This window comes from Benincasa hispida, chromosome 4 (assembly GCF_009727055.1).
Source record: "Benincasa hispida cultivar B227 chromosome 4, ASM972705v1, whole genome shotgun sequence".
NCBI lineage: Eukaryota > Viridiplantae > Streptophyta > Magnoliopsida > Cucurbitales > Cucurbitaceae > Benincasa > Benincasa hispida.
This window is the reverse complement of record NC_052352.1, coordinates 15,210,122-15,279,607: the sequence shown is the minus strand read 5'-3', so window position 1 is coordinate 15,279,607 and position 69,486 is coordinate 15,210,122. Positions and strand designations below refer to the sequence as shown.

Sequence of the window (69,486 nt, the reverse complement as noted above, 5' to 3'; positions counted from 1 at the left end):
ATATGATATCAAACTATAGGATATAAATATAATATGATTATGTTTATTATTTAAATTAATTGATTAATTATTTGATAATTAACTAATTTGTCCACGTTCGGACGTAGGAAGTGGGCTGCGTAGGTTATGGTAACCAGCGATTAAAAATGAAAAGCGTTTTCATTTTTCACAAGATAATGCATTCATATTTTCGTCCGCGCCCAAAAGAATTTGTGAAAGCGATCGCGAGAGCCTATACGATAGAAACTCGTCCATCTAAACAATCGTCTACCTCACGTTTTTTCAAAACGATCGTATACGTTTTTCCCAAACGATCGTTCAGCCTTTCATACATGATCGTGTGACTCTTTTATACGATAAGCATTTACGCTATGCAATAGCACAGTTCCATCTCCCACTTGCTTATCGTCTACATGACGTGTTATCCTTTGTCCTCTACCAAACTCACCAAAGCCCACTCTTTGGGTTTTCACACTGAAGATACCTGGGTTTCACTTGTGGTGGTGTCGTCCCCGCTGCAGTGTTTGTGTTCGTATTGATCGTGCTGTTGTAGTCGACATACTAGCCGGGTATTGGTAGATCCGTTGGAGAGTTTTCACTATTTAGGGTTCAAACGTGCGAAGAGAGTCTTCATCTGGTATGAACCCTTTCCTTGTTATTCCTTTTGCTCTAAGCATGTCGATAATTAGGTTATATGCATAACTGTTAACGTTGAATATATATCTTTTGTGTTTCGGTCACTGTGAAATCGGAGCTGAACCTACTCATGGAACTCTTGGTATGAGATCCTTCGAACATTGCATATATAAGGTTGCCAACAGCTGATGAATAGGAAATTCGTCTTATTTCCTCAACCACTTGAGAAATCTTAGGACACTATTCCTTAGACAGTACAATTCCATGCCTGAAAGGTAATAAACCCTTCTTGGAATTGTGCATCGAATATTTGACAAGCATCTTGTTAATATACTGTTGGGATTGGTGTCCTAATTCTACCGGAGTCTCTTTTTTTGTAAAGATACACATTGTTTAATGAATAAAATAAGTGTTATTTAATTCTAGCATTTACTATATCCAATAAACAAAGCTCCTTGGTTATCTTATGTGAACTTAAGCATGTATATGTGATATACAAGTGGATCATGCCTTAAGTGATAACCTAAATAGGTCTGTAGATCAAGGATTAAGGTAGGGTCCTGATCCTGGTGACACCACGAATACGACCCGCTTTGTAGAGGTTTGCAAGTGTTGTAACTACTACAGCTGGTAGATCCCTGACCAATTCATGTGGAGACGTGGCGATGGTGGGTGACCTATACAAAGAGTTTGTATAAGGACCTGACTAAGAGATGATTAGACTCTGTATATAACGTCGTTGATACTTGAGGACTTAACATCTCACCTAAATGACCATAGGTGACAGACCTCAATCCTAAGTGTTTTTGGAAACTCCTATCTTTGAGGGTGGCCTTTGATTAGTATAGTTTGGTGAAAAGTGGTTAGATTGTCAAACTTTCAATATGTTACCTTTTTGGGGACTTGTTCTATTGGGAGCGGGGAACTCAAATCCACAGATTGAATTCACTTTTTCCAGAAGAAGAGATAAGTCTAGAGAATTTCTCTCATTAAGATTTGATTCCGAGGCTTAAAACATAGTGGCCACAATTCTTTTGAAAGAGAAGACTTAATCATAGTAGGGGACTATTCTTATGTTTCATTCAAGGGATCAGTGGTACTTAAGGAGACAGATATAACTAGGGGCATTAACGGTTATTGGCCCAGCTATACTTACGAGCGATCTATGAAGGATGTCGCACTACTGATTAATTAAGATGGAAACATAATATATATGTTGGTAAGGAGAGTTCAACTGTCGGTCTTTATGGAGTGCCTGACAGTTAATTAGATGGTAGATCCCAGTGAGTAAAGAGTTTAGTCGTTTCACGTACTGCTGGAGTATCGAGCTACAGGTTTATAAGATCCCCTGGTAGCTCAATGGATTCAGTTGAGGATCAGTTCTTGGTGTTGATTTGAAAATGTTTCAAATTGACAAGAGGTATTTTGTTATATATGATATAATCGTTTATGTATGAGATACATCTAGTGGGGATGATGTAAATGAGATTTACATTAAGTACCATGGAATAGAAAAAGAACTATGGTTTATATGTTTCATAAGATGAAATATTAAAACTATAGGTTATAAATATAGTATGATAAGTTGGTTATCATTTATATTTATAATAATATTAATTATTCGATATTTAATTCTTTTTCTTTGAGTGGGTGGTTATTGGATTCATGGTAACCGTGAGATAAAAGGAAAATGATTTTTCCAATTTTAGTAAGATTTACAAACTGTTGAAAAGTTTTCATAAAAAAGTTTTTGAGATTTCTCTCTCGCACAAAAGGGATCTCATGGTAGTAGTCAAGTAAATATAGATTTACTAAACGACAGGTTAGGCGAGCTAAACGATCGTGCAATATTTACTAAATGATCGCATAATTTTGCTAGATGATCGATTGTCCAAAGTAAGCGATCGTGTAGTGTCTGTAGGCGACAGACCGAGCTAAATGATCGCATAGCTTTTTCTAGACGATCGCTTAGCTTTATCTCAATGATTGGGCATCAACCTATATGGCAGGTCTCCGTCATCTTCCACTTGCTCAGTCGTGTACATGATCGGTGTTTCCTCCTTCGTCTGCCTCATTCCAAGTCTGAACAGAGCCCACCCTCTGGATTCTCACACCGACAATACCAAGGTAGCCTTGTTGGTGGTGTCATACTCAACTTGACACCGTCGAGGTTCGGTGGAGATCGTTCGTATTGCTGAGGAGTTCGTGACCAAGGCGATCGTTGAGGACGAGTGCGAAGTGTTCGTGCTATGTTGTGGTTGTGTAGATCGAGCGTTCGAGGTTGTTGTTGTTCGAGCAGTCATGCGCAAAGAAGCGTGGAGACGTATCTTCAAATGTTTGTAGAGTTTTTCTCTTTGTTCATTTGAGTTTTTATGCTATAATTTCTGTAAGAATTGTATAACTGCTTGTTTTGAAGTCGATTGTAAATGTAATGTTCATTCATGATTGTAATTTGGAATAATCTTTTTCCACTGCTCACAGAAATCTCGAATCCGATTTCCTTCATATATGATGCCTGAGACAAGGCCAACCTTTTATTCTTACGATCCCTTATAATCTGGATCCCTAGAACAAATTGTGCCTCTCCCAATTCTTTCATTTGGAATTGGGCAGCTAGATATTTCTGTATATTAGTTAGAAAACCTACACCATTCCCAATGAGTAAGATATCATCCACATACAGCAAGAGGAAAGCTACTGAGTTGTTGATGATTTTCTTGTAAACACAAGGTTCATCAATATTCTGATCAAAGCTATAAGATTTGATTGCAGTATCAAATCTTATATTCCAAGATCGAGATGCTTGTTTCGGTCCATAAATGGACCAATTAAGCTTGCAAACCTTTTGCTCTTTATCTTGTTTAATGTATCTTTCTGGTTGATTCATGTAGATGGTCTCTTCAAGATTACCATTCAAGAAGGTAGTCTTGACGTCCATTTTCCATATCTCATAGTCATAATATGTGGCTATGAACAAGAGAATCATGACAAACTTTAACATGACAACAGGTGAAAATTTTTCTTCATAGTCCACTCCCTCAACCTGGGTATAACCCTTTGCCACAAGTCTAGCTTTAAAGGTCTTTACCTTTTCATCTACACCTCTTTTCCTCTTGTAGATCCATTTATAACCAATAGGTTTTATGCCATCACGTTGATCTACAAGCTCCCAGACAGATGAAGTACATGGATTCTATTTCTTGATTCATGTCTTTAATCCCATCTTTGTCAACATCTTCTAGTGCTTATTAATAAGACAATGGATCCTCAACTCCATCATCAATTATAATGTTTTGGGCTTTTGTTAAACCCATGTAGTGTATAGGTGGGTTCACAACCCTCTCACTACGTCGAGGTAATCTCAACTCTTGAGATGGATGACTAGATGAACTGACATCAACAACCCTTGTTGATCTATCAGCCTGTTCAACAACTCTTATTGAAGTCTCAGCAGTCTCATTAGAAATCTCACTTAAAACCAGTTTACTTCGTGGTTTATGATCCCATATGTGGTCTTCTTCCAAGAAGATAGCGTTTGTCGATACAAACACTTTATTCTCACTTGGATCATAGAAGTATCCACCTCTTGTTTCCTTAGGGTAACCTACAAATAGACACACTTTTGAATGAGGTTCCATCTTTTTGGGGTTTGTCATTAGCACATGGGCTGGACATCCCCAAATTTTGAAGTGGTGTAAACTACCTTTATGACCTCTCCATAACTCAAAAGGTGTTTCAGAAACACTCTTTGAAGGAATGTTGTTCAAAATATAAACTGTAGTCGTTACTGCATATTCTCAAAACGAGTCAGGGAGATGAGCATAACTCATCAAGATCAAACCATGTCCAACAGGGTTTTGTTTCTCCTTTCTGATACACCATTCTGCTGAGGTGTACCTGGGACTGAGAGTTGGGACGTGATTCCATGTTCTATCATATAGTTTTGGAATCTTAAGTCCATATACTCTCCACCATGATCAGATCGTAGTGTTTTTATCTTTTTACCTAACAAGTTTTCAACTTCAGTCTTGTACTCTTTGAACTTTTAAAGAGCCTTAGATTTATGTTACATTAGGTATGATATCCAAATCTAGAATAATCATCTATGAAAAAGATGAAATATTCATACCCACCTTATGCTCTTACATTCATCGGACCACAGAGGTCTGAATATATAAACTCTAAAGTTTCTTTGGCTCTATAACCTTTTCTAGTAAAAGGTCGTTTGGTCATTTTGCTTACAAGGCATGACTCACATACTGGTAAAGATTTTTCTTTTAAACCATTTAGAAGTCCACTTTTTACCAACCTCTTAATCCTATTGAGATTGATGTGACCTAACCTTACATGCCAAAGATGGGAAATTTCTTTAGGGGAAACTCTCAGTCTCTTTACAGTTGTTGTTTTGAATATTTCAGTATTGAGCATAGCTTTTATGACTAACGGCCTTAGTACATATAAGTTATTTTCTATTGAACCAAAACCTAACTCCATTCCAATCTTAGAAATAAATACTTTATTCTCAGAGAAGGATATGGAATATTTTTGTTCAATCAGAAGAAACATAAATTAGGTTCCTCTTGATATGAGGAACTACATATACGTCATCTAATAACATATATCGTTTTTTGTCCAAAAATAACTTAAGTTTGCCTACAACAACAACTAAAACGACCTCACTAGTACCGACTCTAAGAGTCATCTCTCCAGCTTCCAATTGTTTGAGGAATTAAATCCTTGATGTGAAGAACACATGTGGTAGTAGTTTCTGAATCAACTATCCAGATAGAATCATCATTCTCTGCTAAGCACGTCTCCAAGACAAATAAATCAGATTTATTTTCTTTGGAGTTCTTCCTTTTCTGGAGAGTAGTGGGATCAGCTCTAGAACCCAAATCATAAACTCTAAGTTTCATCTCATAGGATAATCCTCGTTGATGAACTTCATCAGAGTTGACAACAATTGCTTTCTTTGTTAGTCCCTTTACATTCAATATGTACTGGAGATTATCTTGGGAACTGACACTACTGGTTTCATTGTCATCAATCCCGTTTTACTCGAATCATGAGAACTCTCGTTCAAACAATTCTTGCATTGATTCCATGATCTCATGTGCAATGACCATGTTCTCAAACCTTTTGGCCAACACATCAGGTATGCTAGCGAAAATATGAACTCGGGCCCTCAAATTAGCCTTTGTCCACATCTCATATGTATTATGAACATTTCGTGGTGCATCAAGGGTTGGGACTTGAGAACAATCCTCAATCATGACAATTTTGAGGTCGTTTACTATGAAAATGTTTTAATGGATTCTTTCCACGTCGTGTAATTAAAAACGATCAACCTAGAAAAGCCAATTAATGGAAAAACGCTATTCGACATATTTGCTAAAAAATAAACACATTGATCTATATTAGATTTTAGCATAACTCTTTAAAAAAATCCAATCAGTTTTAGCAAAATCTAAATGGACCCCATTTACATCTAATTTTACAATGACGCTTTAGTGATTTAGAACAAAAGTCACCGAAAGGTAGTCAGCTGTCCCTTCACTGAATTGAGACACTCTCAACCAATCATTACACCAAAATAACTTTTATTCCTATAACAATTAGTCATCATTTATTCGGTCAATAAATCATTAACTTGCTTAATAATTTCCCGTAAGTGTGACCCTTCATTTTAGATCCTAGAGTTCCGCCCCAATGAGCCAACCGAAGGGAAAAACCAATTGGGGCAAAAACTAAAGCGATCCTATTCATTTATGGAGTCCGCCTTGATATTGATTTACCTGCATAAACCATCCAAAGGGGGACGCTCCCAGGATGCCTCGAGGCCGTGCAAGAAGGTCTCACGGTGCAAACCAATGAAAGAGACCGTAGGACATGTTGACACACATCCCTCTCCCACTTACTATAAATACTCTCTCCATTCACCTTGATATTTACCCATGAAAACACCATCCGAAGGAGACACTCCTAGGGTGCCTCAAGACCAAGCATGAGTCTCACGGTGTGAATATTGAGGGAGAACCATGAGAGGAAAAATGACATATCATATACATCTTCTTCCTCCCACTGAGTATTTCAACAACCTAAGGTTTAATTTACTTAGGAAAAATACAGCTAATTATTTTTACTAAGTAATTGTTTAAGTTTGCCCAAAAATAACACTTACTTTGAAAAGTTAAATTTTTTTTTATTAATATTCATTAAACACTTAAACAAATGTTAACCAACAATTGCATGCTTGTAGCAAATCTATCTAATTCACCTTTTCAGGTAGGTTTCCAGGTAGGGGTGTTCTGTTTCCATCATCTTAGTACCCCAGCATAGCCACAACCTGTCTTAGACAAAAGGCTTATAGATATATTTGATACAAATTTAATCTTTTATTGCAATCAATTTAATCCTATTAAATCGATTAAAAAAGATTAATCTAATTTCTAATCTCATTATAATTTGTGAACTTAGGTCTATCTCAATCATATTTTAGAACTATTTTGAAAAAATGATTTTATCTAAGTTTGTATGCAACTCTTAGTTATTGATTTTAATTTCTAATTTCATTTATTTATAATTCTTATAAAGTAAATGAAACAAATTAAAACCTACTTTGCATCGATTGACATACTTTATAAAATTATAACGTTTATAAGATTACCTGAAGTAATGTCATGCATCATGCAATGTTCATTTCATTACTACATATATATAACACTTATATACAACAAAGTAATGAAATTAAATAACATACATCACATGCATACATTCAAACTATATATTATAATGTGTGCTTTCTCTTTTTTTTTCCATCAATCTACGTAGCGCTGTAATGCTCTATTTTGCAGCAAATTGGTGCTCTTTGTCTTCTAGCATCGAGGCAGTGTTGATCTTCACAAATTCCAGCGTTGCAACGTTGCTATGATGGTAAAATGGTAATTTTCTCGACTTCTTCTAATTAGGTGATTTTTGGCTCGTTTTTGCTCCTTTTAGCTCCAAACTTCTTCTAATTTCTCTAAAGTGCTCCCTTAAACCGTATATCTAAGAGAAGTCATATTTCTTTGGGTTGGTTAACTATTTTACCTATAAAGTTGGGATATTAAGCAAATTGATAGTATAAAATGAAGGGAGTTAATATGTAAAATATAGTTCTTTTCAAGACCTATAAGTTTTTCTACATGGTAAGAAGTGAGCCATCTTACTACATTGAGTACGGGGTTATCCTAGCACAAAGTCCATGGAGAGTTCCTCCCAAATTGTATTAGGAATTGATAAAGGGGTATATAAGTAAGTATTTTGAGAGTTACCTTTAGAAGTTTGACAAATATTACACCTTCGCACAAAATTATTGACATCTTTATTAAGTTGAGGCCAAAAAAATTTAGAAAAGACTGCAATTGTTGTTTTATCATGACCAAAATATCTAACTAAACCACCAGAGTGTAACCCCTTCATTATAAACTCTCTAAGGGAAGTATGAGGTATATATACACAATTTTCTTTGAATAAAAAACCATCAAATATGTGATAATCATGGCAAGGTTGATGCAATAGGTACGTTTCCTAAATATGCTTAAAATCTTTATTAGTGGCATATAATTCCTTAATATGATCAGAAGCAAGAATTTCACTTTGAAGAAGTGTAAGAAGAGTACCTTTTCGATTTAAGACGTCGGCTACCTTAACTACCTTACCCGAAGTGTGCTTGATGACGAAATTGAATATTTGGAGGAATTGAAGCCATCTTGTATGCATTCGGCTAATATTTTTCTAGGATTGTAAAAATTTAAGAGAGAAATGATCAGTTAATAGAATAAAGGCATTGACAAGTAAATAGTGCTCCCATTGTTTAAGAGCTCTAACTAGAGCATAGAGTTTTTTTGTTTATAAGTACTTCAATTTTGTCTGGAGGTACTCAGTTTCTCACTAAAATATTCTATAGAGTGTCCTTTGTTGGCTTTTTGGCCCTTAATCTCAAATTAATTAATTAATTAACGTTTTGATGATTACAAACTTGATTTTGTTTACTAACAATTTCAATATTTTGAATATTCCATAGTATAGAGCTTGAAACAATGATCACGACACCTTTTGAATCACCCAAATCGGAGTTCGGATGAAGATATAACAAAAAGAAATGCAACGAAAAAAATACCCGAGATGGTGACATGGCAGTCAAATCATCAAATTTGACCAATTAGGAAAAACCAGTTGAAGCAATGGAGGAGTGACACATGGTGGATTTTTTTATTTTTGGATTATTTAACAAAAATAATTTAATATTATTTTATGTTTGTTTCTAATGGTTAGTTTTTGACAAATGGTGGACTCTTATTATTTGTTGGTTTTTAAAAGAAATGATTTTAAAAAATATATAATATTATATTATTTTGTGTTTGTGTTTAACGGCTAGTTTTTTACACATTGTATGTTTTTTATTTTTGGATTGACTTTAAAAAGAATGAATTTAAAAAGAAAATGAATTAAAAGGAAAATAAGTTTAATATTATTTTGTGTTTGTGTTTAACGACTAGTTGAGTTTAAATCTTCACTATTCAATTTAACTTTTTGAACAATCCAATGGTCCAAATCAAAATCCACTTTTTACCCTATTTCCCTCTCTTTTTATATTTCATCTTCTCCAAAATTATTTCAACTTTTCACATATTACAGTCTTAAAAAAATTAGTAAAAAGGCCACTATTCTTACTCTCTTTACAACTTCCAATTTTCTTTCTTTTCATCTTATTCTTAAAAGAAATTTCTATTGTATTGTGAGGAATAAAATGTGTGAGTTCAAACTTGTATACCCACTATTTTTAGAGAGTTTTATTGTGTGATTTAAAGCTTCAAAAACATTGTGACGGTTGGATCCTAACCCATGAAAATGATCGGGTTTGCTCTTGAGCTGGTAAAAGGATCAAGGTAGCAGTTTAGCTCTCATTCGTGGAAAGAGTCAAATGAGATTTTTTAATCGAAATCCCAAGAGGCGCTTGGAAAAGTGGATGTAGGTTGAGTTTGACTGAACCATTATAAAAGTTATGGTGTCTTCTCCTCTAACTCTTTACTAACTATTTTGCATATAATTTTAATTTCATGATTTTGTTGATTGAGATTGATTGAGTATATTGTTACGTAATTTTTGTCAATCTTGTAATTTAGCATAAATTAGAGTTTTTATTTATTTAATTTAAAAATATCTAGTTAAATCAAATTGAGCATACTTTATGAAAAATTTTAATTAAACCCTATTCATCCTCTATCTAAGGTTTCCATATCGGTCCAGTAATTGGTATAAGAGCGAGATTGCTCTCTTGAAATTTAATTTTCTTTATAAACTTTATTGTTAGAACATTATGGCAAACCTAGTAACAAATGGAATTGAAGAAGCTTTGATTCAAATACCTCAGATTTTGTTTGTTGGTATATCCTATAAATACAACTGATTTCAAATTCAAATCACAGAGTTATCATCATTTTCTTAGTTTTTTTATAAACATAAAAAATCTATACTTAATCTTCATCAGTAAAATAATTCATATCTTCCCGTGGACGTAGGCAATCTTGCCGAACCACATAAACACAATGTCTCCTTCTTCTTCCCTTATTTTTCATGTTCATTTGAATTATTTCTTTACACATATCATGTGTCATTCAATTAACTTTCAAATCGCATCAAGTAATCAGATTATCGAGTCAATCATGCATCGATTCTTCGCGATCGAATAGCTTCGAGTACATCGTTTTCACCTTCGAGTCGTACCGAATATCGTTCAAGAACCGTCGAGTACAATCAAGTATTAGTTCTGTTGTCATCAAGTTGCATCAAGGATTTTATAGAGCCTCGTTAGAGGAAGAAGGGAATTCTTATTGAGGATCGAGTAGGAAGCAGTCGAGCATCGAGTTCGAGTATCGAGAATTTGGCAGAATAATTCTGAGCCATTTCTTCATCTCTCCAACGTTGATCTTGAGTATTTGGGACTTGTGAAGAGTGATCAGCCCAACAATTTGTGGTATCAGAGCGGATCATCAAAGTCAAATTTCTTGGAGCTTCAAGATTCTCAAGAAATCAAGACTCGATACTCGATCGGATAAAAAATGGCTGTTGCAAGGTATGAGATTGAGAAGTTTGATGGGAAGGGCGATTTTGGCCTATGGAAGGCCAAAATCAAAGCCATTCTTGGACAACAAAGAGCACACAAGACCCTTTTGGACCCATCAACACTGCCAATCACCATATCAGCACAAGAAAGAGAAGACATGGAGCTTACAGCATATGGGACTCTGGTTCTGAATCTCAGTGACAGTATTTAGGCAAGTAATTGATTAGTGACAGTATTTAGGCAAATAATTCTGAGCTGCAAATCAATAGTAGACCACCAATAGATCTTCTCTACTATTCTCAGCCTTGGATTTGAGTGGTGGAACTCACAATTTCAGTGAATTGAGTGAGGTAATAGAAGAGGGTTTTAAGTGGAGAGGGAGAAAGCTACCGAATTTCAAAAATTAAGCAAAACTCTCTAATCAATCTGAAAAATGAGCTTTTAAATAACATTTACATGCAAGCTCTCAGCATAATGCTGAAAGCCACTTCAAATGGAACTCAAATTGATTAGCTAAGTGTTAGATTGGAGATGAAGACACCAAATCAACTCCAAATTGTGGATTTTTCCACTATTTCAATTTAATTTTCAAATTAAGTTGAATCATTTTTAATTTTCTTTTTTATTTATTCAAAATTAGATCAAAATGTAAAATTCAATTTCTAAAATTCAATTTGTAATTTGAAAAATAATTTGATTTTTAATTAATTAAGCTAATTTAATTAATTACCTAATTAAGTATCAAATATTAAATTAATCAAATGTCTAATTTATACATAAATCCTATTCATGTAATTAATATTTAAATCAATATTCAAATATTTTAAACTCTCCAATTTCTTTTAATTTTGATAAATTAAACATTTAATCATATCAAATATAATTGTTAAAACCCTAATTTGAAATTGAACAATTTAAATTCAAATCCTAATTTGTAATTTGAACATTTCAAATTAAAATTCAATTTAAACATTTCAAATTGAAAACCCAATTTTGATTTTGAACATTTCAAAATTACTCAATTCACTAATCCAAGGTGTTCATATTTTACGAGATAGTAGAGGACCTTATGGACCTACAGATCATGAGCTTCAACGATTTGAGATTAATTGACTAAATTATTTAGACCTAATTAATCAATATTCGTTTATCGAGACACATCGCTATAGCTCGATAGTTGCACTCTTCTCACTGTAGATATATTTCTGTCTACTTGATTTAACCATAACTAGTAAGTCGACTCTTCACAGGTTGTTCGTAAGAGGGAAGGGCTTTGGTGAAGTTGTTGGCTGGTTGCTCAGTTGTAGGTATGGACTGAAGGCGCAGAATAGAGTTTTGAAGATGATGGCGGACAAAATGGCAGTTAGTCTCTATATGCTTTGTTCGTTCATGAAAAACGTCATTATGTGCTATCTGAATGGCACTATGATTGTCACAGTGAAGAATAATAGTAGAATTTTGAGGAGCCCTCATGTTAGCCAAGAGCCAGCGCAAGCACAAGACCTCTAAGATTGCATCAACAAGTGCACGATATTTTGATTCAGTGCTAGATCAAGAAACAACCGTTTGTTTCTTACTCTGCCAAGAGATGAGAGAATCACCCAAATGAAAACAATAACCTGTGGTAGACCGTCTATCCGTACGATACCTGCCCAATCAGCATCAGAATATCCAAATAGAATCAAAGAGGATTTAGAAGAGAATTGAAGTCCATGTCCTAACATACCTTTAGCATAATGCATAATACGAAGGACAACTGTGAAATGGATAGAGTAGAGATTGGACATGAACTGACTGACAATGTGAACCGTATAGGCTATGTTTGGACAAGTTACTATTAAATATATAAGGCTACTAACCAATTGTCTATACAGTGTTGGATCCTGGAGGGGAACACCATCAAAAGAGCTCAGACGGACATTGGAATCCAACGGTGTCGGTGTTGTGGCAGAATCAATGATACCTAAATGAGCTAACAGATCTTATGCATACTTCATTTGAGATAAGTAGTATCCATCAAAACATGATGAAACCTGAAGACCAAGGAAGTAACTAAGTGGTCCCAGATCTTTCATCTCAAAATGTTCTCCTAGATAGCTTCGGAGATCCAAAATAGCCTGAGGATCATCACTAGTAATGATCACATCATCCACATATAATAGAAGAAGAACAAGTCCACGAGAAGTTTTTCGAGTAAATAGACCGGAGTCATGCGCGCTGGAGGAAAATCCAAGTTGGGTAACTGTAGAGCTGAAGGTTGCAAACTAGGCACGAGAAGCTTGCTTGAGCCTATATAATACACGGTGAAGAAGATATACCTTGTATGGTGGAGAAGGTACGCCAGGTGGTGGCTACATATACATTTTCTCAGACAGTATGCCATTGAGGAAGACATTCTTAACATCTATTTGAAGAAGGGGCTACTACCTGACAGCTGCTATGGCTAATAGACTCCGGACAGATGTCATTCGTGCAACTGGAGTGAATGTTTCCTCATAGTCAATACCATATTCCTACGAATACCCTTTAGCCACCAGACGAGCCTTATAGCATTCGACAGATCCATCAGAGTGAGTCTTGATTTTATAGATCCACTTACATCCAATAGGTTTCTTGCCAGGCGGTAGATAACATACTCCCAAGTGTGAATCTTATCTAATGCCTGAAGTTCCTCATCCATAGCTTGCTGCCAAAGAGGGTTAGTACAAGCCTCATGATAGAACTGCGGTTCAACTAAGAACATAGCAGTGGAAAAACAATGATAGTCCTATAGATAATATGGAGTTTCTCTTACCCGAGCAGACCAACGACAGGTGCAGGATCATGATCCCAAGAGTGCAGCAAACGGAGAAGACTAACCAAGCTCTAGGACGGGTAGGATGGAAGATGCAAGTTCTGATATGGGTGGAGCGGAAGACTCATGCTCTGGAATGGGTGGAGTGAGAGACTCAAATGAAGATTCACAGGCGGAAAATAGATATGTGATAAGACTAGTGAAGAATGATTGAGTACCAAGAAGTGAGGCATGGAAGGAAGAAATATAGAAAACATACGATGTTCCCAAAAGGTGACATGGCGAGAAATACATAAACGATTGGGTATGGGGTCCTAACACCGAAATCCCTTGTGTTCAATTCCATAACCAAGAAAGCAACACAAACGAGCCCGAGGTTCAAGTTTGGAATGTTCATGGGAATGAAGTAAAACAAAGCAGGCACAACAAAAAAACTTTGAAAAGAGAAGAGGGTGGAATGCCATATAATCGCTCAAAAGGAGACATATTATGGAGAACAATAGAGAGAAGGTGGTTGATAGTATAGACAGATGTGAGTGCAGCTTCTCCCCAAAACTTTTCAGGACAAGATGCGGAGAGAAGTTGTGTACGGACAGAGTCGAGAATATGGCGATGCTTTCTTTCAGCCCGACCATTTTGTTGAGAGGTATAAAGACATGGGAATTGGATAAGAGAGCCCTGTTGAGTTAGGAAGGAAAGCAGGTAGGAGTACTTATACTCTATGGCATTGTCAGTCCGGATAATTTTGATGGTTTGAGAAAACTGAGTTTGAATCATTTTAGCAAATTCAATGTAAATTTGGGGTAAAAATGAACGACTCGTAAGAAAATATATCCAAATCAAACGACAGTAGTCATCAATGAATAAAACAAAATACCGATAGCCATTTATTGTAGGGGTGGGAGTAGGGCCCCAAATGTCGGAATGAACAAGGCCAAATGGTTTATCACAGAGATATGTTGAAGTAGGAAATGACATAGCAGGCTATTTCGCCAATTTGGTATGTAAACAATCAAATGAACGAAATTTAGAGGCATTACTTAAGATACCAATAGAAATTAAGCTACGAAGTTTTTCAGATGATGAATGGCCAAGAAGAAGATGCCATTGATACGTATCGGTATCTGTGACAGCTGCAGACACAGATGCTAAAACAGGAGGTTGAAGGAACGTGAGCTTAAATAATCTTCCCACCTTGCGACCCGTGCTAACCATCTGACCCACCTGCGAATCCTGAACCTGACAACCATGAGAGAAAAAGAGAACAGTTGTTCCCAGGTCACACAGTTGTCCAATAGAAACAAGATTGAAAGTCAAGTGTGGGACATGATAAGTAGTGGATAGACTAATACTCGGTGTACTGACAATCCTAACATGTGAAATAGGCATGTGGTTACCATCAACAGAATATACCGAAGGCAGGGATTGCATAGGGGGTGAAGGAAGACAGTAAGGTCATATTCGAGGTCATATGATTGCAACAATTGAATCGAGGAGCCAAGATGTACCTATTGTGACGGCAAGGGCAAGATAATTGGGAGAGAGCACCTATTTCAGCAAGTCCTGAAGATTACTGATATGGATACTTTGAGGATTGGGGATACCATGTCCAAGGAAATGACAGTTGCCATGACAGAAGAAGAACCATGCTTGGGGGAATTCTTGGATTTATTGATGTATCTTGGAGGTCGAGGTAGTTTGGTAGGTCAGTTGTCCAGGATATGACCCATTTTGTGGCAGTAACTGCATTCAATGGTGGGGCAACTGGAAAACTTATGACCATGTTGTTTGCAATTTTTGCAAAAAATCGACTCAGTTGGAAATCGTGAATGGCTGTTTGCGAGAGCAATATTCGGGGAAGGAGATGAGATAACCCAAGTCGCCTTTCCTCAAAGAGAATTTCCTGAATTGCTGCATCAAAAGATGGTAGTGGACTCTGATGTAACAAGGCAGTGCGAACAGACTCATACTCAGAATGAAGCCCCATAAGGACCTTGATAAGTTATAGATGATCTGGATTGATCTTAGCCTGGTCTAATTGAGTCCAAATAGGTTGAAGAATAGCGAGATACTCATTCACGGACCGGCTGATCTTCTTACCTATGCTAACTAGAGTAGTATGAAGTTGATAGTAGTGGGCAAGACCCACAGTTTGGAATCGTCTGGACAGAAAATCCCAAAGTTCTTTTGCTATGTCGAACGCATCAAATTGAGTGTGAATGGCTGGGATGGAGGTATTACCCAACCAGGTGATTATCTGTGGTTCTTATTATCCCGGTCTTCTATTCTATCCACAAATTTCTTGTCTTCTTCAGTGGCTCCTTTGTCAGGCTTAACGACATCACCTGTTACCATTCGCCATAATTTACGATCAATCAGGAAGAGCTTCATTTGATATGCCCAGGTAATATAGTTGGTACCATCAAGGATTGTGCTGATAAGATGAAAGATGTCATTTTTCTCCATTCATAACGAGGAAAAAAAGAAGAAGAATTATAGCAGTATAAGGCACGGGTCAAGACTTGGATCGAGTTCGATCGAGAATCGAGTTCTGGACCAGATCGGGAATCGAGGATTCAAGGGTTGAGTTCTGGACCGGGGATCGAGGGTCGAGTTTTGGACCGGGGATCAGGGATCGAGTTCTGGACCAGGAATTGAGGATCGAAAGTCGAGTTCTTCACAGTGGGGATCAAGGATCGAGTTTTTCACAGTGGAAATCGAGGGTTGAGTTTTCCACAGTGGCTTCGAACAAGGGATCTGGGTGGTTCTTCTTCACGCCTAATAGGGATTCTGGGTGGTTGGCACTAGTGTAATGACCGGACGACAGCGATGATAAAGAACAAGAGGAAGAAGAAACCAACTATCAAGGCTCTGATACAATGTAAAAACAAGTTCTGAATGGATGATTTTCTTTGTTTATATTGATCAATGGTAAAAGTATAAATAGCTTGATACAACACTAAAATTAGCTAACAAGAATCCTCTAACAAAGCTCAACTATCTAACAAAAAGAGACTTGACTTTGCAACCTGAAAATCCTAACAAAAGTAGTTTACAATTTAACATTTTATAAGTTTTACAAATCATAGCGATTTCTTGTATATTACTAGAGTTATGAACCTCCTCTAGTCCCTTCCTAAATCACACAAGTGCAGTTAGGAGAGAAAAGTGTATAAAGTTTAATTTGATGTATTATCCGTTCTGAATTATATTACTAGCGTGGTAAAAAAAAATGAAACAGTGGTAAATGAGATGAAAAATAATAGAAGAAGAAAGATGGGCGAGTCGTGCGTTTACTTTTTGTGTTAAAATTTTGACGTTCAGAGAAAGAGGTAACGCCATAGCACCCATGTTAGTTTCCTTCGTCTCTGCACCTTCTGCTATGCACTACCGAAACTTCTTCAACTTTCAAGTTTGCTTTATTTTGGTATTTCAATTTTCAAGATATTCCTTTTGGTCCCTTAACATTTGTAAACTTTCTTTTTTCTTTTTGTTAATTCTTAAAATAACAACCATTTACTAAATAGAGAACAGAATTAAAAATTCATAGACTAGATAAACATTTTAAAAATTATTACACATTATATTTGTGCTTAATTTTTATATCACACACATTATATATATAATTACATGATAAAAGAATCTTCGTTAGAAACGGACAGAAGGAAACCATTAATTGAAAGGGAAGTATGATATTTGATAATAATGGCAACCAAAATGAGGTATATAAATTGGACTTGGTGTTGTTGTCTCATAGACATATCGTGGTTAGGTCTTCTTCATTTCTCTCTCTTTTAATTATCAGTTTTGTCTAGAAATATAAGGGCGTTGATATGTCGACAGTGGAGCAGCTCCAGGGCGATTCCTCTGAACAGATTCGCTATGTGCAATGTGGTCTTTGTAGCACTATATTGTTGGTAAGATCATATATATATAACAAATTTAAATGAGGTAATTAAGTAGTAAATTAGTCATAATAATGATAATAATGCATATAATATGGTTTTGTTTGATGATGATTTGATTTGAATTCTTCAAGTGTTATATATAAATGTTGAATATAATGAATATGAGGCAAGTATATATACGCACAGGTAAATGTGCCATACAGCAACTTGTCGATGGTGGTGAGCGTAAGATGCGGCAACTGCACTGGCCTTCTCTCTGTCAACATGGCTAAGCCCACTTTTATCCCTTTTGATCTTCTCACTTCCCTCTCTCATAACTTGGTACCAATTAACCAACCTCTTCATTTTCTTCTTTATCTTTCTCTTTAATTTTTCTAATTAACTTCTAAGTTTGGTTCTAAATTATTACAATGTGTCAGCCAAAGGAGGGTTTGGGGCAGGAGTTTAACCTCCAGAAACACTACTGCTTGGACAGCCTCAGCAACACATCCGACCTCGTAACCTCGTACCATAACATTATCCAAAATCATGAAGATGATGATGTCAGCATTATTCCACCCACCACTCCAGTTGTTAACAAGCATACGCCTCCATCTCTCTTATCATTTTTTGTTATTATTATTCTACGTGAAATTTTTTATTTTTTCTAATTGTTTAAATCATTTTGATTCTGGTCTCTGAAAATTAAGCCCCGGAGAAGAAACAGCGAGCCCCGTCAGCTTATAACCAATTCATCAAGTAAGACATATGTTATTATTATTTATATATGCACGTAAGAGAGAGTTTGACAAAAGGGTTGGGAGGTAGGGTGAATTGGTTTCATGCATATAATTATTGAAAAATTGAAAAATTGAAAAATGCAGGGAAGAGATTCGGAGGCTGAAAGCGGAGAATCCAGCAATGGCTCATAAAGAAGCATTCAAGACAGCTGCAAAAAATGTAAGCTTTGTGTGTATGTTGCATTAATGATGAAAGAGAAATTAATATTAATGAAACAAATTGGTTGGGATGGCGGTGCAGTGGGCTCATCTTCCTCCGGTCAATGCCCAAGGCCAAGGAGCCGGTTACATGATGATGAGGAAGAGAAACGTAATGTAGCCAAAGGGGGAGCCTGGATGTTAATTAACTTAATCAGGTAAATATATTGTTGAAAATTAAGGTCACCCGATTGATTAATTAACACATATTATATATGAGTAGACAAAACATTAATGTTGAGTAAGAAATTTGAGAGAGTAAATATAAATGGGATTGGAAAGTATTTATTTTCCCTAGCTAGTGTGTGATGATTTATAATTTAAAAGGGTAAAAAAAGAAAGGGTAATTGAGCCAACGACCACATCCAAGTCCATTTTCCTGAAATGAAATCACACTTTAATACAGAATTTATGAATAATTACTTCTATTCTCTCTGTTTACAGTAATTGAATGGATGCCACTGAGATTGAGATTGAGATTGAGATTGAGATTGGTGTCTCCCTTTTCACCTCAACTAAATTCAAATTAATCCTCTCTATAGTATAATATAATATAATATGATAATGCCCTTTTTTCTTCTTATTTATTTATTTATGTTTTTTTGGTTTCATAATTCATAGGTCAAAGTCTGCTTCTTAAAACTCCCCTACTGCCTGCCTGCTTTGGATCTGCGCCCCCAACGACAATGAAACATATTAATTTCATCCTGACACGAACACACCAATACCACCTTTTTTCTTTTCTTTTCTTTTCTTTTCTTTTTATATATATATATATATATATATATATTATTCATGTAACGAATATTATATCCGTGCCTGAGCTGAGCCTCTCTTCTTCTAATTATATATGTATGAGTTTTAGCTTTCTGTGAAACCAAGCTTAGAGATTATCGATCTATTTAGATTGATCGGAGAAAAAAGTATTTTTTGAAAAAATTCATTTTTAATTAAATTCTTTTGATAAAAATTGATTAAAATATATTAAAAAAAAGTTATTTTGAATGATATATTTATATATCCAAACTAAGATCTACTTTTTCCATCATATATATTCGGTGAAATTTACAGTAACTCAGAGGAGTAGCGTTTTTAATTGGAAACACTTTTAGCCACTGAAAGAAAGTACTTGCTCACACTCACTTTTTTGTTTTTGTTTGCTTTGTTATTTTCAGCCATTCCGAAAAAATATATTAATGGGACCCGCATATTTATTAAATGCAATAAATAAACCAATAAAAATGGAGAGATAAATTAATTTATTAATGCTACATGTTTATATTTGTGTTTTTGTTTTATGTTTAATAAAAACCTATAGAGAGATAAATTAAAGCTCGGAACTAAAATAATAGAGAGACTACAATAATAAATTAGCAATGAAAACTAAAATTGAAAATTGTAAGTTACAAAGAATATAATTGAACGAATTTCAAAGTATAGGAAACAAAATGATATTTTAATCATAATATTTAAAACGAGAAAGGAAATTATAAATTGGAAAAATTGAGAGAAAGATATATATAAGATTGGTTGTTGATCATAATATTTAAAACTACATAACAAAATACACTTTGAAAAATTGAAAAGATGCTCTTAATCGGGTATTGAAGATCTCTTACCATTTTAAAAGTTACAATAAATTGATGGGCACTCTCTATTTAATGAGTGCATTAATTAAAAAGCTTGACAACTTGGTGTATATAATTAAAAGGCATGACGACATACAAAACAACTTTCATTAAAAGCCTTTCACGACCTTCTATTTCGTTCTTTACGAACCCTATTATTATATTTAAAATTTATATGCTATGCTCTCCTTCTTTGCTCTTGAGATGGGCTTACTCATTTTAGTTTACTTCTCTAACTTTTACCTATCCATATCTCTATTTTTATTTCCAACGTTTTGTTTTGTTGCAAACTCAAATCAAATTTCATGTCTTATATACAAGATTATTCATAATCAAATTCAAGCTTATGAACCAAAATTCAAAAAATATTTAAAAAGAAAAAAGCGTAATGTTTAGAGGATTAAATGCCCCATATCTAATGTTCTTAAGCTCACATGAAAATTGTGTAGCATTATTGCAAAACGCCATCCAAACCTTAAAGTTTATGTCTTTCTTTTTCAATGGGAACAAAATTTTATAATGGCCTTGGACATAAAATGATAGCTATAATATGATAGTACAATAACATGGTTTATTAAATGGATTTGATATGTTAGTATGAAAAGAGGGTATTTTCCACATTATATTTTATTTTGCCGAATTGCCTACTTTGTTCTATCATTCATTGTGCTATAAGGTTTTCTTTTTCGAAAAGAAATATTGTAAGTAAATTAAAAGATGTTTGATAGACATGTCATAGTATTATTCTCGAGGTCAGAAGTTTTGATCCCCACCTCACATACTATAGAAAATAATTTTAAAATAAAATATTATAAAGTTAAAAATATTACATATAAATGCAACCATCGAAATCTATGGACTAAGGTCATCATTCAAGATGAATTCCTAAAAAATTAGACAAAGAAAAAAAAAAGAAATTGTTGACCAATATTGAAATAGTGTTATGAAAGATTGAAGATGAAAAAAATAAGAATAAAAAATGATGTTTCTAACCTAGATCCTAACTTGTGTTAGTGGATTGTATTAATTTTAGATGAAATAAACATAGAAAAAAAATTGAGTTTGAGTAGAGTTAAAGTCAATTTAGTAACATCTATATGAAAATCAAAAGCATAGAAACTAAATTAAAAAATTTAAACTACGAATATCGTATTGAAGTTAAATTTAAATAAATCATATTGAAAATTTGAAAACAAGAAACTCAAAATATACGTTTGTTCATAATATTTGAGTAAATGTCTATTTGATACTCGATATTTTTAAAGTGACTCTTCAAGTGATAGTTGTAAATAGTCTTTTGAGTTATTATTTAACCCTAATAATTTGTCCCTTCTAAAATCTACCAATAGCTACCAACCAAAATGAAAAAGTAAATTTGTGCCACTTTTCAAAACTTAAAAAAGAAATATATATGTGCCGTAAAATAAAGATAAGTGGGCTGGAGTTCCTCTTCTGAGGCGGCCCATAAAAGGCCCAAGTCAGCAGTACAGATAAAATGGTCCAAGTAACTCACAAGTTGGCGCCGTACATTCTGCTTCACTCTCAGGATGCAAATTTGTGACATATCTCAAATTGATTAACCAATTAAACAATGTTCCAACAGGGATAAGTATTAAATAATATATTTTAGCTTTTCTTTTTAATATGTACAAGGCAAACTGAAAAGCTATGAGAAAATATCTTGTATTAATCAATCAGCATATGGAGATCAGAGTGGTGGACACAAGGAGATAACCCATTTATCAATTTAGTAAACAAAAATCTAATCGGTTCTCTAAACATTTACATTTAGCATTCATACTTTTACACATCTTCACTTTTTTGTTCCAAAATAAATAATAATAATAATAATAGCAGTAGTAGTATAAGAACTTACTTGATCTAGAAACAACCTAAATTAATTAATCATCATATATGTATTGCAAATTATGGGTCACCTCCAGTGATATTGTCTTCTCATTGCGCTCGGCTCACCCCTCGTGAATTTGGCTGTAAATGAGTAAAACCGACCAAATATTTAATAAACAAAGAAACAGATGTGGATTGTTAAAGTTAAAACATATTCACTTGCGTTATAGTTAATTATAGGCTACAAAATGCAATGTTTTTCACCAAACTGACGAGCTTAAGCATTTAAATAGTGTTGTACGTGTGTGTAAGGTGAATTAAACTAAACAGAAATAAAATGGAAAAAAAAAATAAAAAAAATTGGGTGCAGCTTGCACTCATCTATTGTGAAATCCAAACTGATAATAATAACAATACTTATTATTTTGAAGTTGGAAAGGAGCATACGTACGGAGGAATGGATTGGGAGAAATAGTATGGAAATATGCCCGGAAGAATTCAGAATTCTCTTTCTGGAGCTCTTTCCACACTGACAGGTTAAAAAAAAAGGTTAATTAGATATTACTGAATAATTAATTTGATTAATTGAGAGAGAGAGAGAGAGAGAGAGAGAGAGGAGAGAAATTAGTTAAAAGAGTATTGTTTTGTTTTGTTTTGTTTAGTTTAGTATGGACCTGTAAGTGTTATGAGAGGGCGAATGTTTGCATGGTGAGCCAATGCCTTTACGCACTCATCTCGACTCATATGAAGCAGCAAGCATCTCTCTATCAGATGTTGGACCTGCAAAAATTATCACCACGTTTCATTCACTTCCTTCTAATCAATTTCTCCCTAACTAACTAAAATAATAATCCCCAACACTTATAACTGTAACTATTCCAAGAGAGAGAAGGAAATACCATCCGGATATAGGCATGGGGGTGGCAATGGAAACAAGGAACATCAAAGTGGTGGTTGTGAGGCTGCGGGTACATACTATAATTTGATTTATATATATATATATATATATATGTCTATGCTTAATTAGAAATTAGCTAGAATTGGACAAAAACGGCCAATGGAAAGAAAGTACATTGACCGAAAACCAAAAGGAAATATTGTTGAATAAACAGAGAATAGGAGAAGAGAACAAAATAAAAGCCCTCATAAGCGCCAAAGCGGAGAAGATATTTGTGAGCTTTTTATAGCAAAAGAGAAGAAAAAAGTTGAGAGAAGAAAATATTATCCACAGATATCTGAGCGAAGGGCCAAAAGAGCACAAGCAATCCAAACCCATCTCCAACCAGATAAGAATTAGGATATGCAGGATGGAATGGATGGTTATTGCAAAAAAATTTCCCCCCTTAATGGTGACTGATTTTGACCCCTACAATGAACATCCTCTTTAAATTCACGTCACTGCCAATAACACATTATTCATCTACTGTTTTCCAAGTGGCATTCAAATTACAACTACAGATTGATGGTTGATAGATATAGGTGAAATTGAAATTTAAAGGGGGACAAAAGGGGAAGTGAGTGAGATTGTAGATCCCATTATTTATTATTTATTACTTAAGAGCTGCCATCAAAATAAAATTGGCCACAATAATATTGAGTGAGAAGGACGTTGCTGGAAAGCAGTCAAACATAATCATATGCGGTGCTGTTGGCTGATTCAATTGTGAGCCTTACGATGGATAAGTTTTAGTGTATTGTCATAAGCCACGTTGTCTCCTAATTTATCATACATCTGAAATGGAGCCTATAGGCTATATAGGTGCATAATTTGAAGGAATCGAAGGTGCCATCGTCGTTTGAAGGATCAATAAATAACCATCAATACCATTGAGTACAAGTGTAACTTACTTTCTTTTAGGACACTGGTTAGCGTGAAATACAAAGCAAATGAATTGGAAAACCTCATCACCAGAAGAACTAGATATGTTTTATCTTTACTGTATCGATTTCATTTTGAGAATTATATTGGTGAATGAATGGGTGATGTGTTTTTGATAAATGAGTGCAACGTTACTGAAGTAAATAACAAAATTTTATTCATTTTTCTGCGTCTTTCCTCTTCCTCTTCTGCTTCAGGTTCCACTATTTAGTGGTTAAATATGTATTTTCTCTTTCATGATTGTTATCGTAGACCATTAACATTCTGCCATGTGGCTTTTCTTATGCTAATAAATAAAGCTACACGACGAGTGATACCGGTTATGAAGGCCGATCGTCTTAATCAATTCTCTCTGTCGTTTATGCTCTCTACCAATCGTGTAGTAAATTTCTCTATCATCTAAATCCTATCGTGTACTATCCTTCGTGTACACTTCAACCCAATCATCTACATTATATTGTGTACTTTTTGTCGCCTACACGATCAACCCAATCGTGCAGTCTCCTACCCATCGTCTACACGCTTACCTCTATCGTGTAGACACTTTCCCTATCGTTTACCTTTTTCCCAACGATCATCTAAATATTTGACAACGATCGTCTACCCTTTTTTCAAACGATCGTTTAGCCTTCACCTCTCAACGATCGTTTAGTCTTTGACAACAATCGTTTAGCTACCCTTTCTTCTTCTTTCTTACATGGTATCAGAGCATTAAAGCATCCTGCCCTTTTCTCATGGCGTCGAGCTTAGGAACATTTGAAGAAAACTCTACCCTACCAGTAACATCAAACCCAAGCATTCATTCAACTGTTCTACCTCCGACCACCATATCTATATCTTCTCCGTCGTTCACTCTACCCACTACTCAGTGTGTCCCTCCCCCTACTCGAAATCCATTCTACCCTCCGCAATATGGCCCTCCACCACCATCCCTTCGCCCTCACTATGTCGGTGTCCCTAACCATCATCCTTTTCAAAATCCGATACCGATTAATCTCTTCCCTACTCTTCCTTCCCCACAATCCCCAGTCGCAAACTTCCCTCACATGTCCCAATCCATCACCATCAAGCTAAATGATTCAAACTACCTTCTCTAGAAGAATCAGCTTCTCAACCTTATCATGAGCTATGGCCTTGAAAGCTTCATTGACGACACCTATCCTCAGCCACCGAAGTACCTCGACCCTCAGCAAACTCAACTCAATTCCCATTTCTCCTACTGGTAGAAGTGCAATCAAATGATCATGAGCTGATTTTATTCCTCTCTCAATGAAGATAAGATGGGAGAAATTGTTGGATACGAATCCGCACTGGAAATATGGGAAGCACTCTGAACGGTCTATGAATCCTCCTCCACAGCCCGAATAATGGATTTGCGTTCTCAACTTCAGAAAACACGAAAGGATGGCATCAATGTTTCTCAATACCTTGCCAAGATAAAAGACATTGCCGACAAATTTGTTGCTATCGGAAACCATTGTCTTACCGTGATCACCTTATATCCTTGAAGGCCTTGGCATTGAATACAATCCGTTCGTGACCTCCATTCAGAACAGAACTGATCGCCCATCTATCACCGATGTCCGCAGCCTCCTCATCGCATATGACTATCGGCTCGAATCCTAGTCTGCTATGGACCAACTCCAACAGATACAAGCCAATGTCGCCCAGCTCTCACTTCAACCTCAACGTCCTCACTAGCTGCAACCTACCAGGTCATCTTTCTGACCTTCTCCAGCTCTTTCAGGTATTCTCTCTAACCCTCCTTTCTCTACTATGCCTGCCACTAACTATACATCTCATAGAGCATCCACCCGAGCAGCACGACCAACAACCCATCAACCATCCCAATCCTCCAAGTGCCCACAATGCCAAATCTGTAACAAGTTTGGCCATACAGCACTGTTCTACTATAACATCGACGATCCAAAATATAGAACCATTCAACATCCCCAAGCTCATTTTGCTCAAGCAACACCAACCCCATCTCAGCCGCTGTCCTACATTACTACTCCCCCTGCCCCAACAACAAATCATCCCGATGAAGGCTGGTATATGGATTCCGGAGCCACTCATCATATGACCCCTGACCTGTCCAACATCCAACAGCCTGTCCCTTACTATGGTGGTGAACAAGTTGTCGTAGAAAACGGTAAGTCTCTTCCCATCTCTCACACTAGTTCCTCTTCTTTCCTTTCATCTACATCGCATACTCCAATTCACCTTCACTCTGTTCTTCACACACACCTTCAATATCTCAAAATCTAATTAGCATCGGCCATTTATGTTATGATAATAATGCTTATGTCGAATTTTTCCATGACTCCTTTGTTGTGAAGGATCTTCAAACCAAGAGTTCACTCCTCCGGAGCACACTTGATTGTGGCCTATACAAGCTCTCTGTCAATCCATCGGCTACACGATCTGTCCATTCCTCATCTCATCCAACTGCCTTCATCTCAGCAATCACAGATTTCTCTTTGTGGCACCGTCGCTTAGGACATCCCTCTCCTCCAGTAGTTCATGCTGTGTTGTCCAAATGCAAACTGAAGTACAAAAATAAGTCAAATGTATCAGTTTGTGAACATTGTCAAATGGCCAGAGTCATCGTTTACCATTTCAAGTGTCTAATTCTCGTCCACCCTCTCCCTTTGACTTAGTGTATGCCGATGTATGGTGTCCTTCCCCGATCAATTCAGTAAATAGAGATAGATATTTCTTACTTTTTATCGATGCTTTCTCTCGTTTCACTTGGATCTATACAATGAAAACTAAATTTGAAGTTCTACTCTGTTTTCTTAAGTTTCAAGCTATGATTGCGAATCAGTTTTCCATCACTATTAAATCGATCCAAACTGATGGAGGAGGGGAGTTCAAAGCTCTCTCTCCTATACTAGACAAACTTGGCATAATTCATCGTGTTTCTTGCCTTACACACCCCAACAAAACGACACTGTCGAACGAAAGAACATGCATGTCGTTGAAGTTGGTCTAGCCATGCTTGCTCACTCCTCTATTCCACATAGCTTCTAGCCTTTCACTTTCCATAACGCTATCTATCTTATCAATCGTCTACCTACACCTCTCCTTGACAATAAGTCCCCCTATGAAACTTTGTACTCCAAACTTCTTGATTACCAACTTCTAAAGGTTTTCGGTTGCACCTGTTTCCCTTTCCTTCAACCGTTCAATGACAATAAACTCCAATATAAATCTCATCCGTGCGTGTTCTTAGGCTATTCTTCCTTGCATAAAGGATATCTTTGCCTTCATCGCACAACCGGTCGAATTTATGTCTCTCGGCATGTCATCTTCAATGAAACTGCCTTCCCTTTCCTTGATAACTATCCATCAGTCGTTTCTCCCTCACATTCTTCCTCTTAAGTTCTTTCCTTTCCTATTCCAGTCGGCCCTTCTCCCCTACATCAGGTCCCTACCAATTCCAACAGCAATGATGTTCATCACCATCATTCCCTCCACCTACCTCCATCTATACCAACCCTCTCCTCTCATCCTACATTTNTTCCTCTCCAGTCCTTTCCATTCCCATTCCAATCAGTTCTTCCCCCTTACATCAGGTCACTGCAAATTCCCAAGGCAACTATGTTCATCACCATCCTCTATACCAACCCTCTCCTCTCATCCTACATTTGCATCTACACCTCTCAACTAACCCCCTCCCCACCTTTCCCAATCACCTGAACCATCAACCGATCCATCAGCCCCCATTGTTTCCTCTCCCTCACCACAACTTACCTCTACTCTCCCAACTCCCCCTGCTTCCACACACCCCATCCCTACCACATTAGAACCAACATCATCCCTACCCCTCACAACCAATAACCACCCCATGATTACACGGTCTAAGATGGGAATTTTCAAACCAAAGGCTTGGTTTTTCGAGGTTACTGACTTGGATAAAACAGAACTATGATCTTACAAGGAAGCTCTCCTTCATCCAAGCTGGAAACAAGCAATGCTTGAGAAATATGAAGCACTCATCAGAAATAATACATGGTCTCTCATAACTCTGTCCCAGGATTGCAAAGTTATTGGCAGCAAATGGGTGTTCAGACTCAAACAATATCTGGTGAGATTGTTCGTTACAAGGTTCGTTTGGTTGCTCAAGGCTTCAACCAAGACTATGGCATCAATTATTTTGAGACCTTCAATCCAGTAGTCAAGCCTACTACCATTTGACTTGTTCAGTCAATTGCTCTGTCTCAAGACTGGATCATTCAACAACTTGACGTACACAATGCCTTCCTCAATGGTGATCTATCTGAGGAAGTATACATCAAGCAACCACCTGGTTTCATTAGTGATAAACACCCCGATCACGTATTACTGCTACAGAAGGCACTGTATGGCCTCAAGCAAAGCCCTCACGCATGGTTCTCCAAGCTCAGCACCTGCCTGACACAATGGGGTTTCTCTAATGCAAAGTCTGATACATCCATGTTCATTTTCCACAACTCGCATACTTTAATTATTTTCCTTATCTATGTTGATGATATTATTGTTACTGGAACCCCTGCCACTATTCAGCACTTCATCACTTACTTGAATACTCAGTTTTCACTTAAAGATCTCGGTGATCTATCTTTTTTCCTTGGCATTCAGGTGTTTCGCTCTTTAGATCACCTACACTTGTCTCAGTCCAAGTACATACATAGTCTTCTTGAACGTGCACAACTCACTAACTGCAAGCTAATTCACTCTCCAATGGCTGTTGGCGCCTCACTGTCCCTCACCGATGGATAATCACTGGACAGCCCCTTTGAATACAGAAGCCTAGTTAGTGCTTTTCAATATTGTACACTGACCAGACCAGACATCAGCTTCAGTGTCAATAAGCTCTGTCAGTTCATGCACGCCCCAACCACTTCACATCTTCAAGCAACAAAATGGCTCCTTCGGTACCTCAAAGGCATGGCCAATCATGGTATTCTTCTAACAAAGTCCCCTGTTTTGGCTTTGACTTGCTACACAGATGCCGATTGGGCCAGCTGCCTGGGTGACAAGTGAAGCACGAGTGGATTCTGTGTCTTCCTTGGTTCAAGCCTTATTTCATGGAGCTCCTCTAAGCAAAAGGTCGTCTCTTGATCCAGTGCCGAATCAGAATATTGTGGTTTGTCCAATGCTGCCCTGAGGTTTTATGGATCCAATCAGTTTTCACTGAACTTGGTGTCAAAAACATCTCCAACCCTCTGCTGCTTTGTGGCAATCTCAGCGCCACCTACATGGTCGTCAATCCTATGCTTCACAACTGGACAAAACATCTTGAGATTGATCTTCACTTTCTCAGAGAAAAGGTTGCCTCCAAATAGCTTTCAGTTTGATTCCTTTCCCTTTGAGGATCAACTAGCCGACATCATGACAAAAGTCTTACCGAGTCCTCGTCATCTCAGTTTGAAGACCAAGCTTACAGTCGCAGCAGCTCCTCGTTCGCTTGCAGAGAGATGATAAATGAGTGCAACATTTCTAAAGTAAAATAACAAAATTTTATTCATTTTTCTGCGTCTTTCCTCTTCTGCTTCAGGTTCCACTATTTAGTGGTTAAATATGTATTTTCTCGTTCATGGTTGTTATTGTAGGCCATTAACATTCTGCCATGTGGCTTTTCTTATGCTAATAAATAACGCTACACGACGAGTGATACCGGTCGTGAAGGCCGATCGTCTTAATCAATTCTCTCTGTCGTTTATGCTCTCTACCAATCATGTAGTAAATTTCCTCTATCATCTAAATCCTATCGTGTACACTTCAACCCAATCGTCTACATTCTATCGTGTACTTTTTGTCGCCTACACGATCAACCCAATCGTGCAGTCTCCTACCCATCGTCTACACACTTACCTCTATTGTGTAGACGCTTCCCTATCGTTTACCTTTTTCCCATCGTCTAAATATTTGACAACAATCGTCTACCCTTTTTCTCAACGATCGTCTACTCTTTTTCCAAACGATCGTTTAGCTACCCTACTCACCCATAACACACTCAGCCCACTTCACATGCTAGATTGTGACTTGTCATTTTCTCCCAACCTTTCCTCACACTGTGACTTCACAAATTTTCAAATGGAGAGATTTTTAAGGAAGAAAAATGCTCATGGAAAACATGAAAAAATAATTTGAAGAAAGGTCATATTTATAAATTAATTTGTATGTACATCCCTTAATGAAATAAGGCATCTGATGACATTGAAATGATGCAAACTTTAATGAAGGGTCACATACCATTTATTCTAATAATAACTACATCGAAGAACATCCTCATCAAATTTAAATCTCAAGACTACATAACCCCCACTCTGCCTTCCCCTAAATCCATGTTTTAATGAACTCTGGACACCATTCGGTATCTTAAAGTGGGGCAACCGTATTTGGGCTTATGATCATCAATATAGTGAATAATAACCCAATCCTGGAAGAGAGGAAATCTTTTCGCTGATCATATGCTTTAGGCCCTAATATTATGTTTGAAAATTTCAAATAAGTTTATTATGTTTTAATAATTTTCAGTTACACCCTTGTTGTTGGCATATATTTTAAGTTGGACTTGTAGCAAATGTGCAAAACATGATACTATTTGAATTGGTAGAAAGAACCACTTCCTCCCAATAAAGATGTATAAAAAACATAAAATGGTAATCGGCAACTGCCCGGACTGCCCTCAAAGTTCGATTCTTGAAGATCAGGGTATGATAAATCATTCGCCAGTAGCTCACTTCAATTCATGCCATTACAAAGTTTTGTTCTAAGAAACAAAAACCATGTTCCAACTTCTGAAGACAATTTCAAAATCCGTTCTAACTTCTAAAAACAATTGTAAAACAAATCCTTTGTTTCAGTAGTGGACATTGGAACACTACCAATATCATTCTAGGGTTACTGCAGACAACAACGTCAAACACAGAGAAACAATGGTCCCTCCTAATGACATCCTTCAAAGTATAGTCTACACATAATTTCCAAGTCAGACGTCCTATCAAACAACAAGACCTAAAACATAGCTATGAGACTGAATCGGACTTCACAAACTCATTTCATATTTCTAAACAATATACAGGTCAAACTAAAGCTCTATTGAGTTTTGAGCATGTGGGAAGGATAACAAAGCATCCTTTATTCTTTGGTCAAGTGACTTTCACATCCATTATTCAACATTGAGAAACCAAAAAACATAAGCATTTAGAACAAATGACGCAATATAAACATCTGATGATAGTTGTATTAATTGGTTTGCAATAATGCAGAGGTACAGACAGCATTTCACAAAGCCAGTTAAGAGAACGGAAAGCTTACCAGCATGACTAACTACATCCTTTCTTTCTAACCAACTTCAACATTAATTAAAATAGAACACAGTTCTGATATGTAACTCCTAGAAACTAGCAAACATTTAGAAGATTAGATGCCTAATTTCGTATAAATCAACAATTAAACAAACCGGGACACCGAGTTAAGCACTGAATCTTTCCATAGTTTTTCTTTTATCTCAAGTAAACGTCAAAGCTGACTCCTGCACATGAACAAGCAGAAAACTTGTCCCCAGCCTAACTGGTATCAGACTTATCCAGAGCTGAAACAGAGAGCGATTAAAGTGTGAAAGGGCTGCGAATTATAGAAGTAGGCAAAATTGTACATCAACAATCAAACAACTCGTGCATGAATGTAGAGAAGGAGGACGAAAGGGATTTACTATTGTAATTAAGAAGCTTCTCAATAAGGTCAACATGAGTCATGAGCATTCGCCTACAGCAGTAGCGAACCAAACCCAGTGCATCAAGTGCATCCCTAATACGGGGAAAATAAAAGCATTAGCATCTCCAGAGAAATCTAGTAACGAACAGTCTTCAAAAATCAAGACGGAATACAAGAGGTAATTTTCCTTACCCTTCTGAATAGTCTGCCTGTAGAAGATCAAGGTAATGATCCCACTTGTTTCCAATCACCTGAAAAGACAGTGGCACATAGAAAGATAGAGAAAACAGGAAAATGCAATTCTCAGAAGAAGCTGAAACTATAGTTCTCCATGGCTTACCTTTCCGCAAGTGAAGCAACGCACTGGGATGATCATCTTCGCTTTCTCTGTACAACGACAACCCTTGTGTTTGTGTACCGTCCCACGCTGCCTCACTCACAATTTCACCTTCAGGGTTTAGCTTCCCATTGGCATTGACCCCTTCGGCATTTCCTTTTCAAATCCTTTCTCTTTGGGCTTTGACCTACCATACCAGCCCATCTCGCAAATGCCCATTCCCTTCATGACCCAACATTTTAAATAATACCAAAATTATTATACATGCCTAAAATGCAATTACACTTTATATTATAAATACATCTACGTTCATTATTCTTTTTTCCTCCTTAAAGTTTGAAGGCTCGATCTTCTATCTTCGTAACTATTGATATTATGGTTGAATTAAGGTTGACATCATTTAAGTTATCTATCATGCTCAAAACCTTTCTCCATCCTAAAAATTATAAATTAAGTTAAGCATAAAGGCAATGTAGCAAACACTATGGATGTATAAACTTTTTTTATTTCACATATTTTTTTAATCGATAAATTTACCATTGACCCAAATTTAAGTATCAAAAATTGAAATTATAGAAGTATATTATGGTGGAGCTTTGTTTATAAAAAAAAAAATAAAATAAAAAAAAAAAAGGTAATGAATTTGAATGAGATGATATAAATAGGATGAGTTGTAGTTGTAGGAGAGAGAGGAATAGAAAGAAATATAAATGATGTAGCTGGTATGGAATTGGAGATTAAGGAAGCAGCTAGAATTGTTGGGTTTGGATTTGTTGTATTGGTCCATGGCTCGATGCTCCCAAGGAATGAAGAAAACGTTTTTTTTTAAATAATAATTAAAAAAAAAGGTGTGAACAGATAATGATATTTTCAAAGAACATATATACATAAAGAGAAGGGAGGCACTGTGTTTGAGGCCCCACTCACCGCGTTGCCTCTTCATTTTTGGCTTCTTGGTCAACAAATTTGAACTTTCATATTCAAATGCACCAGCCACCAAACACAAACACAAACCGTTTGCAACCTTCAAAACACGCCTTTCCCGTTTAAACCACCGCTTATTTGTCAACCATTTTCAGCACTTGTCAACTAAACTCCCTACCTTTTTTTACTCATTTAACTTGCTCATAAACAAAAAATTTGATCAATCTTGATACATTTTACACAAGTAAATTACAATTGAATGTTACGGTTTCCATCTCAAAACCAATCAACTATGAGAGAAGTAGTTCATTTATCTTATAAAAAGTGTGAAGTTACTTGATTTTTCTAATGTAAGATCCTCAACATGGTCCTTCGAAATGTGTATTTTTTGGGTTCATCATTCTTGATCAAATAATAATTTTTTTTTATTATACCAAATACCATTTGGACTTTATGAACTCTAATACCATTAAAAGCTAAAAAGTTATGGAGAAAATGGGGAGATAATTTTGTATATTATGTCATTCAATGAGGAAGATGACGACGTCAGTCCTACACACAAAGACCTAAAAATTCTTAAAGGAATGCAACACGTGTTGCCATGACACTTGGACTAACAATAACAACAAAAATAAATGAAACCGTACATAATCAACCACAAGTAGAGCACATTAGATACAGAATAGCAAACTATAACATAAAAATTTACATGTTTTTTAAGTATACAAATAGGGTTAGAGGGATTCGAACTACAGAATTCAAGATCATTAATATATTTATATGTCAGTTGAGCTATGTTTATTTTAATTAAAAAAGTGCATGCTTAATTAAAAATAAAAAATCGTATAAAAATATTGTTATATTTTTAATACAACGATGAAACATAGTCCAAAATTTCTCCCAGCCAACTTATGTTTCAAATTTGAATACTTTTGTTGTATTAAAAAATATATAATATATTGTTAAGAAAACTTTCATAGAATATAATAACGTTTGAATATAGAATTCATCCTACTTATACTCTCAAAGGTCGGCCAACAGTCATTCGTGTAATAATTCTACATTTTTATAATGAAATTCTATAGTTTTTTAAGTCTAACAAAGTGTGGTATAGAGATTTGAACCTCTATCTTGAATGAAAAAAAATAAACATATTAATTACTATGGAACTACACGCTTCTTTTAGAATATGACAATCCACAAACATTACATAATAACATCTAGAGACACAAGCATAACAAACCATTTCAGGTAAAGAGAAAAGAGTAAAGAAGATAAAAGCTCTTCCACCACCCGATTCGTAAGTGAGTGCACTAGGAAGCTGTAACATCATCTCACATGAGAGAAGAAAACGACTCTCATATTAAGTGCAATGGTTTTTGCCTCAATAACAAAATAAGAAACTTTAGGGAGATCCACCAAGACTCCATTGAGCAGGTTAATGGCCTCTAGACAATTAGACTCCACAAAGATATTGTCAACGTTAATGGAATGGATACTTGTCAATCTGTTGCAATCACAATAGAGTCATAGCTTCAAGAACCTTGATTTTCATTGTATCTAGGGATGATTTTGAAAGCAACCAAATGAGCATGCCTCATATGGTCAAGAAGCACCCACCACCCATCTCGATCCACCCCTACCTTCTTATCAGAATGTCATGTAACATTCTATGAAGCTTCTATATATTAAATGAATGAGGAATCTAGCCTACAAACACATGCTGATGGATATTAACATTGACCTTTCATGGTTGTTTTACCATCACTATTGTAAGCCCTCGATTTCTCTTTCCGCCACCTAGGTTTCATTGGAGTTAAGAATACTTAGTTAGAACGCATGCTAGGATTTTGGAAGCTAAAAATTTGGCTAAGTCTTCAACTATGCTTCGAAGAAAGTAGTAATTCTAAGTGTTGGGTCCATGCGGTTGAACATAGGAGAAGGTTGAAAGCATGGTCTGGGGAAGCTTGGAATTTAACTAAGTGTTAGTAGGAAGAAAGTAGGGCTCAACATTGGTAGCGTAGTTGGAACAACATTGGTAGCGTAGTTGAACAACATTGGTAGCATAGTTGATGAAGTTCAGCTCGTAGCATAGTTGAAGAAGTTCAACTCTCAACATAGTTGAGGAAGTTCAACTTGTAGCATAGTTGGAGAGGTTCAACTCATAGCGTAGTTGGGGAAGTTCAACTCGTAGCGTAGTTAAGGAAGTTCAACTCATAGCATAACTAAGGAAGTTCAACTCGTCATTCTACGGTTGGAAGTGTAGTTAAAGTGAGTCAAGCTCAAACCTTGTAGACGAAGAAAATACTTATCAAGGGAACTTATGATACTTCTTGGAAGCATTAGGCACAAGTTTGGTTAAAGAAAAGATCAGTTGAATGCCTAGTTAGACCAATCTAGACATTTAGGGTTGTATTGGACGCATAGGTCACTATATTGATCGTATGGTGGACCACTTTGGGAGCATGACCTTAAGAGATTGGCCTTGAACACATAAATAAAGGAAGGAGGCGTTGAACGTCCAATTGGAAGCATAATGAGTGTGTATTGGACGCATAGTTGAAATTTGGCTAAATATTGGACAACACATAAGTAGGTTCAACCCATCAAGGTGAGTAAACCCATAGCAGGATCATGTTGGACGCCTAGAAGGGTATTTTGGATGCCTGGAAGATTATTTGCACACTATCTTGGACACATGAGAAGCATAACCAAAGTATGAAACAACTATCTTGAAGAGAGTTGCATTGAGGAACCCTATAAGATATCTTGGAAGCGTAGGAGAACTATGTTTGGACACATATTTGGAAAGTAAAAAGGGTGATAAGCTTGAACACTTTGAAAAATAATCAAGGGGAATAAACCATGCTATGAGAAGGAGACAAAAACAAGAAAAAAGGAAATAAGGGAAAGTTGGGTGCATGGTATAGGAACCATGCATCCAAAGTAAACAAAAAGGTGAAAGTTGGGTGCCTGTAATAGGAACTAGACATCCAACATGATTGTTTGGGGTTAAGTTAGAGTAAAGCTGAAGGAACTCATTTTACAGAGAACCTATGAGCGAAAGCGGATCGTCCAAATTCTATTTTAGTTGAAAACAAATGTTTACAGTAAATAGTACAGATTATGTATCATAATATAAATTACAGCATGCTTTTGAAATTAGAAAAGGAGTTCAAATGATTATACCTTTGAAGAACTCTTCTTCACGTTAATCCCTCAAACTAACTCGAACACTTCGAACAAGCACAAACTCCTCAAACAAACAGCAACGAAACTTGAACCAAAGAGAAGGCACAACCATTTGGTTTCCTTAGAAGGACGATGGAGGAAGAACTCACTATCGCATAGAGAATTGCTTCAATCGTTTAGGCGATGAGACTATTGTATAGGCTCTTTCAATGTATCATATAAAATCTCCACAATTCGTGTAACTCTCTTCTGGAATAATAAAATCTTGTTTTTATTTATCCCAATTTGCCATAAACCACTTCACTTCCCACTAACGTGGTTAGAGAGAAAAAGGGAATTAATTATCTAAATAATTCATAATATAAATAAATATGATAATCAACTTATCATATTATATTTATAACCTATAGTTTTAATATTGCATCATATACAATATAAATTATAGTTTTTTTCCTCTATTTTATGGCATTTAATATAAATCATATTTATATTAAATTTAACAACTATGAATCTCATTCATAGATAATATATTTGAATCACATTCAAATATTTATTCCTTTAATTAATCAATAATGTATCAAATACATTATGTCAATTATATCATATATGATTAAATTCCCTCATACTAATTTGAACAGTTCAAATTAACCCAAAAACTGATTCTCAACTAAATCCTTTTGAGCTACCAATGGAACCTTATGGACCTGTAGCTTGAAGCTCCAACGGTACGTGAATAATTGATTAAACTCTTTATTACATTATCCACCATCCTATAACTGTCGAGCACTCCACTAAATACCGACAGCTGCACTCTTCGCACTATTGATATATTTATGTGTCCATTGGATATAACCAATCAACAGTACGATGATCCTTTACAAATTGTTCGTAAGTACAGCTGGACCAAATTACCGTTTTGCCCCTATAGTTACATCTAACTCCTTAAGTACCATTGATCCCTCTACTGAACAATAGATCATAATCCCACTATGACTAAACCTCTCTCTGGCCAAGAAAGAGTGGCTTCTTATTGTTCAAGACTAGGAATCAGCTCTTAAGGGAGCAATTTGTCTACTTACCCCTACTTCAGGGAAGGAGTGAATTCCATCTTGTGTAGCTGAATTCTGAGCTCCCTAATCAGATGAATCCCCAAAATAGTAGGCTTGTTGAGTCGGTGATCTGGCTACTCTTACCCATACAAATCAAAGGACTGCTCTCATAGGCAGGAGTTCAAAACTCACTCAGAATTCAAGTCATGTTACCTATGGTCATCCTAGTGAAATGAAAGTTTCTATTATGAACGATGTTATATAATGAGACTAAGAATTTTCTGGTCCGGTTTTATACAAACTCCTTTGTATAGAATATCTCCGCTCGCATGTCCAATACACGAATAATCAGGATCAAATCATTTGTAGTACTTTACAACATTTTTAACACCTACAGAGCGGGCCATACTCGTAGTGTCACAAGGATAAGGTACTCAACCTTATCCATATACTATAGGCCATTTAGGTTATCACTTAAACATGATCCATCTGTATGTCTCCACATATATGTTTAAGTCACAACGATAACCGTGGATGTTAGTTTATTGGTTTGTGGTCAATGCAACTAAAATATCACATATTTCATAGACAAAGTGAATAAAATATCAAATATTATTAATTACATATATGTTTGTTCACAAAAGGTTTACAAATTATAAGACCCTACGAGATTTAGGACATCAATCCGAATAAAAGCCACGTAAATAGGAGTTGAAAGTTGGAGGGGACAAAAAGAGGAAATTTTGGCTAAAGTATAGAAGGAGGTGGCGAACTTTGAGGTGAAGAAACACTAGGAGCTAACACTTAGATGCATGAGTTGATGCATGCAATTGAGGTGGTCAACTCGGAGGTGAAGACAATATTAGAAGCTGACAGCTAGGATTTCTATGTGGCGAATTAAGAATAAATCTTTACTAAGTCTAAGTAGGAGATGGCCACATATGAAGCAAGGAGGAGCCATGCAAAGAGCTAGTGCTGACATCTCGAAGAAGGGGTATTGTGTTGGGTTATGCATGTTGAAGACACGCAAACATACATGCAAGGAGGAGGTATCAAACAAGGAAATGAGGTGAGGAGCCTATAAATGCCAAGAAGGGAACCCATTTGCCTCATAATTTCATGAACTCTTAGAAGAAACTCAAGAGGGAGATGTAAGAGGAATAATTTACGAAGATAGGGTTAGAAAAAGGAGGTTGACCATCTTCGCGTCGTTCAGTGACATGTTAGGCACCCAACTGAAGTCTAGGATGCGTCTAAAAGATTGAGTATGAGCTAAGAAGTTCATCTAGGCGTCCAACCTAGCTGGGGAAGCTGGCTACGCACCCAACTAAGCAAAAAGGCACCCAACTGAGCAAATTAGGCTCCCAACAGGTCTAAAAAGGGACATCTTGGCACCCACTACTATCTTAGGTTGTCCAAATGCCTAGTCTCACATCCATTGCAGTTTGTAAGCTAAATTTAGGGCCAAAAAAATGTTCTAAGGTTACCTTAGCACTAAACATAAGATTCTAAGCTAAAATTTGACTGATTCGGGATCGAAACTTAAGAGGAACCTTGGAAGCTGGGAGATTAGGAAATTCATGTTAGTGAACAGTGAGTGACAAAGTTTTGTAAATGTTATTCTTAATCTGCTTTCTATGCATATTTTTTATGAATGCTTTACTTAAGATGTTTTCAACACCTATTTTAGCCAAACCATGATTTATGTTTGACACATGATTTATCTAGCATGAAGCAAAGTTTCCAAAGTATGTTAAAGCATGAGTTTCCTCTTTAATAAGCTAAAAGCTTCAATGATTTTTAAGTATGTTAAAGCATGAACTTTCTTCTAAAGGAAAGTTTATATGCTATGTTTTCATATGCTGTTTCAAGCATGATTTCAATAATGAAAAGCATTCCTAATGTGTTCCTGAAGCTTTATACTATGTTTAAACCCTGTGCCTTGATTTCCCTACTTAAGTATGATGATTAATATATTAAGTATGGTTAACTTATGATAATAATATGATTATAGGGAAGAGACTTGAAAATGGTAAAGGAAGAAGAAAATATTCTAAGTGTTGAATCATATGGCTCTCTAGTCAGAGTTTGTATGTGTGCCTTGGAGGATGAAAAAATATGGCTAAGTATGGAACCAAGCGTTGTAACTATATAGGCTTGAAGACTAAGGCATGGTTGGCACGACTGCCATACACATCCAAGGAAGAGAGGTGAGGCACAAGGCGTGCGCTGATTGAGGCAAGGCCTAAACGTGGACTGGCTAGTAAGGGTAGAGACTAATGCCATGCGGTGAGCATTGGCCTATGCATTAGTTTGAGTAGGCACTGGAGTAAGGCATTAAGGTTGGGAGAGGTAGTGATCGCGCGCAGAATGTGTGAGGCGTAGGTCAAACAGGCTGAGGCAGGAATATGCGCATGCATTTGTCCGAGCGTGGGGTTTACATACTAGTGAGCCATGCGATGATGAGGAAGTGAAAGAGTTCATCCTTGCATTCATGAGGAAGTGAAAGATTTCAACCTAAACATCTACCTTAGTGGGGCAACTGTCGTGGTTAGGAGAATAAATCCCACTTAGTGAGCTAGCTATCACCCTAAGCTTGTTTATGAAGCATGCAACTTCAAGTATAAAATGGGGTAGAAGAAGGCTCTCGGTTTGGCCTTTCTACTCGTGCTAAGGGGGGAATTCTTGAGCTGACTTGAAGATTGAAGAGTGTTGATGAAGACCTAAGGCTGCCAAAAGAAATCTTCCATGAGTTCTAGCTAAAATCTGAAGTTTTCCTAAGTGGTTTAAGCTCTAGGGTAATCTTGAGCAAGGTGGGAAGATTGAAGGCTTATGGGCTGAATAGGAGAAATCTGAAGCTCAAATTTTAAGGTAAGAGAGCTAAGACATTTATAAACAAGTTTGTAGAAGGAAGTTTTCCAAAATAATGTCTGAAAAATGAGTTATTTGAGCCTTAAGTTGAAATCTATAATTTTGGGTTTAAACAAGCAGGCAGTTGCTTTAGTTGAGCAAGCAGTGGCCAGGCAGAGGTGCTGGCAGACACGCGTGCATGGGCAAGGTTGGACACAAAGCGTTGCACTAGGTTGCGTTGTGAGGCACGAGGCATTGTTGTGGTGTACTAGGAAGTGAGCGCATGACTGTGCTGGTTCTGTGAGTGCTAACGCATAGGTGGGGCGCGCAACACATTGGCATTGTGAGTGTGTCATAGCGCAAGGGACAAGCGTTTGTGGCCGCATAGCCTAGCAACTTGACTCAAGGTACCTTTCAAGTGTGGAATGCGTTAGTGGATATACGTTGAGGAGGGAGATTGATGCTCTTAGCTTAATGTTAAGCTTGTACTTGTAAGTTAGGCTCACTAGGGAGTTAGTGGCATTAACCAAATGTGTTTGTCATTTTCACAGGACAAACGCCAATAGAGAAAGCCTACAAATTGTGAGAATGATGCCCAAGATAGTTAGTGACAAATTCAAGTGTTTTTAAAGCTAGCCTTATACTTGCTTTTATTTCTAGTAAAATGAGAAAGTTTCCCAAGCAAACTAGTTTTCAAAGATTCTATTAAACATACAAAAAAACTCTATGAAAGAATGATTTAATTCTTTTTCACCATTTATGTTTCATGAAGCATGCATTAGTTAGTTTATGTGATGCTAATTACTTATGAATAAGACATTTCAGTATATGATTTTAACTTACTTATGCTTCCAAAGTATGCTTTTATTACAAGAATAAGTCTTTTTTTTTTTTTTTATGAATTAATGATAAACCTGATACTGAAGAACTTCAGAAGGTATAGCGGTACTCAGCTATTACCACATGCACGTAGGTAGAGTTGATGTTGGTTGTGTTGAGATTACTTCACACCAACTAAGTTTTGACATTGAGGGATTAAGTAAAAAGATTCTCTCTCAACTAAGGATTATGTTGTTTTAATGAGTTTCAGGTTTTAAGTATTTTACGCACTGGCTATAAGAGTTCCAGTTGTTTTAATTCTAAAAGTTTTAAGTTTTAAGTTTTCTTGGTATTCAGTACATAAGTTTTCAAATAGTCACTCACTGGGCTAGTAACTCATCTTTTCAAATGTTTTTCTTTTCCTCAAGTAGTGGTCATCTCCCTAGAGGATAGCTGTTTTGCTACTCTGCCACCCAAAGTATAGGATAAAGCCTGAAGAAGGAAAAGAAGAACTAGGTGTATACCTTGGTTATGTCTGTGTTATTGTCATGTACATACTAGGGACTATTAGGAAAAGTGTTGGGACCCACTAAGTTTTGTATTGTAATTATGTTGTGTATGCTTTGTGTGTTGAACCTTTGTTTTCTCAGTATAAAATGGGAGGGATATTGGGAACTTGTATGTTGTGCGGTGTGTCAAGGGTTATCTAAGTAGGTTATGAAAGTTCAAATGGGAAGTGGGTGCCATAAAAGGGTTGGAAACTGCAGTCGTCATATTTTCTACTGGATTAAGAAGGTAATCTGGGAAGGGGCGTGACACTATGTTTGATGGAACCATTGAAGGTCCTTGAGCGGAAACGGGGATCAGACTCAAATCCTATTATTTATACAATTGAGAATTTTACAGAATCAAGAAACACAAACCATATGCATTTAATTAATTTTTCAGCATGCTAAGAGAAAAAATACAGAAGATAAATGGGTTAGAAAACTCATACTTTTGAAGACTGATCTTCAATGAAAATCCCTCGAACGGAGCGAACACCACCACGAAAGCTACCTCAGTATTCTCTGGGTGAGAATCCAAGAGTTTTGTGGGCTCTAACTGTTGGAGGTGACCTAATTCTCACGAAGTCTCGTTGTTTGTAATTATACACATTGTTTATTAATAAAATAATTGTTATTTCATTCTGGCATTTACTCATATCCAATCAACAAAGTTCCATGGTTATCTTATGTAAACTTAAGCATGTATATGAGATATACAAGTGGATCATACCTTAAGTGATAACCTAAATAGGTTTGTAGTATAAGGATTAAGGAGTGATTCCTAATCCCCTAATCTGGTGACACTATGGATACGACCCGCTTTGTAGGGGTTTGCAAGTGTTGTAAACTTCTACAGATGGTAGTGCCTGACCATTCATGTGGAGACATGCGAGTGGGGTATCCTATACAAAGAGTTTGTATAAGACCGAACCACGAGATGACTAGACTCTGTATATAACACCGTTGATACTGGAGACTTACATCTCACCTAAATGACCATAGGTGACATGACCTCAATCCTGAGTATTTTGGGAACTCCTACCTTTGAGGACGGTCTTTTGATTAGTATGGGCGAGAGTGGCCAGATTGCCAGCTTAACATGCCTACCTTTTTGGGGATTTGTCTAATCTAGGAGCTAAGAACTCAATTATACAAGATGAAACTCACTCCTTCCCCGAAGTAGGGGTAAGTAGATAGATTGCTCCCTTAAAGGCTGATTCTAGGGCCTGAACATAGTGGTCATAGCTTCTCTTTGGAAGAGAGGACCCAGTCATAGTAGAACTATGACTTATACTCATTAGAGGGATCAATGGTACTTAAGGAGTTAGATGTAACCATAGGGGCATAATGGTTATTGACCGAGTTGTACTTACGAGCGATCTGTGAAAGGTTGTCGCACTGTTGATTGGTTAAGATGGACACATAATATATCTATAGTAAGAAGAGTTCAACTGTCGGTCTTTAGTAGAGTGCCTGGCAATTTAACGGATGGTGGATCTCGTGACTAAAGAGTTTAGTCAGTTATTCACGTACCGTTGGAGTTTTGAGCTATAGGTCCATAAGGTCCCCTTGGTAGCTCAATGGATTAAAGTTGAGAATCAGTTCTTAGTGTTGGTTTGAAATGTTCAAATTGATAAGAGGTATTTCGATTATATATGATAAGATCAGTGTGGTGTATGAGATACATTAAGTGTCATGAAATAGAAACAGAGTTATGGTTTGTATGTTTCATGAGATGAAATATTAAAACTATAGGTTATAAATATAGTATGATAAGTTGGTTATCATTTATATTTATAATAATATTAGTTATTTGATAATTATCTCTTTTTCTCTAATAACCAATTGAGTGGAAGGTTATTGGTAGTTTCATGGTAACCGTGAGACAAAATATAACTCTTATATTTCGTGATGCATGCGCATGCTTTCAAGTAATTTCTTCATGCTCGATTATAACATTTATAATACATGATGCATGAATAATTGCATAACCTAAGGTGGGTTTTAAACTATATGTCAAACACTTTGGCATATATAAGCACCATACATCACATGTATAATAAACCAATGTTGATGAACCAGGTAAAATTGCCTTAAAAACTCAAAAAAATTAAAGCTAACTATTACAAAGACAAGGAGTCTCCGATTCAAACAGGCGAACCGGGTCTTGAAACGCTCGGGCAAAGCATCGCATCTCCAACCATCGTGTACTAAACTCCCCGCAATCATCTACACGATAAAATAAACGTTTTGCTCTATCACACCCCCAAACTTAAAATCATGTTTGTCCTTGTGCATGCGTTATACTCAAGAAATTCTTACTCACCTTCATGCTTTCCTTTACGATGACTAACTTCTTAGAATATAATTTACACACACCTCTAACCATCACCGCAATGCTCTCCTCCACTTTGGTTGCTTCTTCAAAAAGATCTCTTCTAAGTTTAAATCTGGCAAGCCTTTGCTCAAAAACTTTTTATTCATTCATCGCAACTTTGCGTTTAGCTTTCGAGAATGCGTCGTTCAAAATACTTCAAAATTTTTGTGATTAACTTATTCAAATGCGGCGTTGAACCTGGTTACGCTCTTCGTTTTGGCTTTCCCCCACATGTGTCATGCGAGCATCCAACTTCAGTTGCGTTCCATATTCAACTCAACTCTTGTCTTGCTTGATTGGGCTTGCGCCCGACAGAGAAGTTGCGCTAATGCACTGATCCTGATGACTTGCCTTCGTTTTGGCTTGCCCCCACGTGTGTCATGCGGACATCCAACTACAGGTAAGTGCCTTTCACAGCTTAACTCTTATCAACATGGGTTTCCCCATTGCGTTGATGGTGGAGTTATTATTCTCAAAAACTTGCTTCATTTTTTTTTTTTTTTGAAATGATCGCAAAGCAATGAACGCAATTCTCTGAGACTGCTGCCACCCCCAAACTTAGAGGTTGACAGCGTTCTCACCGCAAAGCTAAAAACAAAATCAACAGGAATGTGGTAAAAAAATGTTTGAGCAAAGGTTTGCATAAAATATAACTTAAGACTTTCAAAATTTAAAGAAGCTAATAAAAGTAAGGAGTGCCTTACGATGATTAATTAGAAGATGCGATGAATTATATGTACCATCATAGAGACATCGCAAAACAACACAATCGGGAAAGGAAGAATTTCAAAAGGATAAGGCATATAAGATAACAAGAAAAGAACCTTAGGTGGAATAACGCATGCGATCATGTGTTGGAATTTACGCGATTGAAGCCATGCGTTGAAGGATGAAAGGAATTCTTCCGTTGAATTGTGCACCGAGGAGACTTATTGTCGCACCTGCAAGGAACAAACATACCATACCCAAGGAAGCAGCCATATATCCAAAATAAAAATAAAAATAAAAATAACCTAAACTAAGAAAGCAAGTTAAAGATAGAGTAGAAGAAATCCCTGAAAAAATTGGAGTGTTGTCACTGCAAGGTGTCTTCCTTGCAAGAGATTGCTCTCAACTGCTTGGGTTAAGGATCATGCCCTGACCTTTGGAACTTCTAGCAATCGTTGGGCACATGTTGGCCACCATGTGCTTAAAATTACCTTCAGCTCTTTTACGACTAATTTCCCCTCTACCTTGGGGTCAATATTGGCTTTCAGCGCATCGCCTACACTTCAATATTGTTTGCAGCCTGGTCGCACAAGCTACAATACTCCCAAGATAAAAAGGCTGCCTGTAGAGACATAAAACTCAACAAACAATTAGCTGCCAAGTCCCCGACAACAACGCCAAAAACTTGGTGACAGGAAATTAGACGTCAATTTACTCGACAACTAAAATCCCTTGGACGCGATATGCGATGCATGTTCTTAAGATATGCGTTGATAGTCATGCGTCGATGGTCATGCGTTCGAATGAATATGCGTTAACTACTGTATGCGATGACCATGCATCCTATCATAAGTTTTCTTATGCTCACGCTAAGTATAACGCGAATGCAAGTTTCTTGGGTGATCCGAAGTCAAACACAGGGACTTGTAGCAAAATGAATGCGGTAATGTGCATGCGACGGTTAAATAAAAGAATGGATGGGAAGGTTTCTAAGCTAACACTACTCCTACTCCTAGCTAACAGACAACGCAATGAGAATATGCATGAGAGGTAGAGACACGTCAACTCTTGACATGAAAAAAATGAATAGAGAAATAGATAAAATACGGAGATGTCTTCATTGCAATACTTAAGAGTGACCGTAAGGGCAACCTTAGTCAACGCAAGCCATGCTTGTCATGCTACACACACTTGAGTCTAACTCTAGGACGTGTGCGGTGTATATGCGATATTGCCGAAAAGCCTATGCCAGTCTAAACCTCTATAACCCGCTCATGAGCTCTCGCCGTATGACGTGATGGCCGCATATCACACCTTATCCTACTTCCTGGACGCATGCAATATCCTATCCATAAGGTACATACGCTGTGTAAAAGCAAACATAGCTTATCTCTAAGATCTCCATTCTTGCCTATGCGTTCCAATCTGCTCTTCCGAGTATTAGATTTTGCTTTTAGACTACTCTCCCAAGTAAGCCTAAATGATGAATGAAGCGCTCATAGGACAAGGTAACCGCATGAACTTTGCTGACCTAAGATTGTTCCTATCCCTAATGAACAATGACTTACATTACTTAATCTGACCAACCACTTACCCTCCCAGAAAGTTAGTTATTGTTGACTTTACTCATAGACAAGTAATGTGTTAGCCTATAAACAGGCGTTGCCGCAGCTTCACACTAAGAAAATAAGGTTTTTTGACATACTCGCACAACGCACACCTCTCGGTGGTTTGCTACATGCTTCATATCCCTAATCCACATGACTAAGTATGCGAACTCAAGTAATCTCACTAAGTGATGCAATGAAAGTAAGGAAACTAAGTGAAGATGATGGAGATGGAATCGAAGGAACACAGAAATGCATTGAAAACAAATTGTATTAATTCTTTAATCACAAAATGTCATACAATACAATAAAAGAAAAGAAAAGAAAATGAAATGACCGGCTGGAAGCAAGAACTTGCTTTCAGCGGATGTGTGTTAAGGCTGTCGGTGGTACCATGGATGGGCCGTAGAGCTGACTCTTCCGAGATCTAGCTCCAGTCGAAGACTTCGGTCGTCACTCGAAATGGATGAAGGAGGTAAAGAACTCTCAAGCGTCTTCTCACGCATTTTGTCTAGATCACAAGGATCCGCCCTAGGCGAACCTAGGGCGAAAATCTTGGATAACTTGAATTTCTACTAATTGGCTTCTTTATATAGAGCCTGGATTGCCGATTCTGACATCCGGCTCGTTTAGTCCTTTCTGAACCTTTGCTGCCAATGGTGTGGTAGGTGAAATGTCATCATCATCTTTTGATTTTCTCGAAGTAGATGCGTTAATGTGTTCATTCCACGAACCTTGCGTGGATTCCATTAGTATGCATTATCGCGTAGCCGCAATCATTTAGTGACTGCATTCGCTTAATACCGCAACTCTACACGATGACTGCAATCGCTTGACGAGCGCAACTCCTATGCGATGGACGCATGCGGCTAATTACCGCAACATCCATGCATTGATTGAACGTGTTCGCCTTTGCGATGGAGAGTTTTTCTGCATGCGGTCATCTATACGGTGGTCTGGTTTCCGCGTTTGCGTCCACTTCCTGCGTTAGCTACAAAAATAGAACATTGAACGCATAATATTGCATAATAATGGGTTAACCAAGTTTCATCATGTTAAACGACGCAAGCTCACTTTCTCATGAATTCCAAGCATAATTGCCGCATATTCTGCTTAACAGTCCTCATAATTCTAAGTAAAAGGCCAAAGATGACATGTATTTTTGCCTGTCATCACTTACTAATGCTCCCAGAGCTAAACGGTCGTTTAGAAAATACTACATGATCATTGATAACTGGTAGAAATACAAGTTATTACAACTCAAATAAGTAAAACAATGAGAGAATGTGATGGTAAAATAGGCAATATCATGTTCGAAAGTGCGAAACTGAAAGGAATTTCGATCGCTAATGCTCATCACATAAAAGCAGTTAATTCACCTATTTTGTGCAGGTACAATGCAAAGACGCATATGAAATTGCGATCCAAAGGCACAATGCGATGGCATATACGAAACTGCGATCCAAGGGCACAATGCGACAGCGCGCTTGAAGTTGCGATCGCAAGTCATGCGATCGTGAGAAGTTTCTTAAAAAGTAATCGCATAAAGACCTCGCATCAAGGCAGCAGCATAATAAATCATGATGAGACGTAAAGCTGATAACAGTCGGTTCCGAATTTAGTTGACAAGCTATTAAAAGCCACACTGTAGCAAGTACATTTAACTTTCGGTGACTTTTAAACGGCGCAACAGAATAGGGAAATTAATGTTGCTCATCATTGTAATCATTTGTAAGAAAAGCTGTTTCACCTTGAAATCTATAAATATCGAATGCCACCAGAGAGAATCTGATCGATCCATGCACATACATATACATAAACATAGAGGACGGAGAGAGCAAGGAGACGAGGCGAAGCCGAGAAAAATCTCTCCATGTGAGAGCAAGAATCCACATTTAGAATAGAGTTGAAGTGATAAAGAGCAGTGTAAAAGGCCACGGGAAGCAAGACATTGCTTACCAGGCTTCTTATCTCTCAAATCCATTTGTTATTTTGTATTCAGTACTTTAATTGCAGAAAATGGAAACTTCATTTCAATTCATGTTCAATCTCTCCATACCATGCATGAGTAGCTAAATTTCTGAATGGGTTGAGAAGTACTTAGCTAGCATGACTTAAGATTTACATCTTATGTGATCATCTTGTCTTATGTATGCATCATTCACCCTTTGGACATACTTGGGAGAGTAGTCTAAAGATAGAATCTAGGCTTGGAAGAGTTATATTAGAACCGCATAAGCAAGAGTAGAAAATTAGACAAAAGTTCTATTGTTATTTCCACATCGCATGCGTCTTAGAAATAGGAATGATAGTATGCGGTCAACTTGTCTTATGTATGTTAGATCGCATAAGCAAGAATAGAGACTTAGACATAAGTTCTATCGACATTTTTCGCATATACATCGCATGCATCTTAGAAATAGGAATTATGGCATTCTGCATTGAGAAATGTAGTACTGTTATTTGTGTATAGCTTGATCGCATAACTTGTGCACAATCTTGGGAAATGTTAGCTAAACCCCTTCTCAACCCCTTCATCACATACTTAGTGTAACTCTATGCTTTCATCACTCCTCGTTCAACTCCGTCGCATAGGAATTTTAAATCAAAACACTATCCACTTCTTTTTCACCACCGCAATAGAATCAAAGAGTCTATCGCATATCTACTTAGTAGTCCTTGTGTTCAACCCTAGACTTACCAGGAAACTTAAGAAGGCTTATACTTAGGCCTTGTTAGGAAAACTTGAATGATCATCGTATAACACACACATCATCGCATACTCATACCATCGCATCATAATTTTACGCATCAATCATGTACCTTTTACTAAACGATGAAGCTTGAGGTACGTGATCGCTTAGCGCGCTTAGCACAACGCCCACCTTCCACGATCGTCTAAATGACTACGATGCCGTAAAGCACCATCGCCTAAGTGATTGCTTAGCTAGCGCCTTCATATCATATACATGCGATCATGTAGGTAGTAACTAAGCGATGAGGCTTGCTAACTACACGATCGTCTAGCACGCACCTTTTACTAAACGATGAGCATCACATACTCCCACTACGATCGTCTACCTCCAGCGCCTACACGATCGGTCAACCAACGCTACGTGATTGAGTAAACGATTTACCCCATCGCTTAACGTTAGCTAAAAATATCGTTTGGTAAATACTACACGATGGTTTAGAAAAATCTAAACGATCGCTTAGCCAAATCCTAACGATCATTTACTTTAGGCTACACGATACAACCAACACTTGGTCTTCTTCTTCGTTGAGAATCGCATCTCCATGCTTTGGAACTTCATCACGAACGACTCGACTAACTCAGACTCTTTGAATTACAAACTCGATTGCAAGTTAATTACGCCCAAAAACACAGGGGCTCTTACAAATTAACACTTTATAATTGAAGAAAACTTTAACTAAAGGCAATTAAACCTGAAACATTCATCAACTCCATCCACAAATGCAGAAAATAATTAACCACAAATGACGAAACCCACTGCGACTGCAAAATGAAGTTCAAAACAGACTTGTAATTTGGAATATCAGAACAACCTGGCTCTGATACCAATTGAAGGAAATCGATCACGAGAATTTCCATGAGCAGCGGAAAGATTATTCCAAATTACAATCATGTATGAACATTATGAATTACAGTCGTAAACAAAACAAACGATTATGCATTCATTACAGAAATTACAGCATGAAACTACAAATGATCAAGAAGAGAAATCTCTATACACATTTGTAGACTCGTCTCCATGCTCCTTGATAACGAACACTTGAACACAACAACCTCGAACACTCGAACAATACAACTGCTACATAGCACGAACACCGCTCACTCGAGCTCAGTGATCGCCTCGGTCACGAACACCCCAACAACATGAACGGCCTCCATAGAACCTCGATGGTGTTGAGTTAAGTATGACACCACCAAGAAGGCTACCTTGGTATTCTCGGTGTAAGAATCCATAGGGTGGGCTTTGTGTGAACTTGGTTTGAGGTAGAAGAATGGAGGAAACACCAATCGTTTATCGTATAAACGATTGAGCAAGTGGGAGATGGCTGAAATCTATCGTATAGGTCGATGCCCAATTGTTTAGCAAAAGCTAAGCGATCGTCTAGCAAAAGCTAAATGATCGTTTAGCTCATCGCTTAGTTCGGTATCTGTCGTCTACAAACACTACATGATCGTACCTTTTTCAAGTCCGCTTAGTAAATTGTATTTACTTGACAACTTTCGTGAGATTCTTTTTTTTAGAGAGAAAATCTCAAAATCAATTTTGACAAAAACCTACTAAAATTAGGAAAACAATTTTTCTTTTATCTCACGGTTACCATGAACCACCAATAACCTCCCACTCAATTGGTTATTAGAGAAAAAGATTTAATTATCCAAAAATTTATATTATTATAAATATAAATGATAATCAACTTATCATATTATATTTTAACTATTAGTTTAATATTTCATCTCATGAAACATATAAACCATAGTTTTTTTTTTTATTCCATGGCACTTAATGTAAATCTCATTTACATTAATCCTCCACTAGATGTATCTCATACATCATACCGATCATATCATATATAATCGAATTACCTCTTGTCAATTTGAACATTTCAAATCAACACCAAGAACTGATCCTCAACTAAATCTATTGAGTTACCAAGGGGACCTTATGGACCTGTAGCTCGAAGTTCCAATGGTACATGAATAATTGACTAAACTCTTTAGTCACGAGATCCGCCATCTGTTAACTGCCAGGCACTCTACTAAAGACCGACAGTTGAATTCTTCTTATCACAGATATATTATGTGTCCATCTTAACCAATCAGAAGTGCGACAACCCTTCACAGATCGCTCGTAAGTACAGCTCGACCAATAATCGTTATGCCCCTGTAGTTACATCTAACTCCTTAAGTACCACTGATCCTTCTAATGAACTTAAGTCATAGTCCTACTATGACTGAGTCCTCTCTTCTAAAGAAAAGTTGTGGCCACTATGTTCAAGTCCTAGAATCAACCCTTAAGGGAGCAATCTCTCTATTTATCCCTACTTTGGGAAAGGAGTGAATTCCATCTTGTGGATTGAGTTCCCAGCTCCCAAATCAAACAAGTCCCCAAAAAGGTAGTCATGTTGAGTTGGCAATCTGGCCACTCTCACTCATACTAATCAAAGAACCGCCCTCAATGACAAAAGTTCCCAAAACACTCATGATTGAGGTTGTGTCACTTATGGTCGTTTAGGTGAGATGTAAGTCTCTAGTATCAACGGTGTTATATACAGAGTATGGTCATCTCGTGGTCCGATCTTATACAAACTCTTTGTATAGGACACCCTCACTCGCACGTCTCCGTATGAATGGTCAGGATCTACCATCTATAGTAGTTTACAACACTTGCAAACCTCTACAAAGCGGGTCGTATCTGTAGTGTCACTAGGATCAGGTATCCCACCTTAATTCTTATACTACAGACCTATTTAGGTTATCACTTAAGTCATGATTCACTTATATATCACATATACATGCTTAAGTTCACATAAAATAACCAAGGAGCTTTGTTTATTGGATATGAGTAAATGCCAGAATAAAATAACAATTATTTTATTCATAAAAAATGTGTATCATTACAAACAATGAGACTTCGGGAGAATTAAGACACCAATCCCAATAGAAATCAACCTTTTAGGGAGCAATTTATCTACTTACCCCGACGTTGGGGAAGGAGTGAATTCCTTCTTTTGTAGTTATGTTCCCAGCTCTCGGGTTAGATGAATCCCCAAAATGGTAGGCTTATTGAGTCGACAATCTGACCACTCCCGCCCATATAAATCAAAGGACCACCTTCATAGATAGGAGTTCACAACTCACTCAAGATTCAGGTCATGTTACCTATGGTCATCCTGGTGAAATGTAAGTCTCTATTGTGAACGACGTTATATAGTGAGACTAGTCATTTCGTGGTCCGGTCTTATACAAATTCCTTTGTATAGAATAGCCTCGCTCACATGTCTCCACATGAATGATCAGGATCAGATCACTCGTAGCACTTTACAACAATTGTAACATCTACAAAGTAGGCCATACTCGTAGTGTCACCAGGATAAGGTATCCAGTCTTATCCATCTACTACAGACTATTTAGGTTATCACTTAAACATGATCCACCTGTATGTTTCTATATACATGTTTAAGCTACAAGATAACCTTGGATGTTAGTTTATTAGTTTTGTGGACTAATGCAACTAAATTTCAAATAAAACATCACATATTTTATTAGATAAATTAAATGTTTGTACAATAAAATTATAAACTATAGGACCCTACGAGATTTAGAGCATCAACCCCAACAATGTTACCTATCTCTAATGCCAAGTTTTATAAAGAATGCTAAATGAGTTTAAGCATAACGTATGTTTTATTCAAAGCATCTTTTCGTACCCTAGCTATGAATTTCCGATACTAAATGAGATGAAGATATCTGGGACCTTGATACCGAAGGAGATGAAGATATCCAGGGATTACATTATGCTTATGTGAAGGTCTTTGGGACCGACTTTAGCACACATGAAAGCTTTAGGTCACGTGTTAAGGTGCTATCAGCATTTAAGGCCTATCTGCGTGCATGTATGAAGATTATCGACGCTGATTGTGATGTAATAATCCCACATCAGCTAAGGTTATTGACGTTAAGAGTGTGAGCAAAAGGGTTCTACCTCAACTAAGGTACAAGGGTACAAAGCTAAGTCTGAATGTTTTATGCGGTTTTTAAAAGGATATAACATGTTTTTAAGGTTTTCTGCTATATTTATGAAGTGTTCTAATGTTTTAAAGTTTAAAAGTTTAAGCAAAGCATGCTATAACCCTGAATCCATGAAAGCATTTTCAGTTATCAATTAATTTATAAATTGTTCGATATATTTATGTTTATGAATGTTTATTTCAAAATAGTCACTCACTGGCCTTCTCAGCTTACATTCTTCAAATGTTTCGTCCCCTCACTCTTCCAAGTAGCAAAAAGATTTGAGTTATGGGCTGTCACTAGAAGACGAAGGTCCGGTATACCATTTCACTGGATTGATCCCCTTTATATAGGTTTTAGCTTTAAGAGTTTGTGGAGTTGAAGTCAGGATGGAGTCTATAAAATAAAGTGGATAGACCATTTAGTTTTATAAACTTGGAAATGTGTCGTAATAAATAAACTATTTTTGGACAATTGTCTATTTGGTTTTAATAGTGGTTAGGCAAGATAGGTCAATATGGGCAGTAAGTATCACAAAAGTGTAGTATTTGCTGTCTTCACACCTCCTTTCGAGTGAAAGAGGTAAGCTCGGAAGGGGGTGTGTGACAACTATCCTCTAGGAAGTTATTTTTGATCAAATCACAAATTGAATCATAAAACTATGATCCAAGGTTATTTTATATAACTTAAACATGTATGTAGTTGTCTTACAAGTGGATCATATTTAAGTAATAACCTGAACGTTCTATAGTATATGGATAAGGCTGGGTACCTTATCCTGGTAATACTACGGATATGGTCCACTTTATAATTGTTACAATAGTTGTAATGTGTTACAAATGATCTGATCCTGATTATTCATGTGGAGACATGTGAGTAGGGATATCCTATACAAAGAGTTTCTATAAGACCAAACCACGAAGGAATTAGCTTCTCTTTATAACACCGTTACTTGAAGAGACTTGCATTTGACTAGGATGACCATAGGTAACTCAACCTTAATCCTAAGTGAGTTGTGAACTCTTGCCTATGAGGGCAATCCTTTGATCTAGGTAAGAGTGACCAGTTTTATCGACTTAATAAGCCTACCATTTTGGGGATTCGTCCAACTAAGGAGTTGGGAACACAACTATACAAGATGGAATTCGCTCCTTCCCTTCTTGAGGCAAAGTAGATAAATTACTTCCTTGAAGGATGATTGCAGATCTTGAACAATAAGATGCCTTACTCTCTCACTGGCTAGAGAGGAGTTTAGTTTATAGTTGAACTATAACTAATTTTTCATTAGAGGGATCAATGGTACTTAAAGAGTTAGATGTGTTGAGTTGTATGTCCTAAAACTCGTGGTTTGTAAACTTTAAACATATTCTATTTTGCAATAAAGATGTTATTGAAGTTTATTCAGTAAAATATGCTATTGAATATGTGAATTGCACCCTTCTACCCCAAATCCAATCAACTAAGAACCCCTGACTATAGCATGAATACTTGAACTTTATGTGGAGATATGAAAGTGGATCAAGTTCGAGTAATAACCAAAATAGTCTATAATATAGGGATTAGACTAGGTACCTTATCCTGGGGACACTATGGATGCGACTCATTCTGTAATTGTTACAATAGTTGTAAAGTGTTACAAATGATGTGATCATAAATCATTTATATGGAGATATGTGAGTGGAGGCATTCTATGCACTGAGATTGCATAAGATCGGATCACAAAATAATCACTTTTACTTTATAACATCGTTAATTGTTAAGACTAACTATTTAAACTCAATGACTTAGGTAACTCGATCCTAATCTGAGCTAACTATGAACTCCTGTTTATTCGAGATTATCCTTTAATCTGCATGGGTAAGAGTGGCTTAACATCGCCGCTCGGTAAGCCTCCCAATTTAGGGATAAGACCGGGTAGATAACTTAAGACATAGTCCTATAAGATGAAACTCACTCCTACCCAATTTTAAGGATAGTAGATAAATTGTTTTCTTAAGTGTTGACTCTGGGTCTTGAACAAGGGCCTCACCCTCTCATTAGCACAAGAGAGACGTGGTTTGGTGGTTAGACCACAAATCAATTATTCATTAAATGATCAGTAGGATTTAAAGAGTAATATGTAATTACAGGGGCAAAATGATAATTTTGGCCTAGCTGTAATTATGAACAACCTGTGAAGGATCAACTTACTAATTATGGTTAAATCAAATGGATAAAAATATATATACAGTGAGAAGAGTGCAGCTACTGGGCTTTGGTGGAGTGTCCTAGTTGTTAACAAATGTTGGTTAATTAGGTTAAAGAGTTTAGCCGGTTAATCTTGGATCGTTGGAGCTCAAGATCTGTAGGTCCATTAAGTCCCCCTGCTAGCTCATAACAGACTAAACCTTAGAACAGTGTGATGAGAGAATTTGAAATGTTCAAATTCGAATTAGGAAATAAAATTTTAATTATATGTAATATAATCAAATGAAATTGGAGAGTTGTAAATATTTAAATTTGATTTAAATATTGTACACGTGAATGGAGATTCATGTTTGGGATTGATATTTTATTAATTAAGTATTTGATATTAAGTTAATTTGATTAATTAAATTGTTTCATTAATTATTTAAAAGTAATTTTATTTAAAATAAATTTAAAATCGTTTTTATTTAAAATTGTTTTAAAATAAAATTATTGATTTAAAATTTATCATGTGAATTACTTTAAAAATCAATTTAATTTTCATTTTCATTTTAGAAAATAAAAATTAAAATGATTTTTAAGGGTTAGTGGTTTTTCCAATTCTTTCCACCAACCTAAACCTCGCCCACTTAATGCATGCTAAAATTGGTGTCACCATGAAATTAATTTAGTTTTGCATGTGACTATTCTATAAATACAATAAAAAATGGCTGAAGATCTTTCATGCAATTTTGGAAATTGAAGGAGAATTATTCTACTATGTTCTTCACTCCAATACTCTTCCAAATTCTAAATTCCCTTAAATTTCTTCACAAATTGGATATCATAATCTGTTCTAAGGTCGAAGAATAGCGAGAATGACTCTAGTCGTGGTCCACAAAGTGTTCGTGATCAGGATTCATCGAGAGATTGCTGAATTTTTTTAGATTGTTCAAAAGTTTATATCTCAAACCTTAATTCCTTGATATGAGCATGTTTGTTTGATCCTCAAAATTAATGTAGTTAGAGTGCTTAAGATCCAAATTGCTTCTGCATGCTTATTGTTGACTCTTTCAAGATGTAACTACAAGGGTAAAACGGTAATTTGACATAGTTGTAGTTACGAACAATTTGTGAAGGGTCAGCTCACTGTTGATTGGTTATAGCTATGAACACAAAAATATATCTACAGTACAAAAAGTGCAGTTGTTGGTCTTTAGTGGAGTGACCGACAGTTAATGAATGTTGATTAATTTAATTAAAGAGTTTAATTAATTAATCTTGTATCATTAGAATTTCTAATATGTAGGTTCATAAGGTTCCCTTGCTAGCTCACTAAGAATAAAACAAGTGATGATTGTTTTGGAATAACTTGAATTGTTCAAATTATTTCAGGGAATTAAAGTAATAATTACATTATTTGTGATTAATATAAAGTATAATGTATATTGATACATTATAGTATATGGTTAATTATAAATATGATTTATAATTAAAACTATATCATATGTGGGAGATAAATATTTGAATAAGATTCAAATATTATTTATATGGATAAGATTGATATAAATATTATAGGTTAAAATTAATGTGAATGAGGTTCATATTAAAACTATATGCTATAAGAGAAAATTTCTTTTTGTTAAGGCGCATAATATACAGTAATTAATTATATATGATATTATATATTAATTTAATATAATATTAATAACTCCATGCTCTAGGGAGTTATTTTTATGTGAGGGAGTTATATGACTCCCTTCACCCTCTTCATTATATCAGTATTGAGAAGACAAAGAGAAGAAGCAGAAGATACGTGAAAATATTATAAAGCTCTCTCCAAAACCCTCTCACTCCTTCTCAATCTCTCTGCCATTTACCTTTCCCTTTCTAAAACTATAAGAAGACTACACTTTCTTATCTCTTGCTAGAGAATAGCAAGGTTATTGCATGGTGGTGTCCCATTATTGGAAAAAGTTGTTATGTTCGTGTTGTTTTTGCCAGAGGAAGCAGTTTCTGTGTACGTCACATTTGGAGAGGTTTTTTTTTTTCGTGAAGAGGAGTTCTACATAGGGTAGTAATATTTCTTCTTCTCTTCCTCTCAGTTGACAAGCATGCTTATAGTTTTTTTAGTAACATGTATCCTCTCTATTTCTCTATGAATTTATCAACATTGTCATTGTTGCAAAGGAATTCAAGAATGATAATTTGTTTTTGGTCTCCCAAATCTACCAAGCAATAATCACACTCTTATTCAGCTCCTGGGGAGATGGTTTGTAAATCACCCAACATTAGAGGTCCAATTTCTCCACAACGCCCTGCATCACAAAGAATGTCCATATATTAGTCTTAATGAGATATGGTCATATATCCTTTGTGTTGGATTTTATGTCCTAAAACTTGCAGTTTGTAAAATGATAAACATTTTCTATTATCGATATACTTGTTATTGATCTCATGAATTGTATGAAAGTCTAAATCCAATAAACTAAGACCCATGACTATTGTATGAGTACTTGAACTTTATGTGGAGACATAAAAGTAGATCAGGTTCGAGTAAATAGTTAAAATGATCTATGGTACATGGATGAGATTGGGTACCTTATTCTGGTAACACCATTGGATGCGGCCTACTCTGTAGTTGTTACAAAGAGTTGTAAAGTGCTACATACGATGTGATCCTAATTTGTACATGTTATGACATGAGGAGTGGGGACGTCCTATGCAATGAGTTTGCATAAGATCAGGACCAAGAAATAAGTCACTCTTACTTTATAACACTATTTACTGTTTAAGACTGACTATTTCACCTAGATGACCTAGGTAACTCAATCTTAATCATGAGCTAACTATGAACTCTTGTTTATTCGGGATTGCCCTTAGATTTGCATAGTTAAAGGTTGGCTTAATAGCGTCGGTTCAATAAGACTCCAATTTCAGGGGTAAGACCAGATAGATAGCTGGGGACATAGGGTGCAAGACGGAGTTCACGCCTACCCGATTTAAGGATAGAAGAAAGGTTGTTCTCTCAAGTACTATATCCAGGTCTTGAACAAGGGGCTCCACCCTCTCACTGGGATGAGAGAGTTTGGTTTAGTGATTGGATCACAAACCAGTTGTTCATTAGAGAATCGGTAGGGACTTGAGGAATAAAACGTAATCTCGGGGGTAAAACAGATATTTGACCCAACTGTTATTACGAATAACCTGTGAAGGGTCGACTTACTGTGGATATAATATATCTACAGTGAAGGGAGTGCAACTATGGGCTTTAGTAGAATGACCTAATAGTTAACAAATGGAGATTAATCTGGTCTAATGAGTTTAACCAATTAATCTCGGATCGTTGGAACCTATGATCTGTAGGTCCGCGAGGTCCCCCTACTAGCTCGTAACGAACTAGCTCTAGAATAGCGTGGTAAGTTAATTTGAAACGTTCAAATTAGAATTAAGGGAATTAGTGATTATATGAGATATAATTATGTTTAATTTTAGAATTAAATGGAATAGGAGAATTTATATATTTAAATATATAAAGATGGATATGTGTTAAAATTAATTTAATATTTGATATTAAATTAATTAAGTTTTATTTATTAATTAATTTTTCATTTTTAAAATCAAATAGATTTTTAAAATTAAATTTTGATTTTTAGATAAAATTGAAAAAGGAAAACAAAACAAAACACAAAATGGAAAAATGAGTTTTTCCGTTATCCATCTTTGAAGTAGCTCACACATGAAGCAACATATCTGCCTTGTCTTCTCCAAGCATGAGCTGCAACTCATGCAGCTGCTGATCTGCAATATAATGAAGAGATTAGAGTGAAAATCGGGCATGCAATCTACAGAATTTTGAGAGAAAAATCGGTTTGAAGAATGGTTCTTCAACAAAGGTTGCTGCAGTGAGCTTTTCTCCTTCATCCCTTGATTCAAGCTTGTTTTGAGTCCCACAACTCAACCTAGAGCACCAAGAGAACAGTGGAGAAGATCTTGAGGTGGTTACAACAAGATATGGAGAATATTGCAGCTGGAGAAAAAGTTTTGAAGAAGTTCTACAAGATGTATGTCTTGAAACCCAATTTTCTGTAAACGCATGCTTTATATTATGCCAAAATTAGTAAATTTGAATGCTTAAATGATTCTTGTGCTTTTACTGTTGTTGATACAATCCTACAATTTGTTACCTAACATTTCCAGAGAAGCTACATAGATGTTTCAATATTTTTCATGGATAGAACACATAATAGATCTGAGTGGACACCTTTCATAAACAAATTATTTTTAGAAGGAATAAAATCATATATAATTCTCCAACAACAAATCTTAGGCTTAGAGGAGGCTTTCGCCTTCTAAAAAAAAAGCTTTACAAAGTCGCTTATAATCCAACACATCCGAGGAACCTATATGAGAATTATTCAATTTATATCCTAAATAAGCAATTTTAACATAAAATGCCTCCTAATTATCCACATAATCTCATCATCTATCTGTCTCCTAGGAAGTGAGATTTGAAGAATAGCATTTAGGAAACTTTCTTGGACTAAATCATTATTCTATTGCCCATGCTCAGACATAAGAGATGTTAATGTGAAATATACAATTGCACGTGTCAAGTATAATATAGTAAGACGACTTAAGAGATCGAATATTGTCTTTTGGAGATCAAATGCTAAGATTATGCTTAATTATTCGAGAATTGTGTTGATTTTATTTAAGGATCACGCTCTAGATGATGTGATTTTTTAAAAAAATAAAGTAAACAAAGGAAAAATAACGGTTGAAATTCAAGATACAAAGACGTTCAAGGATGTTGATTTCTTTAATTACTTTATTAAATCATGCAAAGATTTCTATGAATTGTTGTGTTAATGATATGTTTAAGTCTAGAAACTATAATCTAGTTGTTGGCCCTCCTCAAGTTTCAAATTTTTGTTATATGTATAATCTTAGTCGTTGATAACCAAAATAACTTTTTTGGAACCGGGGTTGTCGGCTTTGCCCTTGAAGTCTTATTCTAATACTATGTTGAAAAATAATAGAAGATTTTTTATTTTTACTAATGTTTAAAAAATTAATGGATCCATTATATATAAAATTGAATTTTATGTTTAATATGACTTTAAACTTTCAATTTTATTTGCGCTTTATAAATATGTGAATGATGAAAAATATCAATTAATCTAAGGACTATTGAACATAAAATCGAGAAATTTATACACGAGTTAAACATTTAAGATTCTATTAGATATTTTTTAAATTTCATTTTTAAGTTTTGAATTAAATAGACACAACCTGAAAGATTAAAAAATAAATTTTAATTTAACTTAATCATGGTTACTTGATTTGAAGTATTGAGATATATATAAATTTGTGTGAAACATATAATATTGGATCTACCACCAACATACACACAAGATTTATTTTGCTTCCTCACACTGGTTACTGTTTTTTAATAAAATATTATACTATAAGATGTAAATTTATCAACTTGGATAAAATAATAGTCAAGTGAATTTGAAATCAAGTTTTTGCCTTTTTTGACATAAAAATCAAGATTCTTTTTAGTTATGAAGTTGTGGGTTTGTCATCTTCTTTTTTAACCAATATTATCAGCATTTGGCAAAATAATAATAATAATAATAATAAAAAATTAACAAAATAAGAATACAGTCAACTCTTGTATAATTGAAGTGATATAATGTATATTCACAACCAACTTGAACATTGTTTGAATAGTAAAAACATTGTATTACAGACCAAAATTTACATCTCATATTAATGTTTTAAAAACAAAATATCCCATACAATTGTAGATTTGAATATCCTTTTATTTATAATTTAAATATCTAAAAGTTAACAATGTAAAAATAAAATTTATGTTAGATAGTTAATAGTACGACAATATATTTTATAACAGGATGAATTTAAACATGCTTAATCAAGATTGACAGTAACTTTTAAAGACCGAAACCTTTTAGAAAAGATGGACTACAAATAAATAAATATATATATATATATATATATGCACACACCCAACAGAACAAAATCCAGGAGAATATGCCCCTTCCCTAAACCTAAGCCGCCCACTTAAGTTGTAACGACTCGACCTTTTGAGTACTCTGATAAGGGTCGTTGCTCATAATTACACACTTACATTCAAAATATTTTGACCATTGAGGAAAATAAATTTTATTAAAATAATAAAGACAGTTTTCCAAAATAAATAACAAATAAGTAAAACCTTTGTTCGGACCGTTAAAATAATGAAGAAAAAAAATAACTTAAACAAATAAAAATTTGACCAACATTGAGTTTCAAATCAAAACTTTTAAATAGCTTGAAAACGTAAACTGAGCGAAAGCGATTTACATGTCCCATATGGCACGATCACAGGCCCCTCTCGTCACTCACCGATTTGTTCCCATCATTACCTGAAAAACATAAATTAAGAAAGGTAAAGTATAAAATACTCAGTAAGTGATCCCATTACTGGGATCAAACTATGCATCCACGAGCAAAGAAAGATAGCCCGTGTCTCATACAGCTGCATCGGTTTCTGATGATGAAAGGAAAACCAAAAGACATACTATCTTGCCTTGAAACGCATGTTTAGCGGCCTGTAGGCACACCATCAACCATGATAATAACATGAACGTGAACCCGTCAACTCACGCATGTCTAGCGGCCGTAGGTACACCGTCAAACATGATAATAACATGAATGTGAACCCATCGACTCACGCATGTCTAGCGGCTCGTAAGCACACCGTCAAACATGATAATAACATGAATATGAACCCATCGACTCACGCATGTCTAGCGGCCCGTAGGCTCGCCGTCAAAACATGAAACATGAAAATAAAAGTAACATGAACATAAACCTGTTGACCCACGCATGTTTAGCGGTCCGTAGGCACACCGTTAAACATAATAATAACATGCGTCAAGGCGAGACAATAAACCGCTCTACTGGTCTATTCATGCATCACATACATAATGTCAGTACTGATTAGAAATTTAAACATGCCTATAATACTTGTAATTGCCATGCAACACAGCAAAACATAATGACAAACAAAATCATGCTCTAGAATCCACCAAGTAACTTTAGAGGTCTAATCTAGGTTGCCTGACATGAAGGTGTATTACTTACCTCAACTTGGTCACAAAAGTCCACGCAAATAATTCCTTAAAACCTTTGGAAAACTTGAATCAACCCGAAGTTGTGGCTTGGTCCAAGACAAATTCCAAAACTTGATTCAATTAGCCAATCTGATCAATAATTAGATCCAAAATCAATAACTTACTTTTTCCACTATTACTTTCAATCCAAACGAATAACCAACCAACAACTTATCCAAAACTTACCGATCTTTATCAATTTTCTACAAAACGAAAAAAGATCTCTAGCTTGATGGTCAATGCCTCAAAACTTTCAAATCTGGAATCCAAGATTTTTCTCAAGATTCCGATAAAGATCGGGCAGTGACAGTTGATGGCGCGTCGACTCGTGACTACCATAGATAGGCAGCGGGTGTTGCTGTCGGACGACATAAATTGTTTAGGCTTGCGACTAGTAGTGAGGGTCTTGCATGAGGAGGGTTTACGAGAGTGAGACAGAAGGGGAATTTCTAGTTTTATAGATTTTATTCAGCAACGATTATGAACAAACTAGAGCTTCAAACAACGATCCAACTGTTCAAAATGAAACTCTATATGTCTCAAACAGACTGACCAAATTTGAGTACGATCCAACGGTTCAAACTCCCGCAATCGACAATTTTGTGAAAGTGCCGCTAAAAAACCGAATTGTTCTCTCCCCATTTTTTGGCCTCTTTTCACTCTCATTTAATTTCAAAAAAATCTCAATTCTTTTATTTTTTTTTTCAAAATTTGAAAAAATAAATAAAATATTTTATCACAATATCTCCAAACATTCTATTAAATTTATAAATCAATTAACTTTTCAAATTATCTTAATTTAGGCTTCAAAAACTAAAATTAAAGGACAAATCCATCAATTTGATACAAATTAAATCATTCCAAATATTTAAATCAATTCAAAATCACATGAAATTAATTAGCTTTTTTATTTTTTTTTAAGTTGGCCCTAAAATCCAAAATCAAAGGGAAGTAAAATTCAATATTTTCAATATAATCAGTTCGAATATCTAATCAATTTAACCAATAAAAGTTTTTCAATTATTTCAATTTAATCTCAATTTTCCAAATAAAAGGGAAATTTAAACTCAATAATTTTATATAATTAACTTAAATTTTTCTAAAATTCGGGATGTTACATGAGTCCTAATACTTCACCATTTTGGTTTCTTCCTCTCGTATTCGAAAATGAGTGGTTCGTCCTGTCAATCCTCCTAGGCCCAAATAATTCGATTTTCTCCCATGAACTATTTGTGTCAATGAAAGAGAGATCCATCAAAGCAAAAATACTATAGATACGAGACATAGAAGGGGAATGCATGCTTTCTTTTTTGCCATCTTTTCATCTTTGATTTTTCAATGAACTCACTTCATTTGTTAACTCTCTACACTACTAATATTTATATCTCGGATCCTCGGAAGGGGGCCTTCTTTGCCTTCTACCTAAGTTACGCAGGAAAGGTCCAAAACTAATCCTAGGGAACAATGAAGCTTTATAGGGTCTTTCTCTCTATGAAGATGCGGTGTGTATATATATATATATATATATATAATATATATTATATATATATATTTAAAATTAGGGGTCAGCCTCGTAAGAAGGGGAAGAACAATTAAGAATGAAATTGATTAAATTAGAATAAAATAGAAGTCAAGATTAAATATCGATGTGGATGATAATATCGAGGTTTAAATTTTATGAATATATCGATAAAGTATTGATGTCGACAAATATTTTTTGTTAGTAAAAGAAATTATTAAAATAAATAAATAAATAAATAAATTTTAGTTTGAAAACTAAATGATAGATATAGCTATATGATATTAAATTAAAAGATGAGATTTTTAATGTTTTAAGCACATTTATAAAGGATAGTGAAAATATGGATATGAAACTTGGTTTTAATATTTGAAAAGAGTGGGAAAGTAATGAATAAATAAATAAAATACTGTTTAGGAGTAAATAAGTTAATGATGGGATGAGATGAAAAAGAAAAAGAAAAAGAAAATAATAATAATAATAATAAATGAAATGGGACTAAAATGGTGACCGCAAATCGGGGAATGGAGATCCGTGAGCAGAGCAGTGTGTCGCTTCGCAACACAAATGCAAAGGCAATCGCAGTTGCAATTGCGCGCCAAAAAATTAAAAAAAAAAAAAAAGAAAAAAAGAAAAAAAGAAAACAAAAAGAAGAAGTGGTGTGGGCCCGGGGCAGCGAGCGGAGGGAAGGATGAATAAAGATAAACGCAAACACAAGGCCTTGTTTCCCGCCCCTTTTCTTTCTCTCAATAATTTATTTTATTTTATTGGTTAATAAACTTAATGCCCCCTCCCTCCTAAACCTAACGCCTATGTCCTACCCAACCTCCTACTCCTACGCTCATCATTTCATTCACACATTACCAATCTCCATATTCCACACATCCTTCATTTTTTAGGGGACGTTTGATCCACCACATTGAATTGAGTTGAGTTGAATTGATAATTATTGTAGGAGGAAAATAATTAGAAGAGTCGATGTGAATTAACGAAGTAAAAAATGTGAGTTAACTCGAATAACGAGATAATAGACATCTTTAATAATTGGTAAATCAATCGGTGGGTTGGTTTTTTTACCAACCCAACTTGGGGGCCAAACATCCCCTTAACTATTATTTTTACTTTTGAACCTTAACAATTTACTTCCTCCATTTGATTTACAACCATTTACTTCTTTCGGTGATTTTATTTTTGTACTTTCAATTTTGTAACAATTTAATCCCTTAATATTAAAAAATTCATCAAAATTAGATCTCAAGCTTTATTATTTTATGATATAGACTTTGTATTATAAAAAAAATCCACTTATTTATGCAAAAAAAATTCATTAAATCTCGATACTAATTTCTATGATAGGTATTAAACTGATACAAATTTTAACTTAAAAGACTAAATTGTTAAAGATTGAAAATATAGAGATTACATCGTTATAAACCAAAATTTATTTAAAGACTAAATTATTACTTTTATGAAATTCTAGGTACTAAAATTTTTCTTAATTTCATTTGTTTAATCTTCTTTGTATGCCTTTTTTCCCTTCTGGATTATTTCTTCTTTTCTATCTTACTTTCTTTTAAACTATACTCATTTTATCATTCTACATCGACAACTCTATTTATTAATTATGTTTTTTTTTTTAAACTACCAAAATAATACCATGTTCATCAGTTTGAATTTGTCATTGTTTTTTTTTTCATAAAAGAATTATATATATAAAAAAGCATTCACTTATCAGTTTTGAATATGTTTTTATTATAACAATAAGTGGATTAACTTCGACTTATATTTACATATTATAAAAGAAGCTTGTGTGAATCACTATATACATACTCCCTTAAATTGTTAATGCCTTTACAATGAATCGTTAAGAAAATTATAAGACTTTCTCCTCTGTGTCTTTAATAGGATCACTCATCTACATTAATTGTAATCTTCATACAATGTCTCGGTAACAGTATCCAATATTTACACTCAATTAATTATGTTATTAGATAGTTCAATACTTGAACTTTTGTTGGTAGCTAAATAAATAAAAGTACTTGTAACTATTAATTTATATATATATATTACTGATACGGAGATTAATTTTTTTTTTTTTTTTAATGAAATACAATTAATGTGCTACAAACAATTGATTTGGTATTATAGAGTGAAATTCCAAATTTGAAACCCAACAATTCCCGTTTGATTTTTGGTGTTTCAAAATTATATGTGTTTTATCATAATTTCTTACTCATAATTTTAAGAATACACTTAAATTTTTAGCAAATTTCAAAAGATAAGAATTTTTTTATAATTAACAATGTGTTGACAGTACAAAATAAATAAATTAATTGATGAAAGTAGTGTTTATAAAATTAGGATTTGTTTGAATTGATGAATGAAAAAAAAGTCACTTTTATTTAAACTCTTTTCATAAAAGTTGTTTAAAATATAATTTGAAAATAATTCAAAAGCTAATTTGATTCGTTGGATAATATTTCAATTTTTTTTTTTCAAAATGATTTATTTTTAAAATTAAATCAAACACACTCTTAACTTTTTACTGATAAAAGAAAAAAAAAATGATTTTATCGGACATTGTTTCCTTCTATCGGTAAGGCAATTATATTAAAAATCATAACAATAAAAAGAAGTATCGTTGCTTTGGTTGATACGATATTGATATTTAATTCAAGATTTCCAAAAAAAAAAAAAAAAAAAAAAAAAAAACCCTCTAATTCAATAGACTGGATTAGCTAGATAATAGAAAACATCTAGAATAAACTACACTCAATGATAACAAATTACATATTTTTTTACGTAATGCATTTAAGTTGAAATGGTCAACTAACCTATTTAGTTGACCATCACGATTCTATTTTACGTTTTCAAATTTATTGAATTCCGTGAATATTTGTTTGACAGATAATCGAAATTTTGTTTCTAAAAACTGTTTTCAAATTTTGTGATTCAAACGATGTAAATTCTTAAAACAATATTTTTATGTTTTCATTATATTTAGAATTTAAATTTTAAAATTTTAAATGTACATATTAAATAATGTTAAAAACATTTAGAAATATAGTATATGTCATGCCATGAACTCAATTCGATTTTTAAAAATCAAAATATTTATTATATGATATATTATAAATTATATTAAATTTCAAAACAGATCTTTATGGTTAGGATAGAGTAAAAAGTTAGTCTATATGATTTTAAAATTTAGATTTTAGTTCATATAGTTTGATAGAACTTCACAGTAGTTTGTTAAATCCTTTTAAATAATCTCCATCGTAAAAATTATTTATGAAGTAAACCTAAATTTTGACTTCTTCCAAATGTTAGGGACAAAACTTTCAATTTATCATATAAATTATATATTATCACAAAATAATAATTTTACAAAACATGTTCATAAATAAATTAATAATAATTTTATTATGAACTAATATTTACTGGTAACTACAACTAGTTTGCAATTATTTAAATTAGAATTAAATTTATGAATTTTACTGTCAAACACATATCTAAAAACATGAAATTCAATTATATTTTTATTTAATCTATTGTTTTCAAATTATTGTAAGGACAAATGTTGTTAATTTTTGATCCAATTACAAAATGGTCCCAAGGACAATATGAGTTATCAAAAATACTATCGAGGAATTATGATAAGGTTCACACGAATATCTCATTCACCATTCGTATATAATCCAAAACTTTAACATTAACAATGATGATATTAACAAATATTGTAAAATAAAGAAACAGAAGCATTTAATTAAAATTGAAAATTGAAAAGATAAACGAGAGTAACAGTAATATTGTTAGGAAGCAAAGTGGAAAAAAAAAGAAAAAAAGAAAAAAAACAAAACAAAAGTTGTCCAAACACCACAATTAATAATTTTAAAAATTGACGTAATTTAAAGAATATAAATTTGAATTACAAACTGTGGTGCCAGTTGCCACCGAAGCAACGAAAATTGTAATTGAAATGTAACGAAGTATAAGGAATGAAGAAAAGAAAGAAAGGAAAAAGGTTGGTTGGGAGTGGGTGGGGTCCACGAATGGTCAGTTTTAAAAAAGAAAAAAAAAAAACTTAAAATTGGGAATGGGATGATATTATTATTAACGCCTTTAATTTTCTTCCTTCTTCCTCTGTGGGAATGGAATTGGCCATGGCTTCCCTTCTCCCTTCCCTTCCATAATTTGTGTTTCGTAAAAGAGAAAAAGAAATTTAAAAAAATAAAAAAAAATAAAAAAAAATAAAAAGAAATTAAAAAAGGAACGAAAATCCGTTTGCGTAACCACTACCACCGATTCATTCATTTCATTCTAATAAATTTTCCACTCCCACCGCACCACCTCCCTACAATTTCTCTCTCTCTCCTATAATTCTTCTTCATCTTCATCTTCATCTTCATCTTCATCTTCTTCGTCGGTACCTTACCTCTCCAGAAACCTCTATCCATCTCTCCAACACATGTATGTATTTTTCTAGATCCTATTCCTCTTCTTCATCATTGTCTCCGCCCCCTTTTGATTCTTCATACACAATCCTCAAGGTATTCGTTCTATCTTTTCATTTCTATTTTCTTTTTTCGCTATTACTATGTGTATGTTTGTATTGCTGCGAAGTATGTGGATAAATCTGTGTCGATTGTTGTATGGCAGGATCTGGAGATGATCTTTCTTCTCATCTGACACTGCCCAAATGACTTCTTCTTGAGGTAACCCTTTCTTTCCTGTTTCAGTCTTTCAGACCCTAGTTGCATCGTTGCTAAAGTCGTGCCTCATAACGAAAACTTTGTATTCCCAATAAATCAGTAGATGATGATCTCAAGTAAACATTGTTCCTTGTGTTCATTCATTATGCGATTTCGGTTATACCTCCTCATCAATCTCCTTAAAGATCCCCATTTATGATTCACTGAACTTTTTCCAATTCCTTTACCGCGTGCCCATCCTTGCCGATGTTTTTCTGACTACATGGATATGTCTTTGTGATTGAACCCCTTTTATTTTCTTCTGATCTGATCTCCCTCTAGTGTTATTTCTGAATTCCTGCTTGCCTTGAATTTGATGTTTATTTTTGACTTTCTGCAATCAAGGTTGATAAGGAAAACATGATGATGGGTAGTTTTTCTCGTATTTTCACCCTTTTGGATGAATTCTATAAGATTACCGATTGCTCATTACTGGAGTTTCGAATACTGAATTAAGTCCTGGAACATCATGTCCATGTTTTGTAATAGGATTTGTTGAAGATGAGCCCCTCTATTGTTTTGTTGTAATTGGGAAGAATTTAACAATAGTGCTTTTGTGGCAATGCGAAGTCTGATCAAGAACTTGTTTCATCCTAGATTTTTGGCATTTCTGTGAACTGATTGACTGAATCCCCTTATTTTGTCAGATGTTTTTCCAATTAACCCCTTTCATTCCCTCTTGGTTAAATAATTTGAAGGCGAGGTGTTTCTGGGTCTAAGTCATGTTTCTTGTTTGTGTAGTGTAATGCCAAAGTGAGCATAGCTTAAGAGTAATTAACATATGAACCTTTTCGTTTGAGGTTGGAGCTTCATAACCCCATACTACACTTGTACTAGAAAGATGTTTATGTAGTGTAATAGTTCATAATATTGTCCTTTTCCTTCCTCATGGTTTTATTTCATCACTGAAATAGATTATTAAGACCGTTGTCTCCTTTTGCAGGCAGTGAACCCTCAGAACTTTCGGTATTTTAATTTTCACATTATCTGAACTTCATCAGTTCAATTCTGGGGAAAATGTTGGGTGGCAACAATGGCAATGGCCTGCTTCCTGTTTTCCTGGATGAAAATCGAACTCAGTATCAAACTAATGCTTCTGGTCAGCTGCAGTTATTTGGGAATTGTGAGTTGTTTTTCTCTCTAAGAAATCTGATTCATCACTGTATTCCGTACATTTTTTAATCATTATTATGTCTAGCCAGATTAA

At 35.3% G+C, this 69,486-nt stretch overlaps 4 protein-coding genes across 5 annotated transcripts in view; 2 read left to right on the top strand and 2 right to left on the bottom strand.

The window, feature by feature from the left end:
• Positions 1–17,316: 17,316 nt before the first annotated feature.
• LOC120076711 (axial regulator YABBY 4-like) lies at positions 17,317–19,279 on the top strand. Its single transcript, XM_039030608.1, has 7 exons — positions 17,317–17,455; positions 17,633–17,767; positions 17,866–18,028; positions 18,136–18,184; positions 18,310–18,385; positions 18,467–18,581; positions 19,045–19,279. The coding sequence occupies exons 1-6, from the start codon at positions 17,372–17,374 to the stop codon at positions 18,542–18,544; spliced, it is 585 nt and encodes a 194-aa protein (XP_038886536.1). The 5' UTR covers positions 17,317–17,371; the 3' UTR covers positions 18,545–18,581; positions 19,045–19,279.
• A 2,439-nt stretch (positions 19,280–21,718) lies between these two features.
• LOC120075271 lies at positions 21,719–23,106 on the bottom strand. Of its 2 annotated transcripts, none has more exons than XM_039028491.1 (4): positions 22,799–23,106; positions 22,574–22,679; positions 22,347–22,428; positions 21,719–22,040 (listed from the first exon to the last, which is right to left on the bottom strand). In XM_039028491.1, exons 1-4 carry the CDS (start codon positions 22,871–22,873, stop codon positions 22,022–22,024), a joined length of 282 nt encoding a protein of 93 aa, XP_038884419.1. In that variant the 5' UTR covers positions 22,874–23,106; the 3' UTR covers positions 21,719–22,021. The 2 variants fall into 2 exon arrangements, with proteins under 2 accessions (XP_038884419.1, XP_038884418.1); XM_039028490.1 differs by having other exon boundaries at positions 22,351–22,428; positions 22,799–23,068.
• Positions 23,107–30,971: 7,865 nt separating this feature from the next.
• Positions 30,972–32,144, bottom strand: LOC120076022 (DNA-directed RNA polymerases I, II, and III subunit RPABC5). The gene is made up of 4 exons (XM_039029800.1): positions 31,826–32,144; positions 31,678–31,736; positions 31,484–31,578; positions 30,972–31,363 (listed from the first exon to the last, which is right to left on the bottom strand). Exons 1-4 carry the CDS (start codon positions 31,859–31,861, stop codon positions 31,338–31,340), a joined length of 216 nt encoding a protein of 71 aa, XP_038885728.1. The 5' UTR covers positions 31,862–32,144; the 3' UTR covers positions 30,972–31,337.
• A 35,513-nt stretch (positions 32,145–67,657) lies between these two features.
• Positions 67,658–69,486, top strand: part of LOC120075373 (probable BOI-related E3 ubiquitin-protein ligase 2) — a 3,240-nt gene continuing 1,411 nt past the window's right edge. The window contains exons 1-3 of the mRNA XM_039028706.1: positions 67,658–68,078; positions 68,188–68,243; positions 69,223–69,402. Coding sequence (XP_038884634.1) covers positions 69,297–69,402 — 106 coding nt within the window. The 5' untranslated portion in view covers positions 67,658–68,078; positions 68,188–68,243; positions 69,223–69,296. The remainder of the gene's footprint in view (positions 68,079–68,187; positions 68,244–69,222; positions 69,403–69,486) is intronic.

Bases quoted from the DNA above. Each gene is read 5' to 3' on its own strand.
- LOC120076711 (XM_039030608.1), top strand. From the start codon at position 17,372: ATGTCGACAGTGGAGCAGCTCCAGGGCGATTCCTCTGAACAGATTCGC. The intron at 17,768-17,865 runs GTACCAATTAAC...ACAATGTGTCAG, and splicing joins CTTCCCTCTCTCATAACTTG to CCAAAGGAGGGTTTGGGGCA. The intron at 18,185-18,309 runs GTAAGACATATG...TGAAAAATGCAG, and splicing joins GCTTATAACCAATTCATCAA to GGAAGAGATTCGGAGGCTGA.
- LOC120075271 (XM_039028490.1), bottom strand. From the start codon at position 22,873: ATGTACCCGCAGCCTCACAACCACCACTTTGATGTTCCTTGTTTCCAT. The intron at 22,680-22,798 runs GTATTTCCTTCT...TAATTTTTGCAG, and splicing joins CCCATGCCTATATCCGGATG to GTCCAACATCTGATAGAGAG. The intron at 22,429-22,573 runs GTCCATACTAAA...TTAACCTGTCAG, and splicing joins CCCTCTCATAACACTTACAG to TGTGGAAAGAGCTCCAGAAA.
- LOC120076022 (XM_039029800.1), bottom strand. From the start codon at position 31,861: ATGATCATCCCAGTGCGTTGCTTCACTTGCGGAAAG. The intron at 31,737-31,825 runs GTAAGCCATGGA...CTGTCTTTTCAG, and splicing joins GTTGCTTCACTTGCGGAAAG to GTGATTGGAAACAAGTGGGA. The intron at 31,579-31,677 runs GTAAGGAAAATT...TCCCCGTATTAG, and splicing joins CAGGCAGACTATTCAGAAGG to GGATGCACTTGATGCACTGG.